The sequence below is a fragment of the Paramormyrops kingsleyae genome, chromosome 24, assembly GCF_048594095.1.
Source record: "Paramormyrops kingsleyae isolate MSU_618 chromosome 24, PKINGS_0.4, whole genome shotgun sequence".
In the NCBI taxonomy this organism is placed as follows: Eukaryota; Metazoa; Chordata; class Actinopteri; order Osteoglossiformes; family Mormyridae; genus Paramormyrops; species Paramormyrops kingsleyae.
Window position 1 is genome coordinate 25122222 of NC_132820.1, and position 71036 is coordinate 25193257.

At 43.9% G+C, this 71036-nt stretch overlaps 2 protein-coding genes and 3 long non-coding RNA genes across 7 annotated transcripts; 3 read left to right on the forward strand and 2 right to left on the reverse strand.

The window, feature by feature from the left end:
* Positions 1 to 5897: 5897 nt before the first annotated feature.
* On the reverse strand, positions 5898 to 7372 carry LOC140582189 (uncharacterized). The gene is made up of 2 exons (XR_011985112.1): positions 7314 to 7372; positions 5898 to 6240 (listed from the first exon to the last, which is right to left on the reverse strand). It is a non-coding gene; the product is annotated as an uncharacterized lncRNA (long non-coding RNA).
* A 15001-nt stretch (positions 7373 to 22373) lies between these two features.
* LOC140582185 (uncharacterized) lies at positions 22374 to 23115 on the forward strand. Its single transcript, XR_011985108.1, has 2 exons — positions 22374 to 22733; positions 22943 to 23115. It is a non-coding gene; the product is annotated as an uncharacterized lncRNA (long non-coding RNA).
* A 229-nt stretch (positions 23116 to 23344) lies between these two features.
* On the forward strand, positions 23345 to 24207 carry LOC140582186 (uncharacterized). Its single transcript, XR_011985109.1, has 3 exons — positions 23345 to 23393; positions 23769 to 23840; positions 23976 to 24207. It is a non-coding gene; the product is annotated as an uncharacterized lncRNA (long non-coding RNA).
* A 3131-nt stretch (positions 24208 to 27338) lies between these two features.
* On the reverse strand, positions 27339 to 31564 carry LOC140582168 (uncharacterized). 2 transcript variants are annotated; one of them, XM_072706202.1, is made up of 4 exons: positions 31516 to 31564; positions 29237 to 29345; positions 28798 to 28981; positions 27339 to 28687 (listed from the first exon to the last, which is right to left on the reverse strand). In XM_072706202.1, the coding sequence occupies exons 2-4, from the start codon at positions 29283 to 29285 to the stop codon at positions 27955 to 27957; spliced, it is 966 nt and encodes a 321-aa protein (XP_072562303.1). In that variant the 5' UTR covers positions 29286 to 29345; positions 31516 to 31564; the 3' UTR covers positions 27339 to 27954. The 2 variants fall into 2 exon arrangements, with proteins under 2 accessions (XP_072562303.1, XP_072562302.1); XM_072706201.1 differs by lacking the exon at positions 31516 to 31564 and adding an exon at positions 30950 to 31355.
* A 116-nt stretch (positions 31565 to 31680) lies between these two features.
* On the forward strand, positions 31681 to 37858 carry LOC140582167 (uncharacterized). 2 transcript variants are annotated; one of them, XM_072706199.1, is made up of 6 exons: positions 31681 to 31734; positions 33100 to 33209; positions 34033 to 34213; positions 35846 to 35954; positions 36210 to 36393; positions 36504 to 37858. In XM_072706199.1, the coding sequence occupies exons 4-6, from the start codon at positions 35906 to 35908 to the stop codon at positions 37234 to 37236; spliced, it is 966 nt and encodes a 321-aa protein (XP_072562300.1). In that variant the 5' UTR covers positions 31681 to 31734; positions 33100 to 33209; positions 34033 to 34213; positions 35846 to 35905; the 3' UTR covers positions 37237 to 37858. The 2 variants fall into 2 exon arrangements, with proteins under 2 accessions (XP_072562300.1, XP_072562301.1); XM_072706200.1 differs by having other exon boundaries at positions 31685 to 31734; positions 33916 to 34213.
* The last annotated feature ends 33178 nt before the right edge of the window (positions 37859 to 71036 follow it).

Genomic DNA, 71036 nt, shown 5'->3' on the forward strand with positions numbered 1-71036 from the left:
CTTCCTGCTGCCTGCTCACTGTCCTCATCCTGCCATCTTCCTGCTGCCTGCTCACTGTCCTCATCCTGCCATCTTCCTGCTGCCTGCTCACTGTCCTCATCCTGCCATCTCCCTGCTGCCTGCACACTGTCCTCATCCTGCCATCTCCCTGCTGCCTGCACACTGTCATCATCCTGCCATCTCCCTGCTACCTGCTCACTGTCCTCATCCTGCCATCTCCCTGCTACCTGCTCACTGTGCTCATCCTGCCATCTCCCTGCTACCTGCTCACTGTCCTCATCCTGCCATCTCCCTGCTACCTGCTCACTGTCCTCATCCTGCCATCTCCCTGCTACCTGCTCACTGTCCTCATCCTGCCATCTCCCTGCTGCCTGTACACTGTCCTCATCCTGCCATCTTCCTGCTGCCTGCACACTGTGCTCATCCTGCCATCTTCCTGCTGCCTGCACACTGTGCTCATCTTGCCATCTCCCTGCTGCCTGCACACTGTCCTCATCCTGCCATCTTCCTGCTGCCTGCACACTGTCCTCATCCTGCCATCTTCCTGCTGCCTGCACACTGTGCTCATCCTGCCATCTTCCTGCTGCCTGCACACTGTCCTCATCCTGCCATCTTCCTGCTGCCTGCTCACTGTGCTCATCCTGCCATCTCCCTGCTACCTGCTCACTGTCCTGCACATTGTCCTCATCCTGCCATCTCCCTGCTGCCTGCTCACTGTCCTCATCCTGCCATCTCCCTGCTGCCTGCTCACTGTCCTCATCCTGCCATCTCCCTGCTACCTGCTCACTGTCCTCATCCTGCCATCTCCCTGCTACCTGCTCACTGTCCTCATCCTGCCATCTCCCTGCTGCCTGTACACTGTCCTCATCCTGCCATCTTCCTGCTGCCTGCACACTGTGCTCATCCTGCCATCTTCCTGCTGCCTGCACACTGTGCTCATCTTGCCATCTCCCTGCTGCCTGCACACTGTCCTCATCCTGCCATCTTCCTGCTGCCTGCACACTGTGCTCATCCTGCCATCTCCCTGCTGCCTGCTCACTGTCCTCATCCTGCCATCTCCCTGCTGCCTGCACACTGTCCTCATCCTGCCATCTCCCTGCTGCCTGCTCACTGTCCTCATCCTGCCATCTCCCTGCTACCTGCTCACTGTCCTCATCCTGCCATCTCCCTGCTGCCTGCTCACTGTGCTCATCCTGCCATCTCCCTGCTGCCTGCACACTGTCCTCATCCTGCCATCTCCCTGCTACCTGCTCACTGTCCTCATCCTGCCATCTCCCTGCTGCCTGCACACTGTCCTCATCCTGCCATCTCCCTGCTACCTGCTCACTGTCCTCATCCTGCCATCTCCCTGCTACCTGCTCACTGTCCTCATCCTGCCATCTCCCTGCTGCCTGCACACTGTCCTCATCCTGCCATCTCCCTGCTGCCTGCACACTGTCCTCATCCTGCCATCTCCCTGCTGCCTGCACACTGTCCTCATCCTGCCATCTCCCTGCTACCTGCTCACTGTCCTCATCCTGCCATCTCCCTGCTGCCTGCACACTGTCCTCATCCTGCCATCTCCCTGCTGCCTGCACACTGTGCTCATCCTGCCATCTCCCTGCTGCCTGCTCACTGTCCTCATCCTGCCATCTCCCTGCTGCCTGCACACTGTCCTCATCCTGCCATCTCCCTGCTACCTGCTCACTGTCCTCATCCTGCCATCTCCCTGCTGCCTGCTCACTGTCCTCATCCTGCCATCTCCCTGCTGCCTGCACACTGTCCTCATCCTGCCATCTCCCTGCTGCCTGCACACTGTCCTCATCCTGCCATCTCCCTGCTACCTGCTCACTGTCCTCATCCTGCCATCTCCCTGCTGCCTGCACACTGTCCTCATCCTGCCATCTCCCTGCTGCCTGCTCACTGTCCTCATCCTGCCATCTCCCTGCTGCCTGCACACTGTGCTCATCCTGCCATCTCCCTGCTGCCTGCTCACTGTCCTCATCCTGCCATCTCCCTGCTGCCTGCACACTGTCCTCATCCTGCCATCTCCCTGCTACCTGCTCACTGTCCTCATCCTGCCATCTCCCTGCTGCCTGCTCATATTCAATACTGGATTACTTTTTGCACTAATTCCTAAATTCTTGCTGCTACGTTAAGGAACCTCTACTGTTTCTCCACTACCTCAACTCATCACCTCAACACCATATTATTATGTTATGTTATGTCGTGTTTATCGCACTTTTGTTGTTGCTCTTGTTTGCACACTCGAACGTGCACTATGTTGTAAAATTATTTTGTCAATCTGTCTTGTCTCTGCTAGCCAGCTAACTAGGCTTCTTAGTTAGCTAGTTTTAGTTTTTCTGTTAATTTATGTTGTAAATCTATGTTGCATGTAGCACCTTGGTCCTGGAGGAACGTTGTTTCGTTTCACTGTGTACTACCTGTATATGGTTGAAGTGACAATAAAGCCTACTTGACTTGACTTGACTTGACATTTTGAACATTGGCTTTTGGTTCTCTTTCATTTTTCTCTACCTACAGTTTCTGAAAATCTGTAAAATTTAAAATACTTCACACTTTTTACTTGTTTTCAGTTTACATGATAAAGTTAAGCTTACAGATACAGTGGTACCTCAGAACTCGAATATAATCCGTTCAGAACTCCGGATCGAATCCTAAAAAGTTTGAGTTGTGATCGAATTTTCCCCATAAGAAATAATGGAAAACCAATTAATTGGTTCCCGGCCCCAAAAAATGACACCTAAATATGTTTTTTTTTTTTTTTTTGCATTTAACCACAAAATAAACCAGATAAAACAAGAAGAGCATATACTGTACTAAACACATCATCTGTGTTAATCATTTGTAAAGTAAGAAAATAAATGTATCCAAACAATGTGTCCTGCCTCGATCGTCCCACGCCCCCTCATTAACCCCGTGTGGAATCCCCGTGTGATCAACTGTTTCTGGTTGTTGTCATTAGTCCTCTGTATTTTGTCCATGTTTCAGTTTGTTTTCCCAGCCCAGTCATTGTATTGTCCGTCTGCAGTTTGCCTGCCTTACCTGTAATTAAACCCCGTATTCCCTGATACCCTGACGTCTGCGCCTTTGTCTCCGTTCCATCCCCACTCTGCACAACAATGTTATTATAATTAAACGTATTAATGGTTTATTATCAATATTAAAATAATGAATAAGAAATCTTTATTTTTTTACAGTTTTTTTATTATATAATAATAATTACTGTTACTGTCTATCATTGTCTAAATGAATTTTTACTGTCTAAATACTTGTATTCAGCTAGTGTAAACATGCACGATGCTATCACAGCGAATGCGAGGCTGAGACTGAAACTTTACCCTTTGTTTCCGCTGAGAGACGTGAGGCGTGACTCATTTCCCCACGTGACTCATTTCCCCGCGCGTACAAGTTATCTTAGGTCGGCATTCACGGTTTGACTTCTGAGACTCAGATCGAGCTCTAGGTAATTTTTTTTCGAACTGGTTGGTTCGACTTTTAAGAAATTCGAGTTCTAATGAGTTCGAGAACTGAGGTACCACTGTATTCAGTTTACAATAGCCCAACATAAAGTTTGAAGTGTTTATTTTATTTCTGCAGTGTTTAAAATAAAGCCAGCTAGTTGGATTTTATTGCATGTTGAATCAGTTTTCCCTGCGTGGAACTGTCATAACAAAATACAAAATTGGTAGTTTCCTGATTTTATGCTTAAGATGGTATAATTGTAATTAACCTCATGTAATTTGAAGCACTAACCATTGAATTCTTATTTCTTTTGCAGGAGACTGTGATGAACACTTACAGTTTATCTGATGTTTCTGAATACACTGACTATAGTGATGCAGACTGTGTGCCAGATAGCGACGGAAGCTCCTCCGATGAGTCCAACCAAAGTAGTTCTCTATCTCCTGTTGTCAAGAAATCCCAAAGCGGCCAAAGATTTCCGGAATTATCAAGACAAAAAGAACAGATTCACAATGAGCCTACTAAGACGAGAAAGTCTTCTCAATTGTTAACCCAAGATTTCCCACATAGTGAAGAAAGTGTTTTTGCTTGTAACTCCATCAGCGTGTCATCATCTCAAAGTGTACAGGGCAAATACACCAAGAAGCAGTACTGCTTATTTTGTGGAAAACCATTTTCAAAAATCGCAAGACATTTAGAATCTGCCCATAGTTCTGAGAAAGAAGTTGCAAAAGTTTTACGATTTTCAAAGAATTCAAGAGAACGTCACATCCAGCTAAGCATTCTGAGGAAACGTGGCAATTTTACTCATAATGTAGATGCTGTCAGAGTAGGATCAGGAAACATGGTTGCTTGTTATCGTCCTACGAAGACCAGAAAAGCTAAAGATTACATACATTGCCTTCACTGTCAAGGTCTGTACTCTAAGGACACCCTTTGGAAACATATTAAAATCTGTCCGCAAAATCCAAATCCAGATCCATCGGAAGGTGGTAAAAAATATGTTCGATCATTATGTGCAATGTCTACACCAGTAGGTCTAGATGTTAACCAGAGCTTCAAGGACGTGCTTTGCAACATGGCATATAATGAAATTTCTTCCATAGTTAGGAGTGATAGATGTATCCTCCAGGTGGGACAGCATTTCTTCAATAAAATAGGATCAGACAAGGGCAAGCATGATTACATACGGCAGAAACTTAGAGAGATTGGTAGACTTCTGCAGGAAGCACGAAAGTGCACACCACTGCGCAAGATGGAAGATTTTGTTATACCGTCCAACTTCCCTCATGTGGTTAAAGCCATGAAAGTAGTAGCTGGCTACGATGAAGAAACACATTCATACCAAATTCCATCACTGGCTATGAAACTTGGTCATTCTCTTAAGAAAATTGCAAGCATTGTTGAGAGCAATGCCACAATTGTTGGAGATAATGATCTAGCAAAATCTGCTCGTCGTTACGTTCAAGTACATCAGTCTAAGTGGAGTGAGTGCATTTCTAGCTGTGCCTTAACTACACTAAGGGAAGCAAAGTGGAACACACCTCAGTTGCTGCCCTTTACTCAAGATGTGAAACTGTTGCACTCACACCTGGAAAAAAAGCAAGAAGAAATGCTTAGGCTACTTAAGATTTGTCCTTCACGAGACAGCTACACTGGACTAACCAAGGTTACCCTCACACAGGTCATCCTTTTCAACTGGAGAAGAGAGGGTGAGGTCTCAAAAATGCACATGTCCATCTTTGCATCAAGAAACAAAAAAGAACTTCATGATGATCTTGCCATCTGCATGTCGGACTTTGAAAGAACACTTTATGCGTCTTGAGATTAGGGGCAAGAGAGGTAGGAAGGTTCCTGTTCTTTTAAAACCTTCCATGGTTCATTCCATGGAGCTCCTGATGGAGTTTAGAGAACAATGTGGTGTTCCAACAGAAAACCCTTTTTTGTTTGCTCGACCGGGGGCACTTTCTGCATACCGTGGCAGGGACTGCATACAGCAGTTTGCCAAAGAATGCGGTGCTAAACAACCGGAAGCATTGTCATCCACTAAACTTCGCAAACACATTGCCATGATGTCCAAAGTTTAAAATCTTGAAGAAAATGAAGCAGACCAATTGGCTGACTTTTTGGGCCATGACATCCGTGTCCATAGGGAATATTACCGCTTGCCTGAAGGAACACTTCAGCTGGCAAAAATGAGCAAAGTGTTAATGGCAATGGAAAAAGGAACTCTTTCAGATTTCAAAGGGAAAAAATTGGATGAAATTGAAATCAACCTAGATGGTATGCTAGTATTGTTAAATGTATCTTTAAATGACTGTATAGTCATAAATATTTTTAAACTTAAAGATTTATTTAGAAAAGTTTATTAAATGTTTGTGTTTATAATTAGAAATATAAAGTATCTTTAAATAAGTATATTCAGAAATCTGTTTAAATTAAAAGGTTTATTAATACGTTTCTGAAATGTTTGTGATTATAAAATCGACCCAACAACCATTGATGAGTCATCTAGTTCTGAGGAAGAGGAACCTGACAAACAGAATGATGGTCTGCCTGAAGATCATAGGTCTGGTGATGTACAGAATTTGTCTGTTGACTCTACTCTGTCTCACAGTGAAGATGTGGATGTTGGTTGTGGTGGCGGCAAAGCATCATCCAAGCGAACATGGAATGTTGAGGAAGTAAAAGCTGTTGAGAGACATATGATGAACTTCATGAGAATTTGTAGAGTTCCTGGAAAGAAAGAGTGTCTCCAGTGTCTCAGTGCAGAACCTGGAAAAGCAGAACATGGACTGGGGTTAAATTCTATGTAAAAAATAGAATAACAGCATTAAAGAGAAAAGGTATGATGTATTTCAAAGAACAAAAGAGTTTGTTAAGGTTGAATAATAATAGTCTTATTTTTTCAGAACAGTAGAGTTGAGAGCTATACGAGGCTTCATATGTTCACTCAGCCCTCACGTCTTTATATTTCAAACAGCAGCTATTTTTTTAAGTTTTAAAAGCAAGTTATGACTTTATGATTTTGAAATGTATATTCTTATGTCTTGTTTAATGAAAGATGCCATTTTATACCTGTGTGTATACTGTATATGTATACCTACATACGTACATATAGGATGGAAAAAACAGTAAATAAAAAGTTCTTGTTAGTCACAATTTTTTGTCCCTAGTTATCCATTTGTCACGATGGATAATAATAGACTGCTTATTTTCTGCAGCATTTCCATTGCACATTAACACTTCATTCTCCTGATCAGTTCTGTAGATTCATGTGTGTCCCCCCCCCCGTGTTATGAATAGCAAACAACTTAAAAACTGTTCCTAACAATCACAAAATGCATTTGATGCTTCTTGCAAACTGTAAACAGTGAGAATTACATTTTATTGTCAGTTCTTCTTGACAACTGTTTTTTGTCCTCATTTGTGAAAAATGTCCTCAGATTAGTGCTGAACTGGACTTTGTGTGTGTGTGTCACTATGTCCTCAAAATTCACCTAAAAAATACATGACCTCATTTGCAAGGGTTTTTTTCATACTTTTAAAAATGGATTTTTTTGGAAATTTCAACTGATGGGCGTGTAGACGGCATGCGTATCAGCCGTATTTAGCAATAATTTTGGTTCCAAAGCACTGGGAAAACCTTGTCCCCAAGGTGAGGGTGTTCTGACATAGGTCCCAAAAAGTGATCTATGCGTGCGCGCGCGTATGTGTGTGTGTGTGTGTGTGTGTGTGTGTGTGTGATAAGGCAGTAGGACAGTGAGGTCAGTAGCAGGGAGGTGAGGTTGGTTCGGGGGTGTTTCTGGAAAGAGGCTTTTAAAAGTTTACAATTTTGAGAAACCTGCCTAACCTGATGTGGAAACCCCAGATATAAGGGGTGCTGCTTCAGCCTCCCACTTCAAACTGATTAGTTGATTAGACACTTTCCATTATGCCCGTGTTGTTTAAAGCCTCCTGCCTCCCCGTCTCCTCCTTTGCAGTGAGGGTCTAGCTGAAGGCGCCTGTCTGCTTTCTCCTGCTGAAGGTGCCTGTCTGCTTCCTCCTGCTGAAGGTGCCTGTCTGCTTCCTCCTGCTGAAGGTGCCTGTCTGCTTTCTCCTGCTGAAGGCGCCTGTCTGCTTCCTGCTAAAGGTGCCTGTCTGCTTCCTCCTGCTGAAGGTGCCTGTCTGCTTTCTCCTGCTGAAGTCGCCTGTCTGCTTCCTCCTGCTGAAGGTGCCTGTCTGCTTCCTCCTGCTGAAGGTGCCTGTCTGCTTTCTCCTGCTGAAGGCGCCTGTCTGCTTCCTGCTAAAGGTGCCTGTCTGCTTCCTGCTGCTGAAGGTGCCTGTCTGCTTTCTCCTGCTGAAGATGCCTGTCTGCTTTCTCCTGCTGAAGGTGCCTGTCTGCTTCCTCCTGCTGAAGGTGCCTGTCTGCTTCCTCCTGCTGAAGGTGCCTGTCTGCTTCCTGCTGCTGAAGGTGCCTGTCTGCTTCCTCCTGCTGAAGGTGCCTGTCTGCTTCCTGCTGCTGAAGGTGCCTGTCTGCTTTCTCCTGCTGAAGGTGCCTGTCTGCTTCCTCCTGCTGAAGGTGCCTGTCTGCTTCCTGCTGCTGAAGGTGCCTGTCTGCTTCCTCCTGCTGAAGGTGCCTGTCTGCTTCCTCCTGCTGAAGGTGCCTGTCTGCTTTCTCCTGCTGAAGGCGCCTGTCTGCTTCCTGCTAAAGGTGCCTGTCTGCTTTCTCCTGTTGAAGGTACCTGTCTGCTTCCTGCTGCTGAAGGTGCCTGTCTGCTTTCTCCTGCTGAAGGTACCTGTCTGCTTCCTGCTAAAGGTGCCTGTCTGCTTTCTCCTGTTGAAGGTACCTGTCTGCTTCCTGCTGCTGAAGGTGCCTGTCTGCTTTCTGCTGCTGAAGGTGCCTGTCTGCTTTCTGCTGCTGAAGGTGCCTGTCTGCTTTCTGCCGCTGAAGGTGCCTGTCTGCTTTCTCCTGTTGAAGGTACCTGTCTGCTTCCTGCTGCTGAAGGTGCCTGTCTGCTTTCTCCTGCTGAAGGTACCTGTCTGCTTCCTGCTAAAGGTGCCTGTCTGCTTTCTCCTGTTGAAGGTACCTGTCTGCTTCCTGCTGCTGAAGGTGCCTGTCTGCTTTCTCCTGCTGAAGGTACCTGTCTGCTTCCTGCTGTTGAAGGTGCCTGTCTGCTTCCTGCTGCTGAAGGTGCCTGTCTGCTTTCTGCCGCTGAAGGTGCCTGTCTGCTTTCTCCTGCTGAAGGTGCCTGTCTGCTTCCTGCTGCTGAAGGTACCTGTCTGCTTCCTGCTGCTGAAGGTGCCTGTCTGCTTTCTCCTGCTGAAGGTACCTGTCTGCTTTCTCCTGCTGAAGGTGCCTGTCTGCTTCCTGCTGCTGAAGGTGCCTGTCTGCTTTCTCCTGCTGAAGGTACCTGTCTGCTTTCTCCTGCTGAAGGTGCCTGTCTGCTTCCTCCTGCTGAAGGTGCCTGTCTGCTTCCTGCTGCTGAAGGTGCCTGTCTGCTTTCTGCCGCTGAAGGCGCCTGTCTGCTTTCTCCTGCTGAAGGTACCTGTCTGCTTTCTCCTGCTGAAGGTGCCTGTCTGCTTCCTGCTGCTGAAGGTGCCTGTCTGCTTTCTGCTGCTGAAGGTGCCTGTCTGCTTTCTCCTGCTGAAGGTACCTGTCTGCTTCCTGCTGCTGAAGGCACCTGTCTGCTTTCTCCTGCTGAAGGTACCTGTCTGCTTCCTGCTGCTGAAGGTGCCTGTCTGCTTCCTGCTGCTGAAGGTACCTGTCTGCTTCCTGCTGCTGAAGGTACCTGTCTGCTTCCTGCTGCTGAAGGTGCCTGTCTGCTTCCTGCTGCTGAAGGTACCTGTCTGCTTCCTGCTGCTGAAGGTGCCTGTCTGCTTTCTGCCGCTGAAGGTGCCTGTCTGCTTTCTCCTGCTGAAGGTGCCTGTCTGCTTTCTCCTGCTGAAGGTGCCTGTCTGCTTCCTGCTGCTGAAGGTACCTGTCTGCTTCCTGCTGCTGAAGGTACCTGTCTGCTTTCTCCTGCTGAAGGTGCCTGTCTGCTTTCTCCTGCTGAAGGTGCCTGTCTGCTTTCTCCTGCTGAAGGTGCCTGTCTGCTTCCTGCTGCTGAAGGTGCCTGTCTGCTTTCTCCTGCTGAAGGTGCCTGTCTGCTTTCTCCTGCTGAAGGTGCCTGTCTGCTATCTCCTGCTGAAGGTGCCTGTCTGCTATCTCCTGCTGAAGGTGCCTGTCTGCTTTCTCCTGCTGAAGGTGCCTGTCTGCTTTCTCCTGCTGAAGGTGCCTGTCTGCTTTCTCCTGCTGAAGGTGCCTGTCTGCTTCCTGCTGCTGAAGGTACCTGTCTGCTTTCTCCTGCTGAAGGTGCCTGTCTGCTTTCTCCTGCTGAAGGTGCCTGTCTGCTTCCTGCTGCTGAAGGTGCCTGTCTGCTTTCTCCTGCTGAAGGTGCCTGTCTGCTTCCTGCTGCTGAAGGTGCCTGTCTGCTTTCTCCTGCTGAAGGTGCCTGTCTGCTTTCTCCTGCTGAAGGTGCCTGTCTGCTTTCTCCTGTTGAAGGTACCTGTCTGCTTCCTGCTGCTGAAGGTGCCTGTCTGCTTTCTCCTGCTGAAGGTGCCTGTCTGCTTTCTCCTGTTGAAGGTGCCTGTCTGCTTTCTCCTGCTGAAGGTACCTGTCTGCTTCCTGCTGCTGAAGGTGCCTGTCTGCTTTCTCCTGCTGAAGGTGCCTGTCTGCTTTCTCCTGTTGAAGGTGCCTGTCTGCTTTCTCCTGCTGAAGGTGCCTGTCTGCTATCTCCTGCTGAAGGTACCTGTCTGCTATCTCCTGCTGAAGGTGCCTGTCTGCTATCTCCTGCTGAAGGTGCCTGTCTGCTTTCTGCTGCTGAAGGTGCCTGTCTGCTTTCTCCTGTTGAAGGTACCTGTCTGCTTCCTGCTGCTGAAGGTGCCTGTCTGCTTTCTCCTGCTGAAGGTACCTGTCTGCTTCCTGCTGCTGAAGGTGCCTGTCTGCTATCTCCTGCTGAAGGTGCCTGTCTGCTTCCTGCTGCTGAAGGTGCCTGTCTGCTTCCTGCTGCTGAAGGTGCCTGTCTGCTATCTCCTGCTGAAGGTGCCTGTCTGCTTCCTGCTGCTGAAGGTACCTGTCTGCTTCCTGCTGCTGAAGGTACCTGTCTGCTTTCTCCTGCTGAAGGTGCCTGTCTGCTTTCTCCTGCTGAAGGTGCCTGTCTGCTTTCTCCTGCTGAAGGTGCCTGTCTGCTTTCTCCTGCTGAAGGTGCCTGTCTGCTTCCTGCTGCTGAAGGTACCTGTCTGCTTTCTCCTGTTGAAGGTACCTGTCTGCTTTCTCCTGTTGAAGGTGCCTGTCTGCTTTCTCCTGCTGAAGGTGCCTGTCTGCTATCTCCTGCTGAAGGTACCTGTCTGCTATCTCCTGCTGAAGGTGCCTGTCTGCTATCTCCTGCTGAAGGTGCCTGTCTGCTTTCTGCTGCTGAAGGTGCCTGTCTGCTTTCTCCTGTTGAAGGTACCTGTCTGCTTCCTGCTGCTGAAGGTGCCTGTCTGCTTTCTCCTGCTGAAGGTACCTGTCTGCTTCCTGCTGCTGAAGGTGCCTGTCTGCTTTCTGCTGCTGAAGGTGCCTGTCTGCTTTCTCCTGTTGAAGGTACCTGTCTGCTTCCTGCTGCTGAAGGTGCCTGTCTGCTTTCTCCTGCTGAAGGTGCCTGTCTGCTTCCTGCTGCTGAAGGTGCCTGTCTGCTTCCTGCTGCTGAAGGTGCCTGTCTGCTATCTCCTGCTGAAGGTGCCTGTCTGCTTCCTGCTGCTGAAGGTACCTGTCTGCTTCCTGCTGCTGAAGGTACCTGTCTGCTTTCTCCTGCTGAAGGTGCCTGTCTGCTTTCTCCTGCTGAAGGTGCCTGTCTGCTTTCTCCTGCTGAAGGTGCCTGTCTGCTTTCTCCTGCTGAAGGTGCCTGTCTGCTTCCTGCTGCTGAAGGTACCTGTCTGCTTTCTCCTGCTGAAGGTGCCTGTCTGCTTTCTCCTGCTGAAGGTGCCTGTCTGCTTCCTGCTGCTGAAGGTGCCTGTCTGCTTTCTCCTGCTGAAGGTGCCTGTCTGCTTCCTGCTGCTGAAGGTGCCTGTCTGCTTTCTCCTGCTGAAGGTGCCTGTCTGCTTTCTCCTGCTGAAGGTGCCTGTCTGCTTTCTCCTGTTGAAGGTACCTGTCTGCTTCCTGCTGCTGAAGGTGCCTGTCTGCTTTCTCCTGCTGAAGGTGCCTGTCTGCTTTCTCCTGTTGAAGGTGCCTGTCTGCTTTCTCCTGCTGAAGGTACCTGTCTGCTTCCTGCTGCTGAAGGTGCCTGTCTGCTTTCTCCTGCTGAAGGTGCCTGTCTGCTTTCTCCTGTTGAAGGTGCCTGTCTGCTATCTCCTGCTGAAGGTACCTGTCTGCTATCTCCTGCTGAAGGTGCCTGTCTGCTATCTCCTGCTGAAGGTGCCTGTCTGCTTTCTGCTGCTGAAGGTGCCTGTCTGCTTTCTCCTGTTGAAGGTACCTGTCTGCTTCCTGCTGCTGAAGGTGCCTGTCTGCTTTCTCCTGCTGAAGGTACCTGTCTGCTTCCTGCTGCTGAAGGTGCCTGTCTGCTATCTCCTGCTGAAGGTGCCTGTCTGCTTCCTGCTGCTGAAGGTGCCTGTCTGCTTCCTGCTGCTGAAGGTGCCTGTCTGCTTTCTCCTGCTGAAGGTGCCTGTCTGCTTCCTGCTGAATGTGCCTGTCTGCTTTCTCCTGCTGAAGTTTCCTGTCTGCTTCCTGCTGCTGAAGGCGCCTGTCTGCTATCTCCTGCTGAAGGTGCCTGTCTGCTTCCTGCTGCTGAAGGTGCCTGTCTGCTTCCTGCTGCTGAAGGTGCCTGTCTGCTTTCTGCCGCTGAAGGTGCCTGTCTGCTTTCTCCTGCTGAAGGTGCCTGTCTGCTTCCTGCTGCTGAAGGTGCCTGTCTGCTTCCTGCTGCTGAAGGTGCCTGTCTGCTTTCTGCCGCTGAAGGTGCCTGTCTGCTTTCTCCTGCTGAAGGTGCCTGTCTGCTTTCTCCTGCTGAAGGTGCCTGTCTGCTTCCTGCTGCTGAAGGTGCCTGTCTGCTTCCTGCTGCTGAAGGTGCCTGTCTGCTTTCTGCTGCTGAAGGTGCCTGTCTGCTTTCTGCCGCTGAAGGTGCCTGTCTGCTTTCTCCTGCTGAAGGTGCCTGTCTGCTTCCTGCTGCTGAAGGTACCTGTCTGCTTCCTGCTGCTGAAGGTGCCTGTCTGCTTTCTCCTGCTGAAGGTGCCTGTCTGCTTCCTGCAGAAGGTGCCTGTCTGCTTTCTCCTGCTGAAGGTGCCTGTCTGCTATCTCCTGCTGAAGGCGCCTGTCTGCTTTCTCCTGCTCAAGGTGCATGTCTGCTTCGTGCTGCATCTGCTTGTGCTGCATCTCCTTCACGCACACTTTCAGCATGCCCCAAGTCTTCTGTGGCACCTCGGACATGACCAGTAACCATAACTTTGAGGGCTACATGAAAGGAGAGTCTATATAACAATTTTCTTTGCCAGTTTAATCCCATCTGTTTAAAATTATGATTTCTGCAGTTTCTTTGTTTTATTATGGGTTGGATGGTAGTCTCAACGTACCCATGATACATTGTTTTTATGGGCAGCAAAATTAAAATTTTTATAAGACTTCCGGTCGATAGGGGGATGTGAAAGGAACAAGGTAGAGGAGCTCCCGCTAACTTTTTCAAAATCCCCACTCCTCAATCTTTCAATCCATAACTAAAGTGTTATATTTTGCTCGGTTTAATTTTTTTCTTCTTTTATTCTCGGTTTTTGTTTTTTAATTGCGCTTAAATGACCTCAAAACGCGTCAAAGCGGGGGAAAAGGAGAACGCGACACCTGGCTTAAATATGGCGGCCATCACCTTGCTTTTAGAGGAGCACAGAGAAACACTAGCGACCGAGTTCAGAACGTCTTTTAGTTCAATGGAAACTAAACTCGACGAAGTTCGGTCTGCAGTGCAAGACCATGGGCAACGGCTCGGGTCTCTCGAGCTTGTCTCGGAGGATCTAAGCCAGCGTGTTAAAGAACTAGAGAATGTTTGCTCCGGCCTCAGCGACAGCAATACTAAACTACTGGCCAAAGTTACCGATTTGGAGAGCCGAAGCAGACGACAAAACTTGCGCATCTTGGGGCTGGCGGAATCTGAAGGTGGCGTCCTACAGAGTTTTTTGCGGGTCTACTGTGCGACGTTTTTGGAAATGGTACGCTACCCACCCCGCCGGAGGTTGATAGAGCCCATCGGTCACCTGTAGCAAAGCCGGATCCAGGACGGAGACCACCGCCTGTTATCATCCGCCTCCATCGCTATCAGACAAAGGATACTCTGATCCGAGAAGCCCGACGGAGGGGGAAGCTCGAGTACCATGGTCAGCAGATCCGCATCGTGGAGGACTATTGCCCGGAGGTTTTGGGTCAACGCGTAGAATACAGAGAAGTGATGGCCGAGTTGTATAAACGCGGACTCAAACCTGCCTTGTTGTACCCTGCACAACTCCGCATCACCCTTCTCAACGGTGACAGGAAGTGGCTACGCTCGGTCGCCGAGGCGAGGAAATTTGTGGATGGCCTACCTACTACGTTGGAATCTTCGTGAACGTCTGCTTGGATCGTATTAAACTGAATATTACTGCCTTCTTCGTGTTTGCCTTTATGGTACAGAATTTGGATGTCTATGGCGGACTCGCTCAGATTGCTGTGGTGGCTACCACGTTTATCCGCATGGTAGTTACGTGAGCACTTCACTCTGCCTCAATTTATTTACTTTTTTTTTCTTTCTCTCCCTGTTGTTTTCGGATTGTGCAAAGATGCTTATAGGCAGTCTTGAACCTAATGGTTTGTATTTCTGTTATTTTGGTACATTGTTAATATACTTTGCCAATTTTCAGCAGTATGTAAACTTGGTAATATATTTTGCGTTGGTTTTGTTATGGATATGTTTTTTCAAGAAGTTCATAGTTAACCTTGGAGTGTATTTGAGTACCCAAAATTTATTTGGGAGCTGGAGATTTTTTGAGCGAGACAGGAAGAGTTTCTTTGTGAGGGTACACAATAGGTGTCTTGGTGAACTTGCTGCTAGTTTTTTTGGCAGCCTTCCTGTTGATGGGTAGGGGGGTGGGTAGTGGGTGCGGGGGGGGGGGACATCCTCTAGTGCCAGTCAAATCTCAGGAGATCGTTTTGGTTATGTCAGGACTATTTTGTTATCCATATCTGGAACCTTGTCTTTCAATGTACATGTTAACCTGCTTTTTTAAGATGAAGAATGGGTAGTCATTTAAACTTGGTGAGTTGGAATGTCAAGGGTTTAAACCACCCCGTTAAAAGAAGGAAGGTGTTCTCACACCTCAAACACTATATAACACCAAAGTAATACTGGCCAATGTATATGCCCCCAATGCTGATAATGTAGATTTTTTTGAGCGTGTTTTCTCTCTACTACCGGATCTGAGCTCATACTCTCTCATACTTGGTGGTGATTTTAACTGTTGGCTGGATCCTGTGCTAGATCGATCTTCTGCTAACCCTGTTACAATTAGTAAATCTGCTTCATTTATTCAGTCCTTTTTATCTAATTATGGTGTCTCTGATGTATGGCGTTTTCTCCATCCTAATGATAGAGGGTACTCGTTCTTCTCACAGGTCCACCATACTTATTCTAGGATTGATTATTTCCTAATTGATAGTCAGTTGATCTCACTAGTTCTCTCTTGTGATTACCGGGGCATAGTAATATCTGATCATGCCCCTGTTGTGTTATCCATGAACTTTCCCTATGTCTCCCGATACAAGAGACATCTCAACTCTCCTGACAGATAAGAACTTTTTGAAATTCATGGCAGAGCAAATAATATTCTTTTACCAAACAAATTCTACACCTGGGATCTCCACCCTGGTAATATGGGATACATTAAAAGCCTACCTTAGGGGACAAATTATTTCTTATACCGTTAACCTGAAGAAAAAGGCACATGCAGAGCGGCTTGAGTTGGCCAGTCAAATTAAAGAAATAGATCAGCTTTATGCTACAGTAAGTTCAAAAATCCTGAGCTGTATGATAAACGAGTGGAGCTCCAGGCTAAATTTGACCTCCTCTCGACATATTCAATTGAACGCCAGCTTTTGAGGAGTAAGAGTTTGTTTTATATTCATAGTGATAAATCGGGCAAGATGCTAGCCAACCAGCTGAAAGGTGTCCAGGCAAAACGGCATATCACAAAAATTCGATTGGATAATGGTAACATCACTTCTGACTATTCTAAAATTAATGATACTTTCCGGACTTTCTACTCTCAACTCTATACTTCTGAAGCTCCACAAGATAGTACTCTGATGGAGAATTTTTTAAACTCTTTGAATATTCCTATGCTTTCCTCTGACAATAGGATGAGATTAGATGAACCTATTTCACAGGAGGAAATAGAGGCAGCCATTTCTTCTCTGCAGTCTGGTAAATCCCCAGGATCTGACGGTTTTCCTGTTGAATTTTTTAAAGCATTTTCATCGCTGCTATCACCTCAATTATGTTTAGTTTTGACTGATTCCCTTATGTGTGGTAAACTGCCTTCATCTTTTAATGAGGCATGCATCACCCTTGTCCCAAAAAAAGGTAAAGATCCTGTTGAATGTTCGTCATATAGGCCAATTTCCTTGTTAAATGTTGACGTTAAAATTTTAGCCAAAGTTTTAGCCCGTAGGCTGGAAAATATTATACCCTCAATTATATCTGAGGATCAAACCGGCTTTATAAAAAATCGTTATTCCTATTTTAATATGCGTCGTTTATTTGATATATTATATTCCCCTTCCGGTCAGACTCCTGAATGTATCCTCTGTCTAGATGCAGAAAAGGCATTTGATCGTGTGGAATGGGAATATTTATTTGCAACTTTAGAAAAATTCAATTTCGGATCTAAATTTATCTCATGGATAAAGCTATTATATCTGTGCCCGTATGCTTCTGTTCTTACTAATTCACAACAGTCACAACCCTTTAATCTTCAACGGGGAACACGTCAAGGGTGCCCCTTAAGTCTATTGCTTTTTGATCTGGCTATAGAGCCACTTGCTATTGCACTTCGAAGCTGTGGGTGTCACGCCCTGCTCCGTCCGCTCCTGATGTGTGCCACGCCCCCTCATTATCCACGTGTGCTTTCCCGATCGTGCCCAGCTGTTCCTTGTTAGTTTGGCTTGTCTGCTGTATTTAGTCCGCGTCTGAGTCTGTTACCCCAGATCCGTCATTGATGTTTGTTGGTGTCTCTACCCTGTTGTCCGGAATAAACCCCGTTTGCCAGCACTCTCGGCTTGCTTCGCCTGCTTCCCGGTTCGCTCGCTCACCTACCTCAACAGAATGACGGATCTCCCCAACGCACCTCCGCAGGTCGACGATCAACACGTCGACCTGCTGCAGGAGGTCATCTACTGGCTCCACCAGCCGGAGGTCCGGGAGGACTCCGGACTACTGGCCTTAGCCAGCAAAAGCGGGACCCTCCTTCAGGAGGTAACCCCACTCACGGCGGCGCCTGTCATGGCGGAGGTTCGCGAGAACCTCCGACAGCTCGTCGACAGGGTGACGGAGAAGCGGCTTCGGCCGCTCGCCCTCTCCGAGACGACCCCGCCTCCATCGTCATGCCCCAGCCGCAAGAAGAAGAAGAAGCGGAAGGGGAAAGGAGAAGCAGCCGCCCCGACGCTCTTCTTGGGGGCTTGCTCCTTACTCCCCGCCTGGGATGACACCGCCGCTGCACCGCCTGCAGCAACAGCGCCTGCTGATGCTGACGCCGCACTGCCCGTGGCTGCGCTGCCTGCTGCAGCTGCCGCCGAGCTGCCCGCGGCTGCGCTGCCTGCTGCCGCCGCCGATCTGCCCACGGCTGCGCTGCCAGCTGCCGCCCCCGATCTGCCCGTGGCTGCACAGCCTGCTGCCGCCGCCGATCTGCCTGCAGCACCCCTTGACCCGCCTGTCCAGCCCGACCCGCCTGTCCTGCTTGACTCGTTTGTCCTGCTCGACCCACCTGACCCGCCTGTCCTGCCTGCTCTGCCTGCAGTCCCTGCAGCTGCCACCACTCTGGCTGCGGCACCCGCCGCGGTGCCCCCTGCTGGCCGCGTGCTGGCGGCGCCTGCTGCGGCGCCCCCTGCTGGCCAAACGACTGCAGCGCCTGACGAGGCGCCCCCTGCTGGCCGCACACCCAAGGTGCCCCTTGCTGGCCACATGACGGCGGCGCCCGTCCTGCCGGCACCTGAACTGCCTGACTTACCCGTCCTGCCCTGCTCGCCAGCAGCCACACCCGCGGCGCCCCCTGCTGGCCACGTGATGGCGGCGCCCGCTGCGGCGCCCCCTGCTGGCCGCGTGATGGCGGCGCCCCCTGCAGCGCCCCCTGCTGGCCGCACGCCCGAGGTGCCCGCAGAGGCGCCCCTTGCTGGCCGCACGCCCGAGGTGCCCGCAGAGGCGCCCCGTGCTGGCCGCACGCCCGAGGTGCCCGCAGAGGCGTCCCCTGCTGGCCGCATGCCCAAGCCCGTCTCACCTGACCTGCCCGTCCAGTCCGGCCAGCCCTGCTCGCCGGTCCTGCCCGTCTCGCCTGTCCTGTCCGGCCAGCCCTGCTCGCCGGTCCTGCCTGTCTTGCCTGTCCTGCCGGCTCTCGACCTGCCTGTCTCGCCTGTCCTGCCGGCACCTGAACTGCCTGTCTCGTCCGTCCTGCCGGCTCCTGAACTGCCTGTCCTGCCGGCTCTTGGCCTGCCTGTCTCGCCCGTCTCGCCTGATCTGCCCGTCTCGCCTGTCCTGTCCGGCCAGCCCTGCTCGCCGGTCCTGCCCGTCTCGCCTGTCCTGTCCGGCCTGCCCTGCTCGCAGGTCCTGCCCGTCTCCCCTGTCCTGTCCGGCCAGCCCTGCTCGCCTGTCCGGTCGGCCCAGCCCTGCTCGCCTGTCCGGTCGGCCCAGCCCTGCTCGCCTGTCCGGTCGGCCCAGCCCTGCTCGCCTGTCCAGGCCGCCGCTCTGCCCGCGGCTCCGCCTGAGGCTAGCTCTCCAGTCCTGTCCGCGGCTCTGGCTGCCCCGCCTGCGGCCACGCCCGCGGCGCCGACTGCCCCGCCTGTTGCCTCCTTAGAGGCCCTGACTCCCACGCCCTTGCCTCAGCAAGGCCGACACCCCCCAGGACCCCGCCTGTCCGTTTCCCGTGGGGGACGGGGACACAGGCGTCGGGCCCGGGTCCCGCCCGCCCTGCCCCCTGGCTCGCCCGTGCGCCCCCTGGCCGTGGCTCGGTGGCTGCCTGCGGGTCCTACGGCTCCGGCTCGGCTGTCGCCTCCGGGTCCCCCTCCGGTGCCTCGTCGCCCGCCTGCGGTCCCTCCGTCGGCGCCTCGTCGGCTGCCTCCGGGCCCCCCCGCTTCGGCTGGGCGTCGGACGGCGCCTTCCCTGGCTCCGGCTGCGCCTCCGCCGGCTGCGGCTTCCCCCTTCTGCCTGCCTGCGCCGGGGTTCCCTCCTGCTCCCTCCTCGTTTCCTTTGTCGGTCCCTCCGTCTGTCTCCTTGTCCCCTGTGTGGTCCCCTCCTGCTCCGGCCTCCCTTCCGCCTGCGGCCCCTGCGGCTGCCTTCCCTCGCCCACCTGGGTTCCCTTGGGCTCCCCTGCTTCCTCCTCCCTTTCCCTCCGTCCCGCCTGTTTCTGCTCCTCGTCCCTCTGTGTCTCCTCCGTTCCCTTCTGGTCCCTTTGTCCCGCCTGTCTTTGCTCCTCGTCCCTCGGTGTCTCCTGTGTTCACTCCTCGCCCTGTTGTTCCTCCGTTTTCTGTCCCCTCTGTGTCTCCTTTCTCTGTCTGCCTGTCCGCGTTTCCTGTTCTTTGTCGGGTCCTGTCTTTTGTTTCGTCCTTGTTCTTGTTCTGTGTTTCGGTCTTGTTCCCTGTTCTTCGTTGATGGTTTTTGGTTTTGTCTTTCAGGTCCTGTTCCCCGGTCTCGTCTCGTCCGTCGCCTCCTCTCTGGCGCGCCCGGAGTGCGCGCCTTTGGGGGGGGGTTCTGTCACGCCCTGCTCCGTCCGCTCCTGATGTGTACCACGCCCCCTCATTATCCACGTGTGCTTTCCCGATCGTGCCCAGCTGTTCCTTGTTAGTTTGGCTTGTCTGCTGTATTTAGTCCGCGTCTGAGTCTGTTACCCCAGATCCGTCATTGATGTTTGTTGGTGTCTCTACCCTGTTGTCCGGAATAAACCCCGTTTGCCAGCACTCTCGGCTTGCTTCGCCTGCTTCCCGGTTCGCTCGCTCACCTACCTCAACAGTGGGGATGTTTCAGGTATCTGGAGGAGAGGAGTTGAGCATAAAGTATCCCTGTACGCAGACGACTTGTTGATTTATGTGTCAAACCCGAGAATATCTCTGCCTTCCATGATTTCAATATTTACTCAATTTGGTAGTTTTTCAGGATATAAATTGAACTTGCACAAAAGTGAGTTGTTCCCTGTGGATGGAGCACCAATTTCTGAATATTCTAATTTCCCATTTAAAATGGCACAGGACCAATTTACTTACCTGGGTATAACAGTTACAAGGAAGCACAAATGGCTCTTTAAAGAAAATTTTCTTACGCTATTGAATCATACAAAACAGTCCTTGACACAATGGTCCCCTCTTTCTGTATCTTTAGTGGGGAGAATTAATTCCGTTAAAATGAACGTACTACCTAAATTTTTGTATCTGTTCCAACAGGTGGCTGCCCTTCACAGACAACTTACTCTATGAAAAAGAGCAAGTTGAGGGAGGCGTAAAAACAATTTCCCCACGGGGATCAATAAAGTATCAATTATTATTATTATTCAGATATATCCTCTTATATATGGAGAGGAAGGCATCCCCGTTTGAATAAAGCTCATCTCCAGAAATCTAGGCGTTATGCAGGCCTGGCTTTGCCTAATTTCCATTATTACTATTGGGCAGCTAATATACGCTGTATTGCGTTTTGCTTCTATTCCCAAAACAGATAATTCTCCATCCTGGGTGTCATTGGAATTGAATTCAGCTAAAGAATCTTCTGTTTTGGCACTTCTTGGATCCTCACTTCCTTTAGCCCGAAACAAGTCAATTGATAATCCGGTTGTCTGGCATACTGTGAGAGTATGGGCTCAGATGAGAAAACACTTCAATTTAACTGGTTTTTCTCTTTTGAGTCCAATTTTATCAAATCATCTTTTTCAGCCCTCCTTATCCGACCCTGTATTTTATGATTGGCATAGAAAGGGAATTGTGTGTTTTAATGATTTGTTTTTCAACAATAGCTTCGCATCTTTTACTCAACTTTCTGATAGATTTGATCTCCCAAATACTCATTTTTTTAGATATCTGCAGATTAGACACTTTCTCAAATCTCTAATTCGGACTTTCCCTGAGTCACCAGTTATGAATGCAGCTGATATGTTTCTTACTTTGCAACCAACGCGCAAAGGGTTAATATCCGTTATTTATGACAAACTGGCTGGTATGAAATGTCCCTCTATTAATAGAATCAAAACTGCTTGGGAACAGGATTTTAACGTGTCATTGAGTGAGGACACTTGGGACTCAATATTTAAGTTGGTTAATTCAACATCTTTATGTGCCCGCCATTGTCTTTTACAGTTTAAAGTTGTGCACAGAGTTCAAATGTCCAAAGTCAAACTATCGCGTATTTACCCGAATGTGGATCCCCGCTGTGACAAGTGTGGAAATGAGGATGCTTCGCTTATTCACATGTACTGGTCGTGTCCTAGTCTTGAAGAATACTGGAGGGGGATATTTCAAACCCTGTCCTTAGTCCTCAAACAGCCTATACACCCCGACCCTTTGATCGCGCTCTTTGGCCTCAGTGATGCTGATACTTGTCTGACCCCGGTGAAACGCCGGACACTATCCTTTGCTTCCCTTCTAGCCAGACGTGCAGTCTTACTCAGATGGAAAGGTGCTGCTCCACCCACCCATGCTCAATGGATGAGGGACCTTATGTCCTGTTTAAGCCTCGAAAAGATACGCTACTCGATTAGTGATACCAGTAAAGAATGTCAGAAGGTATGGGGGCCCTTCCTGGAGTATTTTTCAAGTCTTCGGTCTCAGACTCCGTCAATTAGTAATACCCAGTAAGGTTCCAGAAACAATATTGTCGTCGTGTTCTTTTTAATTAGTCAATCTGGCAAGAGGATGGGGTTATTATGTGGTAAGGTTTTTGGGTTTAGAGTTGCACACCTTGTTATCATTACTGTTTTTTGAATATGTCTAAATTATCTTTTTTTTCTATAATACTCTACTGCAATGTTATCTGGTTTCTTCATGCAACCCTTTCAGAATTGACTTATTTAGTGAGGTCATATTTAGTGAGGTCAAATTTAGTGAGGTCATATTTAGTGAGGTCTTTTGAAATAACGTGTGTGCTTTTTGTTTTGTTGCTGGTGTCTTTCTCAGGTTTAAAATCAATAAAAATATCTTTGAGAAAAAAAAATGTTTATAATTCATTGCTAAATATGGTAAGCAGAACAATCTTTCCACAGAATAAAAAACAATGTATCAACTTGCATACAGTTTTTTAAATTTTTACTTACATAGTATTACATTGCATAGTAATGTAGTAGATTTCCAACCATTAGGAATACTGGGGATGGAGAATATAATGAAAGTATTTCTGAGTGTTTACTTATGAATTGTAACTTTTTTATTACTATAGCTACATGGGTTAGCTATAGTAATATTTCATGGGAGATCTGAAAATGTGTTATTAAACTGTGCCGTTACTCAATAAGAAATGCTTCCAGTTACTTGATATGAAAATAAATGACAAAGGCAAACCTGTCTGGATGTAGGAAAAATGAAGTTACTCATTAGACCATATTACTTTTTTCCGTTGCTCAGGGATCCAGGTTTTGTGCTCCGGGCAGCAGCTGATGCATCTAGCACTTTTAAAATTATTACAGCTCTTCAGCAGAGATTGTTATTCCAAATGACCTGCTCTTCACCCTTTTGTGCAGATGAATAAGTCTTGAGAAAAGGCCTTTAATCACAGGTTCATCACTGTCGTGTTTTCTGCATCTAAGGAGTCGGGGAGGAAGCGTTGCTGAGATCCACAGGCAGCCACACTGTGGGGGATTAATGTGCTTCACCACTTCTGCTCCTTCAGATATCAGGGCAGTGCTGCGTAAGGTAGCCCTCAAAGCTCAAAGTGAAGCACAGGAAGGTGGCGGAGCAGCACGGGGACGTCTATGTGGTGAAGACCCTCAGCCACCTGAGGGACTATTCCTTCTGCTTCAGGCTGAATGAGGAGTTTGAGGAGTTCACCAAGGGACTGGATGAAAGGCATTGCAAGGTATGGGAGAGAGCAGCCAACAGACACGATTTATTTCAGAATTGTTTGTACTGTAATGCTATCCACACCTTCTGATTAAGAGCTAAAGCCATGAAAGTGAATGCGGAAGTTCAAACAAGGAGACCTAATGAACGCCAGCATGTCCAATCACAGCGGTCCAGGTTTTATATAAAGAGTAAATCTAACCCACTTCTTTAACTCCTTTACAGCTATTCGTTCTCCCGCCTCCTCCCCTCCACCTCCTTCGCCTCCTGCCTGGTCGCCCGGCCAGATCTGTCAGCTTCTGAGTCGATGGAACCAACGATCAAGAGACGGGCTTCGCCAAATCACTGTTCACATGCTCATTTAAATTTGTTCAACAAATAAACACTTGTCAACTATCTATTAAGGTCTCCTTGGTTGAAATCACAGGTGCCTTAGATATGCTGTTTGCTGCTTCTTGCCTAAACGGTAACTAATAGCTTTGCTCGGGCTTCGTCCGGCACTCATCAATGCAGTCGCCATGATGCAGGCAAAGCACATGATCATTTGCTGACCTGTTCCTGTCCATCCTCGCAGTCAGTGGTAAGATGGGAGAGTAACACGCTGGTTTGCATACAAATGGGTGAGAAGATGAACCGTGGCTGGGCCCACTGGATCCAGGATGATAGACTTCACCTGGTAACAGCAACAGTCTTTGTAATGCCATTAGTAATGCAATAAAGCAATACTGAAAGCAGCATTTCTGCTAATTTAAATGTATCAGATTTAACCAACAAGCACACAATTACTATTGCAGAGATATTTTTTTAAAACATTATTCAGTGGATAGCACTGTCGTTTCACACCTTCAGGAACAGTTTGAATCTTGGCTCCACAACATGTGTGTAGAGTTTCCCCATCACAACCCTGTCCAGAATGAGTGATTGAAAATGGATAGGTGATTTACAAATGTATTCCCCTGTATTACACTGTAGGTTGGCCATGAATGCAGGTGAAGAATATTTGTTTGCTGGGTTTAAGTACTGACTCAGATATATTATGATGTTTTTTCAGTGATGAAGGGAACATTAATGTAGGCATGGCCTTCAGAGCCACATGTGTTGTATTTTTACTAGACAGCAACAGGTATGTATATCATATTTCAAATGAATTGAATATAACTTTTAGTAGTTTTCTCTTATTTTTTTTTCCTGAAACTCAGATTAACACTTCGAACAGCTGTGTCACATATATGAATAGATCTGTCTTTTTCCTTTCCAGGAACTGTTCTGTGAAGATCAAGTCTGCAAACAAGTTTTCAGAAAGAATGCTTCATCATGCACTGAAATGTATGAGGCATTTTTTAAAGCACCATAGAAAATAGAAAAAGAAAATAGTCATCATTATATAGAATTTGTTTAAAGAGTATTTTTTCCTGTCCATTCCTCAAATTGTCAGCTAAAAGTCTTGTTTGGTTAATATAAGCATTATTGTGTTTCCAGTCTTTGGATTATTTCAGTACATTCGGCGTCTGACCACCTTGTGTTTCCCATTTGCATTTCTGCTTTAGTGCTCCTTGGGTGTCTGTTATAGACCGTCTCAGGACGGGCAATAAAGTGCGTGTCTTCTCTGGCAAGCAAGTCTCAGTGTCTCTGCTCCATCGGTGCCTCAATCCGCCCAGCACCGAAATGTGTTTTCATCTCGCCGTCAGTGTGCCTCTTTTGCTCAGAATCAGCATCGCAGTTGAGTGTCACGCATCCACTTTGTTTTATGGTCCAAAAAGACCACCTATTCTACAGTTAATGCTTTAAACAGATTCTTTGAGTAGGGTGAACTATGCAAAAGTGGGACACTTTTCGGCAAATGATTTAGAAAAATGTCTTGAAAACCATTTGTGTGGACATTTAGACAATCTATAATCAATATTTAAGAGTTAAATGGGATAAAACATAAAGGGGCGCTTCCCATTTCTTGATGAGCTTGTTTAGGTAAAGTGGGACAGTGGTGTTTTTATATAGAGGCAACATATTCTTTAATTGCACAAAGCAATATTGACCAAACCATAAATAAAATCATTGTCTTTAAATCCCCTTGAAACATTGCTTGGTATATTTTGCCGACAAAAATTAATATATATTTTTTTGAAGAATGTGCTTTATTTTTTAAAGACTATTTCCAGCTGTCTTTTACTAAAAACCAACATCTTAAACAATATAACCCATTATATGCTTCTAGAGCCTTATCTTTCGAAAGAGTTATTTTGTTTGTCGGTCCACTTGCCGTGCGGTCGCGCTACACATTGAAATTCTGAGAACATCCATCATAAACATCTCACACAAATGAAGACAGTTGGTGAAGACCAAGCCCCATTGTAGCATCATACACTGTTTGCTTTCTTAAGTTGTTGATTTCTTTAAAGTAGCATAGGGCAAAGCTTAAATGTCCCACTTTTGCTTAACTCATCCTATTATTATACAGACGTACAGGTAAAATGCATGCAACCTATTTTGAGACTATTTGACTTGGTTTATTAATTACTAGTAGGCTAATTAAGTAGCAATTATAATTAAGTAGTAGTGCACGAAAGCTCACAATTAAGTTGTAATGGAACTACTTCGAAGTTCACCTGTTGTCCATAAAAAAAAAAAAGTCGACTGCGACCTCGTTTGACCCTATTTTAAATGTTTTTGTATGTGAGATTCGTAATATCGTTTTCACCGAGGTGATCTGAGTAAGTTTGTGTGGGTAATTCAGCAACCAGCAATATCCATCAATATGTCCGTTAACATCAGTGGTACCTGGGACATGGTCATTAATGTTAATTTTGATGCCTATATGGTTTCACTCGGTGAGTATGACGAGTTGAACTACTTTTCCCTGAAATGTAATTTTCTGACTTCGGGTTCCAGAATGGAGTCTTCTTGCACATTTAGCTGTCGCCTGGCTGTTTCTGTGTAGCTGCAGTGTTTAATAGACCTAATATTGGATGTCACTAGTAACCAGGTCTTATGGAATATAACCCTAAATGTGTCGCCACTAAGTGGGTCACGTAACAAGGGATCCACACCAGTCCTACTGATTTGTGGCCATTTTTGTGCTTCACAAGAAAAAAAAATGGCAGCCACTCTGTACACACCGGTCCACTCATACACGCAAACATACACACAGTCTGAAAACACAGTGTCCGAGGGGGCGAGCAAAAGAGTAATCCAGTAAACAGGCAGGAGATCAAAAACCAGAAATACAATCAAACCAAAGCAAAAGTACAAAAGGGCAAAAGCAAAAATCAGAAAAGCAATAACCAAAACTGTCAAAGTCAAACTGAACTTTATTGTCATCTTTCCGTATACAAGTATACGGAATATATACAGTAGAGATTCTGTGCAAGACAAGAAGAGTGCAAATGAACTGAGAAGCATTTTAAGTAAAGTGCAGTAAACGCTAACAGCTTTCTGGCGCAGAAGCAAAGTGCAAAGTAAGATTGTTTGTGCAAAATGATTTTTTGTGCAAGTACGGTATGAATAAAATATATCTATGTGCAAATACAGTATAAATACAGTACGATACATGTGAAAATACAGTATAACAACGTATAAGTATAATATCAGAGGGCATATATGTAGCAGCAGGGTCAGTTTAAAATGTAAATTTAAAAAAAAAAAAAATAGGAAAACAGTGTAGGTCAGGTGGGTTACGAGAGGGTTGAGGTAGATTGGAGGACCCTGGGGGGTAGCATGGTGTTGAGAAGCCTGACAGCCTGAGGATAAAAACTGTCGTGCAGCCTGGCTGTGATGCTGCAGATTCTCCTCCTGGATGGCAGCAGGGTAAACGGTTCATGTGAGGGTGTGAGGAGTCCTGCACAATGCTGCAGGCTTTTCGAACTGTCCTTGTGGTGAATGTGTCTTGTAGTGAGGGCAGTGGCACCCCGATGATATTCTCAGCTCTTCTAACTATCCTCTGCAGGTACTTGCGATCGGAAACGTTGCCGTTTCTGTATCAGACGGTGATGCAGCTGGTTAGAACGCTCTCAATGGTGCTTCTATAGAACGTAGTGAGGATGGGAGGGGAAGGCTCGCTCATTTCAGCCGCCGCAGGAAGTGTTGTCTCTGCTAGGCTTTCTTGGTGAGGGAGGTGCTGTTGGTCGTCCATGCTGCCGGATGTAGCTGAGGACCGGTTGAGGCAGCAGGTTCTGCACAGTCTGACCACACTGCAGCATGCGGGGGATGTCTGCGCTCGACTCCTTGACCGTCGACTCGCACACCATGTGGATGTTGTGGAAATGTGGCCAGAGGTCGTCGGAGCCCTGAATAATGGCCTCCAGGTCGGATCCATCGTCGGTGAGGCACACCAGTCCAAAGTTTTTGATGATCTCCTCGATGTGCTCGGGCTTCCACAGCCCCGGCACCACAAAGGAGTTCAGCATGTCAGCACCACAGAGAAGCATCAACCGCGGCCCGTCACGAAGACAGGAAGCATCGACAGACATAGACATGGATAATTCACTTGGCAGTGGATAACTGAAACTAAATTCCACCAGCTTGTGATCTGAGATTCCAACGAATGAACCAGATGTACCGTCATGGTTCTGGACGGCACGGGAACGGGAACGAGGCATGGTGCACAAAGAAGGGGCGGACGACCCACTTGCGGCTCCAGCAAACAAAACAGGGTTTATTAAACAAAACTGAAAACACTATAAACACAACTAAACCAAAAAGACCACAAGGGGTCAAAAACAGAAAGGGGAATAAACAAGACTAAATAACAAAAACCGAATACACACAGAACACTGAAAATATCAAAACCATCAACCAACGATAATCATACACATAGACACGACGCGACGAACCAACGGGGAACAGAACAAAAGGCAGGAACTAATATACTACAAGGGTAACGAGACTAACAGAGGACAGGTGAGGCTAATTAACAAAACCAAGGAAACAGGGCACAGGTGAAACCAATAAACTCAAAAGGAACTGAAAACAGGGAAACTAGGAACTGACCAAGGAAACGGAAACTAAACACTGGAATTAAACATGGGGCACACAATCAGGGGCACAAGGAACATAACCAAAACCAACTACAAAATCAGACATAAGAACTAAAGGAACTCAAATGAAACACTAGGGAGCCAAAATACCAAAATAGGAGGTGGGATTCAAACACACGACAGAAGGATACTCAGAACAGAAGGGTATACAGACAACCACATGCTCAACACATTGAGCCACAAGACCAGACAGGTAACAGGGGAAACTCAAAGACAAAACATGAAGGACGGGATGACCAGCAATGCCTGCTGGTCAAACGGGGAAGGGACACGGAAGGAGCACAGCAGGGGCCGACCCTGACATGTACATACATTCTGTACACCGGTGGAACAAACAAGATCCAAGGTATGTCCCTTATCATGCGTTGGAAAATCAATATGCTGCACAAAACTGAAAGAATTCAGTACTGAACACAGCTCACTAGCCGATGGACAGTCAGTATCCACATGAATATTAAAATCACCAAGCAAAATCACAGCGGTAGACATGCCACAAACAAGACTAAGCATCTCATTGAGATCAAGGAAAAAATTAGGGTGAGGCTTCGGAGGTCTGTAGATTAATATGACGTGCAACGGAGCCTTTCCAGCAATTTTACAAGCCAGATATTCAAAGGATGTAATCCCATGAAACTCAACAATTGCGGTTTTAACACAGTCACGGTGTATCACGGCTAGACCACCACCCCTGCCCGTCAGACGGGGTTTACAAAGAAAACTATAACCCAGAGGTGTAAGTCGATTTAGGTGCAAGTTATCTTCTGGTTTCTGCCATGTTTCCACAAGCAGCAACATGTCCAGATTTTTAGCAACAGTCAGGTCGTTGAGGAAAGCAGTCTTATCCGTCAGCGACCTACAGTTCAGGAGCGCACAGCGGAGAGTGTGTAGTCCTTCGTTATGCCAGTCTAGTTCCTGGGAGAGCAGTTCCTGCCGGTGATGCCTGGGAGCAGATGTTAAAGATCAGTTCAGCCAACAGGGGGTGTAATAGTCAAAGGAAAGGACTCATAGTTGAAAGATGGGGCCCTTCTTTCACCCTTAGGGCGAGCTCACTTTAGCACTTTGACTGTCTCCAGCCATTCGGCCTGCCTGCTTTCCCAGCTGTCCACCTCAATCCAGCTGTGGTTCTCTACCGCCAGCTTGGCCATTTCCACCCGATGGCTGGCCTCGATCAGGCCCTTCTCGTTGTAGCCATCGCCCACTGGTGATATGATCCCCTTCACAACTTCATAATGTCCTGGGGAAGCCAAGCACAGCACAGGTGTCCTATGTTGAGTATGGTTCATACTTTTTAACAAAGTAAGTTTCACATTTAAACTCTGTGGAGCTAAAAGTTAACACGCTATGAACCAGCAAAGAGGCTGGGTATGTCATACTTAATGTTCCCAAAAAATTACAACTTTTTATATAAAAAATCAAGTTGGCATAAGCATTTTGTTAGTAGCTTATGACAGGCCAGTGCGCCGTGTATGAAGGCTAGCAGGCGGAGTACCTTTGATCTGCAGGTGCTCACGTGCCAGTTCAAACATGCGCAAGTGCATGTTTGTGACTGGGTTGTAGGAGCCACAAGACAGCAGCACCACATTGATTTTCTTTGGTACCTGCAGAAAATGCATTGGGAAACATTACAAAATTACACTACATGTAGTCACATGCAGTTTTCTGAATGGGCAGAAGGACAGGGTCCAGTGACAGCACCAGTCTGCTAGTGACCTTCCAACTATCAGCCTAAGGTCTTAACCCAGTGAGTGATACACCAAAACAAGCCAGATGCTTCAGCTTCTTACTCCAACTTCTTAGTTTTATAATAATATTTCAGTACTTAATCCAACAATAATCCGTAATACTCCATTGAATATTTCCCTCAACAGAATTCTGAAAGTGATTTCCATAACAGAAATCTGTTTCCATTGGCTTATTTCTCCTGTTTCTCATTTTATTCTCCTGAGCAAAAAGATGCACAAAATCTCAAATTAGACTCCTTTTAAGTTTCAAATGAGATTTCATCAAGGTCTAAAATAATTCTCATATTTTCTCAGCTTTTGTGTCTCTTTTTGATCTCAGGCAGAGAAAACCAAGAGTGCTCCCTATGAACTTATTCCATTCTCATCCCAACTTCTTTCCTATGTCTCGATCATACTAATTTCTCTGCCTTTAATGCATATATAATAATATCTTAAGTTGATCTCATTATCCTCCACACAATTTGTTTATAATTTTTAATATTCTGTTATAGGCTGAATGAATTCAAAATGACTTTATATGCTGCAAAGCTGGTATTGGTATAGTTATTGGTAATAACTATATTTTCTGTAAGTATCCCATGAGACATAATTCAGTTATGTTTCATGGACCACCTCATAAAACAGAGTTTAAGGCTACATTCACACTGCCAGCCACATTGTTCAATTCCGATTTTTTGCTCAGATCGGATTTGTCTATCTTGACGGTTCACATTCATAAGTACATGTGAACTGTATCATGAACGCATCAGTCCTCCGAAACGTCACGCATGCGCACATTGATACGTTTTTACACGACTTTTTACACGGGTAAAAAGCTGGTCGTAAAATTGGCACGTTGTGCGGCCGTGACCGCTGAGCTAATTCGAGTCTTTTGCCTCTTTAAACTTTGACTTCAGGCTCTTTATTTTTCTTTGGCATTGTAGCCACGTGGCAATTATTTCAAATACTACTATATTACGATAGGTTCCTTCCATTTTAGTTTGAACAGATTCATTTCCCCAAATAGTTTCATTTGCGTGTCCACACAGCCCTGAAAAGATCAGGGGTGAGTTTCCCGAAGCGTTCTTAACGCTACGTCGTTCTTAAGTTCTGTGTTAAAAGATATAACTAACGAACGACGTACTGTAGTGTTAAGAAGGCTTCGGGAAACTCACCCCAGATCTGTGTCACATTAAGGCAAAAAATCCGATTTGAGTTACTTCAACATGGCAGTGTGAACGCAGCCTTAGACTCATTTGTCAGTGCGATATAATTACTATTTCAACGCAGTGCAATTTCAAAATAAAATCCGTTCTTATATATTTTTTTAACCTCCTGGTTGGCTCTCACTTAAAGTTTTCTATATGAAAATGTCTTCCATTTTGCCACCTTGAATCCTCACACAACATAGGCCTGTTACGCAATCATTAACAACAATAATAATTTGTAAGAAGATATGTTTAGTGTTCAAATGGCCTTACTTTTTGAGAGGAGGGGTGGATTGTGTTCGGAGAGGGGAGAGGGGCAGGCACAGTTTTGCAAGAGACGGACAGGGTGAGGAGAAACAGGCGGATTAGCGGCTCTACGAGTATAATTTTAAAGCAACTTTAACTATATCGATATAAACGATATTGTCTCATCATATATCCCGTATGAAAACATATCGACATATCGTAAAAAGTCGATATATTGCCCAGCCTTAGTCTATACAGTATATGTGTTTTAAAAAAAGACTTATCCCACTACCATTGAAATTCAATATTTGTCCCTGAAATCTAGTCGAATTAGATGTGCCATGAAATAAAAATACTGAACTAAAGTACAAGTATCTTAGAATTGTACTTAAGTACAGTACTTGAGTAAATGTACTTATAATTAGCCTACTTATATGTACATACCATCTTCCCACTGATTCACCAGTCGCAGATACTTTTTCCTACCTCTGAGTACAATCGAATTCAACATACCTACACTTGCGTACTACTACAAAAATTTAATTATTCATTCTTGGGTAAAAGTAATATTTAATGGCTTTATATCCACTTACCGCTTTCTGAAGTTGTACAAACTTGGCGCAAAAAGCTCTGAACTGTGAACCTTCTGGCTGATGTACTGTATAGGCACAATGTCAGAATTAGAAAATGTCATTGGTGAAGAGCGCTATCTATTACACATGGTGCATCGTGATTGGTTAATTTACAAATTAGGCTGACTTAAGCTGTGACCGTTAAGTGAGCGCGAAAGATGCGAGGGACGAAGGAGAGAGGTACTGCCTCGTAAAAGAAAGAAAGATAATTTTTTGTTGAATATAATTTGAGTGAAGTTTTGTATTTATGTTGGTTACAATACTTTTTGAAATCTGGTCGGCATGTGCGGCAAATAGTAATTACTGCAGGCTGTCTTCTGAAAACTGCGGGAAGCCGACGACTTCGGCCGAAATACTCTATTTTAATGGAGGTTGTAGCTTTTCAGTTATAGCTGTAACTTAATCATTAGAATCCGACATATGCAAGATGCGTTGATTTTCGCACCCATTAATCACAGGTTTGTAACTTTGGATAGGTGTACAGTACGTACGCCTAGCTCTCAGTTGGTCGCGAGCCCTGCTGAGATAAATAGGGTCGCTGGCTTATTCGCGTATTAATCCGTTAATGACGTTAAAACTACGGTAGAAATTTTAAGAAGCGTCAAGATTTTATTGTTAAATAGATGAGAAATTAGTTTTTGTCTTGTTTCAAAACTGGAATTACAATTGCGTATTAAGACTAACGAATTAATTTAGCCATCAATGTAGGGCTGCACATATTGAAAAATTACATCGCAGTATTTCATAATGTGATTAGGCCTGCAATTAAATGCTAATTGGAAAAGTAAAATCCTTAATACTGTAGATTTATCAAGGTAATAATTATGAAAATCGAGCCGGCCCAGCAAATATGTTGTTATAGAGCTAAATAGAGTTAGAATCAATAAAACATAATCGCCATTTGAGCTAAAAATGTGACTTTGTCGAGGTAAAATAATAAAGGTTAAGAGAACGTCACTATATCTATCTGAATATGCATTTCTAATCTAACATGTTTGTTATATGTAAACGATTTTTGTTAATTAAAAATCTTTTTAAAAAATTCGTAGACGTATTTTGTATAAGTAATAATATTAGGTATGTTACAATCCCCGCGATCGGCGGCGGCCTTTTTCTCCAGCTGCACCTGCTGGGCGCTTGATACGTTGCTCATGGGCTTCCCCCAAAAACTCGGCTGTGGATTGACTGTTTTTGGGTATTCCATGGTGATTCCCTCTTATGGTGTAGAGGAGAAACCCCTTTCCTGGCTCGTTTTCGAATTTGTAATTTATGTTGAGATTTTCGTGCTTTCCCGTCGTTTCAAAAAATTTGGTCCACTTTGACGTGCTACAACTACTCGTCGGATGAATGGACACTGATATAATGTCAATGTCTTTTCTGTTATAATATGGTTAAATTCAGTTCCAAAACTGTGTAGCAAATGGTATCAACCAAAAATTGCTGCAACAACTTATGAGATGTACTTTTAATATTAAATTAAAAGAATTGAAGCTGAATTAACATAAGAACCACTTTAAAATTGAAATACTGTACTGTTATTCACAGATTGGAATGCCTGCCAGTGGAAAAAGATTTGCCCAAAAGAGCACGCTACCCACCAAAGAAGATGAGACTTTATGAACAAAATCCTGGCTCATCCAAAGATGACCAAGATGGTAATTGAATTATTCTTACATTACTGCACAACTCTTTTATACTATTTCTTAAAATCTTTTCATTTTAACTTTTAATTTTGGTGATATGGCAACCAAAATCTTAGATGATACCTAGTATCTAGGGTGGGGGCCACAGTGGACTGAGTGCACTCTACCTGGTAGCATACATGAATTATAAATAAACATAAGAAGCTGTTTCATTTGCAGCATATTAAATCATTGTAACATTATATACTGAAATAACAGACCCAAAGCCAACTAACATGGACATGCCCATATTCATATGATTTGGGCTATGATAAAACACTGTTTCATACAACATTGTCTGACAACAGGCACAGAAATATGCTAATGGGACCAACTATATTGTGAATTTGGCTGCAACAAAACCATAAAAGTAATGATGGAGAGCAGGAGGTTGAATGCTGAGTAATAGGCTCTGGCTGCAGTGAATTGGGTCTGTATCGCACAGGAAAGACGGCAGCTTTCTGTCGATTTTAACTTTTATTGTGAACACTGGTTTTCCTCAGTACTCTGTATACTACCTATCTCCCCATACTCTGAGATGATGCCATCGTTCATCACGTTGTTTCATTTTGAACATTGTGATATGACAGTTCATTAGGCATCACCCTACCCTGTTTTGAGTAGTTTTTAAATTAAGATGTAGTAAAATCTCCATTATTCACTCTGTCTTCATTTTAAGGTCTTTTTGTGTTTTTGACATTTGAGGATGGATACACTACAAAAAATTTTAAGGCTTTTTAAGAATTTTTTAAGGTGATATATTACAGAAAGATGATAAACCCATTGCTTGCTTCAGAGATCTGAAGCCAGGAGATGTAGTACTGGCAAGATGGTCTGACAACAAGTTCTACAGTGCCACAGTGGACTATATTGGAACAGCTGACAAGACGGTGGATGCTAAGAAGGGCACAAGGAAGGACATAAAAACAAAAGATGCTGCTGCTGAGAGATTCTACAACCTCCCATCACTGCCTCAGGTAGTTCAATCCACCTCTGCACAGCAATACCCAATTTCTGTGGCGTGCAGTGTCAACCAGCCTCCACCTATTCAGTCACCTCTGCCTTATAAGCTACAGTCTCAGCCTCCACCTGCTCAGTCATCTCCTTCTACCCACCCACAGTATCAGCCTCAACCTACACGGTCATTGCCTGTTACTCAGCCATTGTACCAGCCTCAATGTTCTCAGGCAATACCAATGACCCACACACAATACCAGTGGGTGGGTTCTGTATTTGGTAGGATTTGGAGCGTTTGCATTGTAGTGATGGACACTAAATTTGTGGTAATATGCTATTCATCTGTTAAAAATTAATGTGCCAATGTGCAAAGTGTTGTAAACTTGGCTGTTTTAATAAAGGCCTTAATTGTTTCAGCATTTATAAAAGTGTCCATTACTGTAATATTGATTTTGTGTGTATGTGTGGGTGTGGGGATTTGTTTCTCCGTAGTGGCTCTAGTACTGCTCATTTTCTTTTACTAAGGAGAAAAAATGAGCCATTAATAAGACTGAGTTGAGTTTAGTGAGCCATCTCCCTTAAGTCTCAAGTATGACTCCTGTTGCTAGTTGTCCTGTCTCATCTATTTCTCCTAGTGAATTTTAGGAGAAACATATCAGAAACAAACCACACAAAATGGAAACTAAAATGAGGCTGAAATCAGAATCTCAATTTTGTTTCCTGAGCTGTAGAAGAGCAAGCTTTGAGCAGCAAATTTTTGCTCTGGGACGACTGCCTATCCTAATTCGAAGTTATTGTGAACATGAATAGAACAGACGTAGTTTCATCGCATATCTCATATAAAACAAAATAAAAACTCTAACGCTTTACTACCAGAACATCAATCAAAGCGGAAGATAATAGGTCTTGTTGGCTTTTTGCCCAAACGAGATACAATCCCAAATGAACCGATCATCTCCATTTGTAATCAACACATGTACAGCACTCCGTGTATTTAAGCACTCGGGCAACAAAATACCTCATCAAAGCTCCGTGCAGTGTCAGCGCACTTAGCGCTAGCGATGGGACGTTTCCGAGACATTGTACTTGACCAGCAGTTACAATGTGACTGAGGACACTGGAAGCTTCGAACGCGTGCATGCACTTTTGAACCCAGCTCCAGTAAACCACGCCCACAGTCGTGTGACGAACTTAACTGCGTGTGCGGACGAATCAAAAAGACGGAAAGCAATTGCCATGTGACTGACGTTGGAAGCTTCGAAGTTCTACAACTTGTTTTTGCTATTTCGTATGGAAGACCAACGAGGGCAAAAATGACATCAAATTTGCACGCCTTTAGATGCAAAAAAATCAACATGTCGATTTTACATATGCGAAAAATCAACATGTCGATTTCGATTTTCCCTGGTAGCTGGTTTTAAGTTTGGTATGTAATATATCGACTGAGTTCCTTGTACCTCGTTTATTTCTATCATTAAATATTATTATAAAACTAAGAAGTTGGAGTAAGAAGCTGAAGCATCTGGCTGATAGTTGGAAGGTCACTAGCAGACTGGTGCTGTCACTGGACCCTGTCCTTCTGCCCATTCAGAAAACTGCATGTGACTACATGTAGTGTAATTTTGTAATGTTTCCCAATGCATTTTCTGCAGGTACCAAAGAAAACCAATGTGGTGCTGCTGTCTTGTGGCTCCTACAACCCAGTCACAAACATGCACTTGCGCATGTTTGAACTGGCACGTGAGCACCTGCAGATCAAAGGTACTCCGCCTGCTAGCCTTCATACACGGCGCACTGGCCTGTCATAAGCTACTAACAAAATGCTTATGCCAACTTGATTTTTTATATAAAAAGTTGTAATTTTTTGGGAACATTAAGTATGACATACCCAGCCTCTTTGCTGGTTCATAGCGTGTTAACTTTTAGCTCCACAGAGTTTAAATGTGAAACTTACTTTGTTAAAAAGTATGAACCATACTCAACATAGGACACCTGTGCTGTGCTTGGCTTCCCCAGGACATTATGAAGTTGTGAAGGGGATCATATCACCAGTGGGCGATGGCTACAACGAGAAGGGCCTGATCGAGGCCAGCCATCGGGTGGAAATGGCCAAGCTGGCGGTAGAGAACCACAGCTGGATTGAGGTGGACAGCTGGGAGAGCAGGCAGGCCGAATGGCTGGAGACAGTCAAAGTGCTAAGGTGAGCTCGCCCTAAGGGTGAAAGAAGGGCCCCATCTTTCAACTATGAGTCCTTTCCTTTGACTATTACACCCCCTGTTGGCTGAACTGATCTTTAACATCTGCTCCCAGGCATCACCGGCAGGAACTGCTCTCCCAGGAACTAGACTGGCATAACGAAGGACTACACACTCTCCGCTGTGCGCTCCTGAACTGTAGGTCGCTGACGGATAAGACTGCTTTCCTCAACGACCTGACTGTTGCTAAAAATCTGGACATGTTGCTGCTTGTGGAAACATGGCAGAAACCAGAAGATAACTTGCACCTAAATCGACTTACACCTCTGGGTTATAGTTTTCTTTGTAAACCCCGTCTGACGGGCAGGGGTGGTGGTCTAGCCGTGATACACCGTGACTGTGTTAAAACCGCAATTGTTGAGTTTCATGGGATTACATCCTTTGAATATCTGGCTTGTAAAATTGCTGGAAAGGCTCCGTTGCACGTCATATTAATCTACAGACCTCCGAAGCCTCACCCTAATTTTTTCCTTGATCTCAATGAGATGCTTAGTCTTGTTTGTGGCATGTCTACCGCTGTGATTTTGCTTGGTGATTTTAATATTCATGTGGATACTGACTGTCCATCGGCTAGTGAGCTGTGTTCAGTACTGAATTCTTTCAGTTTTGTGCAGCATATTGATTTTCCAACGCATGATAAGGGTCATACCTTGGATCTTGTTTGTTCCACCGGTGTGCAGAATGTATGTACATGTCAGGGTCGGCCCCTGCTGTGCTCCTTCCGTGTCCCTTCCCCGTTTGACCAGCAGGCATTGCTGGTCATCCCGTCCTTCATGTTTTGTCTTTGAGTTTCCCCTGTTACCTGTCTGGTCTTGTGGCTCAATGTGTTGAGCATGTGGTTGTCTGTATACCCTTCTGTTCTGAGTATCCTTCTGTCGTGTGTTTGAATCCCACCTCCTATTTTGGTATTTTGGCTCCCTAGTGTTTCATTTGAGTTCCTTTAGTTCTTATGTCTGATTTTGTAGTTGGTTTTGGTTATGTTCCTTGTGCCCCTGATTGTGTCTTTACATGTTTAATTCCAGTGTTTAGTTTCCGTTTCCTTGGTCAGTTCCTAGTTTCCCTGTTTTCAGTTCCTTTTGAGTTTATTGGTTTCACCTGTGCCCTGTTTCCTTGGTTTTGTTAATTAGCCTCACCTGTCCTGTGTTAGTCTCGTTACCCTTGTAGTATATTAGTTCCTGCCTTTTGTTCTGTTCCCCGCTGGTTCATTGTGTCACGTCGTGTCTATGTGTATGATTATCGTTGGTTGATGGTTTTGATATTTTCAGTGTTCTGTGTGTATTCGGTTTTTGTTATTTAGTCTTGTTTATTCCCCTTTCTGTTTTTGACCCCTTGTGGTCTTTTTGGTTTAGTTGTGTTTATAGTGTTTTCAGTTTTGTTTAATAAACCCTGTTTTGTTTGCTGGAGCCGCAAGTGGGTCGTCCGCCCCTTCTTTGTGCACCATGCCTCGTTCCCGTTCCCGTGCCGTCCAGAACCATGACGGTACATCTGGTTCATTCGTTGGAATCTCAGATCACAAGCTGGTGGAATTTAGTTTCAGTTATCCACTGCCAAGTAGGCTTGTGCCGGTATTCGGTAATGCGATAAATCGCGGTAATGAATATACACGATATTGTTATCGCGGGCACTTCAAAATACCGTGAAAAATAATAGATCCGAATTTATATTTTTAGAACGCGCATTAGCTTATTTCCATCAACCGCTTGAAGAAACACTGCGTATATGCTGCGCAGAACTGATGCGCACTCTGATGTAAACAATCCCCACATGTAGAAGCACTGTGTGCACGCAGTGCGCGCCGCCGCTGCCACCGCACTCTAATCCTCACACGAAGAAGAAGCATGGCGGAAGGAGAAACGCTGCCGACAATTTATCCCCCTTCAAAAAGGGTAAAGTCAGAGGTTTGGAAATATTTTGGGTTCCAAAAAAATGCAGAGGGATTGCTGATCGAAGACGGTTTCCCTTTGTGTAAAACATGTGGACGGAAAGTGGCTGCTAAACACGGGAACACGTCTAACATGTTCGCTCATATTCGCGACAACCATCCACTGCAATTCAGGGAGATAACGGTAAGACACTTCATTTCTCATGCTGAATACCACATAAAACAACTATTTGAAAGACAGGATGGCAAAGTTACGTTAACTTATTTCCATTTGCTGCATGTTGCTTGCTTCCATGTAACGTTAGTTTAAGAGTTAGCATGAACTCCACTTGCTACACTTAAGTTTGCGTCTCGTATTTTAACAACAAAATACAATACTCAGCTAAAAGTAAGTTCTGTAATTAATAATGGAAGTTAGGCAGAATAATTTGATTTTAATTTAAAAAAGGAATGCAACACAATCATACATTTTCACACAGTGCGAGTAAACTTGATGTTTACATGTTTACAAGAGAGTACAAGTAAAGTGCAAAACTTAAGCTCATCATCGTGTGTTTTCTATTACTAAAATATAGTATGAAATGACAGATGCATTTAGTTGAAAGTTGGAACTTGGGTTATTTTTAATCTAAAAACAAAAAAACGAAAATTTACTTTGCTTGTAATTAGGGGTGGAGCCGAACCCGAATACGGTATTCGGAAAGGCACAAATAATGTGTTTTTTACGAATACTTATTTCGAACAAATACTTAAAAAAATATTTGTATTCGGGAACAAGAAAAACTTTATATCAAAAAGCTGCGTTTCCTCTTGAGACCGCAGTGCATGCCCGGATGAGTGAGTGAGTTCAGGAGTCGGGGGGGGGGGGGTTGTAAAAGAGGTGACTGACACAGGCTGCTCCACACCGTAACAGAGAAGGCTCGGCTGAGCGAAAAAAGACTTAACTGTATCACTATTTTTGTTGAATAGATTTTTGTACCTTAATTGGGTTCCGGAGGCAGTTTATAACTTTCGGGAAGCAGAGTTTGATCGGGAGATTATTCCATTACGCTGCATTATTGACGTCTGCAATCAGGTGCTCTCATGTTCGCTCTGTTTACGTAGCTCTGTTAGCTCGCTAATTTAGACAATAGGCTGTTGACAGAGTAACGTTAACGTTTGGTTAAAAAGGTTAAAACAATGCTTGTGTAGTTGTGTCGAATTGTATGCACTTGTAGGAGTTATATGGTACGTTTAAGTTACTCTGTCTACTGCATATCCATAATTATTATAATGGATATAATTAAAGAATACTTACACTATAGCGTAAATTAGAAGTGCAACGCAAAAAAACTGGATTTTTACGCCTATTTTGAATTGTTTTTTGCTCTTAAATCTATTTAAAAACATATAACAAATGTTCTTTTGCAGTTTGCACATTCACTTTGATATAATTGCTCAAGTTTACTTTTATATTGTGTATTGTTTTATTTATATTTATTTGTATTTAAATGTTTGAAGTACTTTTAGTTAATTAAAAAGTTATTAAAGTTACTAAGTTGATGAAACTGAAGTTTTTTGTGTTTTTTTACCTGTTTCTCTTGTAAAATTACAATATCGTGATAATACCGTATACCGTGATAAAAGCTCAATCAATTAATCGCAGCATGAAAATGTGATACCGGCACATGCCTAGTCCGTACTAAAATGGATAATATCTTCAGTCATGTTTTCTTTTAGGACCACTACAAGAGGATTATCAGTATGAAAGTTTATCAATACAAATCATTTATTAAACTAAATATTACAGGGCTCTCCCTGAAAATAAGATGCTCTTAGCTTCCAAAGCCAAGGACACATTCTAGTGATTTTCCAGGAGACTGGACCTAACTAACCTGGGGCCTTATGAAAAACAATCAATCAGTTCATGTTGAAGCTCGCAAGGTGTGGAGAACAAGAAACACAAGTAAGGGAGAAAGGCAAGGTGCAAAGCATACACAAGCAGTGTAACGACATATCAGTTACAATGTATGATTAAACATACATCATTTCTCACAGTATGAATAGTGGCCCGTTGCTCCTACTATAGCCTCACACCTCCAGGGTCATGGGTTCAATCTGCATCCCTGCTGTAATAAACAGTGACATTATTACAGTAACATACTGTTTATCAGTAAAATCATACAGTACTGTAGAAAAAATGATTTCTGGGCAATATTTATGAGAACCTTGCCGATAAAATACTGTAATGTACTGTAATTCTGTACATGAACTGCAAAAAAATAAACTGTAGAATTTACTCAGATTGAATGATGTAACAATTTGCACTCACTTTTTTGGGTTGATTTTAAACCAGGGGTGGCCAATCTTATCCGCAAAGGGCCGGTGTGTATGCAGGTTTTTTGGATAACCTGTAGGTCAGCTGTTCAAACCCAGGTGTGAGGACTCTTCAGCCAATCAGTCCTCTAATTAATGACCTAATTAGGGAGTTGCAGCAAAAACTTGCATACACACCGGCCCTTTGCGGATAAGATTGGCCACCTCTGCTTTAAACCCTTTTTAAGTAAAGTATACCCAATTCTAGGAAATATTTTAAATAAATGAAGCTAAAGTCTACCTACTACCTGTCAGGGTCAGCCCCTGCTGTGGTAATACCGTGTCCCTTCCCCGTTTGACCAGCAGGCGTTGCTGGTCATCCTGTCCTTCATGTTTGTCTTTGAGTTTTCCCTGTTCTGTTGGTCTCATGCCTCAACACCTTGAGCGTCCAGTTGTCTTTGTACCTTCTGTCCTGTGTTTGAAACCCACCTCCTGTTTTTGTATTTTGCTCCCTAGTGTTTCAGTTGAGTTTGTCTAGTTATTGTATTTGGTGATTTTGTATATGGGTTTTGGTTTTGTTCCTTCTGCCCCTGCTTGTGTCTTTACCTGTTTAAATTCCCTAGTGTTGGTTTCTGTTTCCCTGTGTCCCTGTTTAGTTCCTTTGAGTTTATTAGTTTCACCTGTGCCCTGTTTCCCTGGTCTTTGTTAATTAGTCTCACCTGTCCTGTGTTAGTCTCGTTACCCCTTTAGTATTTTAGTTCCTCAGTGGTTCATTGTTTTTGTGTGATTTGTTGTTTGCGATGTTCAATGGTTTTGCTATTTTCAGTGTTTGATGTGTATTTGGTTTTTGTGATTTAGTCTTAGTTTATTCCCTTTAGTTTTTGACCCCTCGTGGTACTTTTTGGTTTGTTTGGTTTTGTAGTTTTTTCTGTTTTATTTAATAAACCCTGTTTGTTTTTCTTTGAGCCGCAAGTGGGTCGTCCACCCTTTTTTGTGCCTGCACCATGCCTCGCTCCCGTGCCCGAGCCGCCCGCAACCTTGACACTATCACAGTACCATCCTATAATATTTACTCAAATCAATTAATATTTCAATATTAATATTAATTAATTTCAATATTAACAATTAATATTTCAAATCAAAATTTGTACTCACTCGTTTGGGTAAATTGGGGTATTATTTTTTATGAGTAAAATAAACCCAAGTTTATCAAATAACATACCTAATGTATTTAATGGGCCCTTTTCAGCATTCAACGCAAAGTGGTACAAGGTTTGAAACAAGGGTCTTTGCCAGCATGGCCTGATACAGTTTTCTGTCCCTTTGGGAGTAAAGGTCTTTGCTCGAGCTCATTAATGTGGCTATTCTGCCAAGACTGGGCTGTTCTGCAGCTGTGGTAGAGACTAATATCTGTGGCATTCCATTCTCAATTGTGGTGGGATTCTAAATATTATGTAAACATGGATATCCAAAAATTAAGCCTAATTAAAATCGAAATATTAAATGAGCAAAATTATTAAATTTGTTGTTCTATCCCAAGTCTTGATTAAAAAGCACTTCTCACTCGCTATGCTCACTTTGTTTTTGTTTGAGCTGGTTTCTCATGCATATAGGTCTCCCGTAGATGACGTCGCGCGTGCGACTGTCAGACAGACATCTGCCTGCCGCTGACAGGTTACTGTGAATTATTATTTCTGTTTTTACAATATAGATGTTAAAGCACTTGATTTTATTGGTAACGCAGCGGTAACGTAAAGTTACTTGAAATTGTAACAGTAATCTAGTTATCAATTATCAAACGCGTTAAATTACTCCGTTATTAAAAAAGAATCAAATTCCAGTAACACGTTACTATAAGTGACAATGTAAGAGACAATAAAAAGCAAATGTAACCATTATGAAAATATTTCAGATATTTTACTGAAAGGTATATCACAGGGTACAAAAACCAAACAGCACTGTTAACATGACAAAATACAAAACAGCATATGAAAGCTCACAGAGAAATGTCCAGTCAGGTGGCAGTCCAGGCTTTTGAGTTGAGTACAGACTTTCACTGTCCAGTTGCCCATGCCTTGACAAGCGACATTCTTTTGGTTTACCAAGAATTAACCCACACGGAACAACTGATCAATACTTCCACACACAGATAAGGGAATAACTTTCTCAAAAAGTTTGTTCTCCTTAACTCTCCGGATACACGTTTCGACATGAACCCGCAAATGGGCGATGGACTGTGTTTGTTCAACATCCTGTTTACTCATCTGAGTTTTCTTTGACAGGACAGCAGGCCGGTAAACCTTGCAGGGTACAAGAGTGTGCACAAGAAACCCCATGTCCACCATAATGCCCATGTCAGCTGTGCAGAACAAGAGATGATGGTGTTTGACAAAAGATTTCTGTACAGTCCAGCATCACTTGTGTGTTTGCATATGGGGAAAACTCTGGTGGTAATTGAGCTTGTATGGCTTCTTTTGGTAGCTACAGACAGATAGAACCAAGCAGGTGGTACCAAAAGTGTGTCCAGGTCGTTATAATTCTGCTGACAGTGGTGCGGTGGATACCAAAATGGTTGGCATGATCGCAGAGAGGCAGAGCCACGGAGAGATGCATTAGGAACAGAAGCAACTCGTCTATGGGCGCAAGTTTCTGTTAGAGATAAGAAAGAAAGTTAACTAAAATTAGCAAAAGTACTGCAAACGTACAATTCGTTTTACTGCTTATATAAAAGTATATTTACCACCTAAATGAAATAGTTAAAGATGAAACTTAAATGGGTTGGGGCTATATAACATGATTAATTGCAGCCTTTGTGATCACCTTTGCATTAGTTCATATTTCCATTAAGCACCAATAGGCTAAGCTTTCAGGCTAAAGTCTTATTTAGTGTAGTATGCATTAATCCACGAGACCCTGATAACACAGCTTAGCTGCACTGGCCCTGGTGACCCGCACCATCTTGGTCTTCAAGGCTGGCTGCACAAGTTGCCAAAAGGCCTGGAAGTGATGATGATGATGATGACGATGATGATGATGACGAAACCCTTTATTGCTGTTGCAATACACCATGTTACTAGTCACAAGTACAAGTGAAAATAACTGCCCATCAACCCGACCATACATATACACAAACATCACATTATAGGGGGTAGACAGGTCAGGAAGACAGGGGATATAGGAAGAACAGAGAAAACAGAATTACATGAGAAGAGAGGATGAGAATTAAAACAGCCCCCAGACTGTACTCCAGTAGGGAGGACATTGTAGGAACAGAAAAAACACATAGAACATAAGAACTATACAAACGAGAGGAGGCCATTCGGCCCATCGAGCTCGCATGGGGAGAACTAAACTAATGGCTCAGAGTTGTTAAAATCTTATCTAGCTCTGATTTAAAGGAACTAGGGCTGAACGATATCAAATCGCGATTAAATCGCGCATGCGCAATAATCACTAAGGCTTCAGATGACAGGCGCAAAATTTGGTGGTGCGCCACCTTTTCTGTGCTATACGGACATTTATTTACGCCCACAATATAAGCAGCTTAGTATGGCTAAATTATTAATGAGGCTTTGTATCAGAGCATGTGAGCGGAGTGGAGCTCACGAGGCTGTTGGCTCCGCCCGCTTCTCCGCTCTAATTCCCACTAAGCCGCTCCGCTCAACACCGCTCCTCACTCCGCTAAAATTTCCTCCCGCTCCAGTCATATCGCTTCACGCTCGCTCCAATTTAAATGAGGGACAAATATTCTGCATGCCTAACAAATGTCACCTTAAACCGAAGCCTTATATCATAAAGAAATATGAGCAATGGTAACATTGCCACTCAGAAAATATTTATTTTTAAGCAACATATAGGCAACAACGGACAGGTTTGGCAATGGCATTCCACACAAAAATAGGCTTAACAATAAAGTAATCAGTGGGCTTAATAGCCTAAAGAATATACAGGCTAAGCATCCACGTTTTAAATTTCTCAATTTTTTTCTGTTGATGCTGCTGCTGCGTCTCTACAAAATAAAATTTCACTGACAGCGTTACATGAAATTTAAAAAATCCTATTAGACCTACTTTGAATGACAAAACGAATTTATTTGATTAGCAATATTTACTTTATAGGCTTTTACACTTTAATTTACTTTATAGACTTGATATGCTACAACCATATAAAACTTGATCAGGTTTTGCTTGCTTCTGCCTGTTCGATTATTGCGCATGCGCGATTTAATCGCGATTTGATATCGTTCAGCCCTAAAAGGAACCCAAGGATTCAGCTTGCACTACGTTATCAGGAAGACTATTCCATACTCTGACTACACGCTGTGTAAAGACGTGCTTCCTCAAATTTGTTTTAAAATGTTCTCCTGCTAATTTCCACCTATGGCCACGAGTTCTTGTATTTGAACTAATGCTGAAGTAACTATTCGGTTGAACAGCATCTAAACCTGTTAGAATCTTATAGACCTGGATCATGTCCCCCTTCAGTCTCCTTTGCTTGAGGCTGATCAGATTTAGCTCAACTAACCTTTCCTCGTATGACATTCCTCTAAGACCAGGAATCATATTCTTGTGGCCCTACGCTGCACCTTTTCTAAGGCCGCAATGTCCTTTTTAAGATATGGTGACCAAACCTGCACACAATATTCTAGGTGAGGTCTCACCAAGGAATTGTATAATCTTAGCATTACCTCCCTTGACTTAAACTCCACACACCTGGAGATATAACCCAACATCCTATTGGCCTTTTTTATTGCTTCCCTGCAATGGCGAGAGTGAGACATGGAAGCATCAACATACACACCAAGGTCTTTCTCATAATCAGCTACCTTTATTTCAGTAGGTCCCATAAAATACCTGTACTTTATATTTCTGCTCCCTACATGGAGTACCTTACATTTGTCTATGTTAAATTTCATCTGCCAGGTATCGGCCCAGTCACTAATTAAATCAAAATCCCGCTGTAGCTGCTGAGCCGCTAGTTCAGTATCTGCTACACCACCCACCTTGGTGTCATCTGCAAATTTCACCAATTTACTGTATATATTGGTGTCTATATCATTTATGTAAATTAGGAACAATAGTGGTCCTAAAAATTGAACCTTGCGGTACCCCACTATGAACGCAGGCCCACTGTGACATTGTGCCTCTTATAACTACTCACTGCTTCCTATCTGTTAACCAGTTATCAATCCAGGTCGCTACAGTTCCTAAAATACCTGTCGCTTTGAGTTTAAGCAAGAGCCTCTCTAAAAAAAAAAAAAACTAAATTTCCCGGAGGAACCTTCCCGAGGGATTAATAAAGTACTATCTAACTCTAAATCTAACTCTTGTGGGGGAAAACATCAAAAGCCTTTTGGAAATCTAACTAGATCACGTCGTTCCTCAAAAAACTCCAACAGATTTGTTAAACAGGATCTACCTCTCCTAAATCCATGCTGGCTATCACTCAAAATGTTATTTGAGTCCAGGTAATCTACCATTTTCTCTTTGATTATAGCCTCCATAACTTTACCAGTTATACAAGTTAGACTGATTGGCCTATAATTTGACAAATTACTTCTATCCCCTTTTTTGAAAATGGGCGTTATCTTGGCATGCTTCCAATCAGAAGGTACCACACCTTCAGATAAGGATTTTTGAAACAGTAAAGTTAAGGGTCGGCAAATAATATCCCTCATCTCTTTTAACACTATAGGTAAGATGCCATCAGGGCCCTGTGATTTATTTATTTTGAGCTTAGCTAGGCTTTGCAAAACATCAGCTTCAGTTATATATATATATATTAGTTATAGACGATGCTGGATTAGTAATAAGAACTGGTAAGTTACTAGTGTCCTCAACAGTGAATACCCGTGCAAAACTATCATTGAACTCATTTACTATATCAATGTCGTTTTCAATTATAAGACCCTTACTATCCTGCAGATTAGTAATTTCAGCTTTTAGAGCTCTTTTAGAGTTAAAATACTGGAAGAAACTTTTAACGTCATCCTTAGCCTCCAATGCGATCTTCCTTTCGACATTCCTTTTAGCTCATCTAATGTCATTTTTTAACTCAGCCTGTAGATTTAGATACTCTTGCTTTATTCTGTCATCATCAGTTATTTTCCATTTCTGGAACAAAGCCCTTTTCCTCCTTACTGTAAACTTTATTTCCCTAGTAAACCACCTAGGTTGCAATTTCCTAGATTTATTCTTGCTGGAAACAGGTATTAAGTCCTCTTGCACTTGCAATGATGTGCTTTTAAAAAATTCCCATGCCTCTTCAACAGTTTTGTTATTTAACTCCATCCAGTTCAGAGTTTCTAGTTTTAATCTCATACAGTTGAAGTTAGCCTTCCTAACATTATACATTTTTGATTTAGACTTTGCTCTTCGGGCACTAAACTTAACCTCAAATTTAACCATGTTATGATCGCTCCTGTCAAGTGGTTCTAAAACGTCTAATTTACCAATCCTGTCCTGGTTATTAGAGAAAACAAGATCAAGAATGGCATCTCCCCTGGTAGGGGTGTTAACAAACTGAGTAAAAAAACAATCCTGTACTAATTCCACCATCTCCAGTTCATTTTCAGAAGAGCCAGCGACCATGTCCCACTATATCCCCGGTAGATTTAAATCACCCATAACTACCACATAATTTTTATTGCTCATAGTCCTAATATCACTGTATAACAATCTGCTTTCCTCGGCAGCTACATTAGGTGCTCTGTAACAAACACCAACAATTAGGCTATTTGAATTTTTAGCATCTAATTTTACCCATATAGTTTCCGTACTTTTACTTATATCAGTAAGCTCCCTTGCCTGCAAGTTTTCCTTTACATATACTGCAACACCACCTCCCTTCTTACCTATACGGTCTTTACGGAACAACGTGTAACCATCCATATTATATTCTTGTCCATCCTTTTCTCTCAACCATGTTTCATCCATCCATCCATCATCTACCGCCTGTCCGGGGTTCGGGTCGCGGGGGTAGCAGCTTCAGTAGAGGCACCCAGACCTCCCTCTCCCCAGCCACCTATACCAGCTCCTCGGGGGGGACACCGAGGCGTTCCCAGGCCAGCCGAGAGATATAATCCCTCCAGCGAGTCCTGGGTCTGCCCCGGGGCCTCCTCCCTCTAGGACATGCACGGAAAAGCTCTCCGGGTAGCCGCCCAAGAGGCATCCGCACCAGATGTCCAAACCACCTCAACTGGCTCCTTTCGACGTGAAGAAGCAGCGGTTCTACTCTGAGGCCCTCCCGGATATCCGAACTTCTCACCCTATCCCTAAGGGAGAGCCCAGACACCCTGCGGAGAAACCTCATTTCGGCCCCCTGTATTCGCGATCTCATTCTTTCGGTCATTACCCATAGCTCATGACCATAGGTGAGGGTAGGAACGAAGATGGACCAATAGATCGAGAGCTTTGCCTTTTGGCTCAGTTCTTTCTTAGCCACGACGGACCGGTTAAGCGCCTGCAAAACTGTAGACGCCGCTCCGATTCGTCTATCCAGCTCCCGATCTCGCCTACCCTCACTCGTGAACAAGACCCCGAGATACTTAAACTCCTCCACTTGAGGCAGTACGTCTTCCCCGACCCGAAGAGGGCAAACCACCCGTTTCCGGCTGAGAACCATGGTCTCGGATTTGGAGGTGCTAATCCCCATCCCAGCCGCTTCGCACTCGGCTGCGAACCGCCCCAGAGCACGCTGGAGATCCCCAGCAGATGAAGCCAACAGGACGACATCGTCTGCAAAAAGCAGTGATGCAATCCTGAGGCCACCAAACTGGACACCCTCAACACCCTGGCTGCGCCTAGAAATCCTGTCCATAAATATTATAAACAGGACCAATGACAAAGGGCAGCCCTGGCGGAGCCCAACCCGCACTGGGAACACGTCCGACTTATTACCGGCAATGCGGACCAAGCTTCTGCTCCGTTCGTACAGGGACCGAATCGCCCACAACAGCGGACCCTTGCACCCCCCGAAGCACCCCCCACAGAGCACCTTGGGGAAGCCTTTTCCAAATCCACAAAGCACATGTAGACTGGATAGGCAAACTCCCAGGCCCCCTCCAGTACCCTTGCAAGGGTATAAAGCTGGTCCAGTGTTCCACGGCCAGGACGAAAACCGCATTGTTCCTCCTGAATCCGAGATTCGACTATCGATCTCACCCTCCTCTCCAGTACCCTGGAATAGACTTTCCCAGGGAGGCTGAGAAGTGTGATCCCCCTGTACTGTAGTTGGAACACACCCTCCGGTCCCCTTTCTTAAATAAGGGGACCACCACCCCGGTCTGCCAATCCAGCGGCACCGTCCCTGACCTCCACGCACTGTTGAGAAGGCGTGTCAGCCACGACAGCCCCACAACATCCAGAGCTTTCAGGTACTCCGGGTGGATCTCGCACACCCCCGGGGCCCGGCCACCACGGAGCCAACTCAGCCCCAGTGATGTGCAAGCCCCCCCCAGCACCCTCGGGCTCTGTGCCCTCAGATGTTTCAAAGGCAGTGTGTGTAGATGTATTTGAGGCAGGGTTGAGGAGGTCCTCAAAGTATTCCTTCCACCTCCGGGTGATGTCCCCAGGTGAGGTCAACAGCATCCCCTCCCCACTATAAATAGTAGGAACCAAGAGCTGCTTCCCCCTCCTGACACTCCGGATGGTTTGCCAGAACCTTTTTGAGGCCAACCGAAAGTCACTTTCCATGACCTCACCGAACTCCTCCCACGCCCGGGTTTTTGCTTCTGCGACCGCCCGAGCTGCGTTCCGCCTGGCCCGCCGGTACCCGTCAGCTGCCTCCGGAGACCCCCGGGCTAATAATTCCCGGGAAGCCTCCTTCTTCAGCTTTACGGCCCCCCTCACCTCTGGTGTCCACCATCGGGTATGGGGGTTACCGCCACGACAGGCACCGACCACCCTGCAGCCACAGCTCCGTACGGCCGCTTCCACAATGGAGGTCCGGAACAGTGTCCATTCAGACTCAATGTCCCCGACCTCCCCCGGCATGCAGTTGGAATTCTGCCGGAGGCATGAGTTAACCCCTTGGGACCGGCGATCCCGCCGGCGGGATCTGACAGAAATTTCGCAAAACCGTTTAAATAACTCCGCGAGTTTTTGTCATATACACATTTTAAAAATACTCTCAGAAACCTTGGACGGTCTACTTTTCAAATATATATAGGTAGAAACTAAATATATTCTTACAGCTTCGTGATACGAATTGAAAGAACAAGAGTGACTGACTTAAGCGTCTGCGTCTCGAAGCGGCTCTGATCGCCCACCCACTTGCAAATCGCGCTATTCGCATGATAATAACATGATAATCCGACAGTTAGTATTGGGTGAAGAAATATGTGAATACGCCCATTGTGACCGAAATAAACAAGAGCACATGTCTGGGTAGTGTTTACACTGATCGGCTACAATATAGCACACGGATACGTCTCTGCCGCTGAAGCTTTGCGCCAGTGTTGCCACTTTCAGCAGCGAAGCTCATACCTGTGTTCATAGCTCAGTGGGCTAAGCCTGTGTGCCTGCAATCACGTGGTCGCCGATTCAAACGCAGCGTATTTAGAACGTGAATAGCGATCTTCCGCTGAGAGCGGTCCTACACGCTCCCGACGCAAGTAAAACAAAGAAAGATGACACGATTTGCTTTTTTGCCTATTTAACCTAATTTTAAAAACTTTAATACTTCTGACAATGGAAGTTTTGAAAAGAAGACAGATAACGGATTTAGTCAGTGTTTTTTTCATGATTCTACATAATGATTTCAGCGAGATATAAACTGAAATACACGAGAAAGATACGCGGTCGATGATGCCCTCGTCCCCAGAGCGTCAATAATAGTCACTGCATCATATTAATCGCTTTCTATATTTATATAGTCACAGTCATTTTTCATTCCATCTATCAATAAACTGTGAAAGGGATTTTATTGTTGCTACTTTTCTTGCGTTTCAAACTGCCTTTCCAAAGTGATGGGTGTGGGGTGCAGTGACATTCCAGACTGATGGGCCATTGACAGTATGCAAACTACTACAGGTGTGAGGACACCTATCTCATCAATATTCATTGTGAAGACCACTGACTTTGAGAAAAAGAGTGTCACTCCAAAGTTCTAACACTTTCGTAATCATACCATATAAAATTTCTGAATGTCACTTTCACCTATGTGTAGCCAACCCCTGTGTCTATAAGCTTCAGAGCTCAAAAGTCTTACCTAGAAATGTCTATAATGTGATTTTTTACAATTTCTCAGCATGTCTGAAAATAGGTTTTTGAAAAGTATATGTTTAAAGTTGATTTTAACAAAAAATAGAATAATAACATTCTAAGAGGTCTCAGATTATTGGTGCTGAGTTTGTGCTGAATAAAAGCAAATGTATCACTTTGGGATAAATGTTTTTTAGATAGGTGAAATATTTTAAAATGTCAAGGCATGTCAGACTACCTCGAAAGTGGAAAAAAGGCCTCAGGCCCCAGGGGGTTAAAGCTCCGGCGAACAGGAGCCTCTGCCAGACGTTCCCAGCAGACCCTCACTATGCGCTTGGGCCTACCAGGTCTGACCGGCTTCCTCCCCTGCCACCTGAGCCAACTCATCACAATGTTTCAGTTATTCCTATAATATCATAAGAGTCCGATGAGATAAAAGCCTCTAAATCATGAATTTTATTCCTAATACTCCTGGCGTTTAAATACAGACAACAAAGGGTAGGCCTATTACGGTGCCCACTTATAATATGATTTTTTGGGGCTTTCCGTTTCCCCCCACTTACATACTTAACTAACCTCCCTGTCCCTCCAGTCCCTAGTTTAAACATCCCTCAACTACTCTACAAATACGCCTTCCCCTCTGGTTCAGATGCTACCCATCCAGCTTGAACAGGTCCCACCTGTTCCAGAAGGTCCTCCAGTGCCCCATAAACCTAAACCCCTCTTTCCTACACCATCCTTTTAGCCACGCATTTAATCTCCTTATCTCAGCTAACTTAGCCTGACTTGCGCGTGGCACGGGGAGTATTTCAGAGAATACCACCATGGATGTTCTGCTTCTAAGCTTATTGGCGACTTCTATAAATTTATCCTGCAGAACAGCCCTCCTACCCTTGCTATGTCGTTGGTGCCATCATGCACCACGACAACTGGATCCACCCCAGCTGGGGCCAAAAGCTTGTCCACACGATCTGGAAGGTCCCCTACCTGGGCACCAGGCAGGCAAGGGACCCTCTATCACGTGTGCACACATAACTGTCTACTCCCCTAATAATTGAATCCCCCACTACCACAACCTCCCTCTTCCAGGGGGGAGGGGGCTCCTCAGTGCCCAAGGGCCCACCTGCCTCCCCAGTCCCTTCCGGCTCTAAAGCTGGAAGCACCTGAAACCTGTTAGACACAGACACCTCAGGTGATGCCGCCTATGTAACGTGTGTACGCCTTTTCCTGCATCTACGACCTACGGTCACCCAGCTCTCTCGACCTCTCTGCTCTTCATTCTCTCTCCTCCCTGCCTGTGGCGTACATACCATCTCCCTGAACGGCGTATTAACTAGCTCCTCTAACTCACTGTTGCATTGGATGAGAGCCAGTTGCTCGTCAAGGTCGCGAACCTTGACCATGAGTGAGTCCACTAGCTTACATCACTCGCAGATGAAGTCCGACTGGACACTAACGTCCAGAAGGGCAAACATCTTGCAAACGCAACACTGAGCCGGCCCCATAATCACTATGACCCCGTACTCCCAGCCCAGTAAATTTATATAGTGTATTTAACTATAAAGATTAATTTGCGTAACGATAAATGCAGTAAAGTGCCGAGTACACTAAAATAAGTTATTACTTGTGTTAAAACTGAACTTAATTATTATTTTTATTTAAAAATTTATTTTAAACCTGATAAATTTACTACTACTTACCAGAAGAACTTCTGCCTGAACCAAGTATGAACTAAAAACAAAGCGAAATCGAAGTTGCTCTTGGGAGGTCGAAAAACCACAAAAACCCCCTCACAGCAGGCTACTGCCGGAGCGGGAAAAAAGTGGAAAATGTCCTCCCGGCCCCAACTGGCGACCGAGCAAAGCTCAGGAGCAACTGTCCTTTTCCGGCGCTGGGTAACGATACCGATGTTAGATATTATTAGATATTATTAGTTATTATCGCATATTTCATTCTTCAAAATGATGCAGACGCTTTGCTGTACACTGGAATAGCCTTAGAAACATTTAACACTCTTGTGTCGACACTGGAAGGATATGACAACGATGAATTTACAATGCCTGTACGAGATCAAGTCCTCATGACACTTATGAAATTAAAGAGTAAATGTGTAATAGGTGACCTGAGCCGCCAGTTTCATATATCACAGAGCATGGCTGGCAAGATTATCCCACACTGGTTAGACAAACTGTAGGAAGTTCTCCGACCATTAATTCCATGGCTGCCAAGAGAAACTATTCAAGCAACTATGCCTGCAGCCTTCAAGAAGAACTTTCTGAATACTACATGCATTATAGACTGCAGTGAGACCCTTTTACAGAAACCCAGAAATCTGGGCTCAAGAGGGGAATCATACAGCCATTATTATTCACACAACACAGTCAAATATTTGGTCGCTGTTGCACCATGTGGACTAATCATGTTTGCGTCTGCGGCATATGGCGGTCGATGTAGTGACAAATTTACCACAATGGACTGTGGAATATTGACATACCTGAAACCTGGTGATGAAGTGGCATGGCAGATAGAGGTTTTACAATAAAAGACTTACTCTTTGAGAGAAAAGTTAGATTAGTAATACCCTATTTCACAAAAAAACGTGGACAGCTAACTGAGGAACAGGTAACATACACGCGTCGGATTGCAAATGTAAGAATCCATGTTGAAAGACCAATCAGACGTTTGAAAGTCTACAGAATACTATCACAAATTGTTCCTATAAGCATGGCTCCTAAAATAGACAAGATTCTGAGGATATGTGCTGCTCTAGTTACCTTAAGAGAGGATCTCATCCGTGATACAGAATAATTGTGTATGTTGTAAACAAGCGTGGACTCAGGGATATCAAGATCATTACCCAGGACATTAAATTGTGTAGTGTAATGTAATTATTTTAAGGTAGAAATCTGATGTACATATATGTAGAGAGTAAATAATTACAGGTCTCCCTTTTTTATCTTCTGTTCTACACAATGTAAATATTTTTGTAGAAAGGTTATGTGATAGAGTACACATATAATGCAATCAACTGAACAATTATTACTTTTTTTTATTCAAACACAATGTGATAAGCTCTTCAAGTGGAAATAAATGTTTTTCTTAAAACTACAATAATTAGTTGTGCATTCTTGACATTTTGTTATTGTCTTGGAAGATTATAGAAATACAGAACTATTCCCAACATTTAATGTCGTCAGTATGTCATTAATTTCCCACCATATGTTAAAATTATGTACATTTTAGTTGTGGTGAAATATTCAACAGATTTCATATTGAATGTCTCCTTTCATTCACAAGACAGAGACCAAACTCTGCCAGCATGTTAGTGTCTGACGATGATGATGATGATGATGATTGATGATGATGATTGATTCCCTTTATTGATGTTGCAATTCACCATGTCACTAGTCACAAGTACCAGCGAAAAAGCAGGCCATCAACCCGACCATACATATACAAACATTACATTATAGGGAGTAGACAGGTCAGGAAGACAGGGGACTATAGGAAAACTTAGAGAAACAAGATTACCTGAGGAGAGTGGAGGTGGAAAAAAAAAACAGCCCCCAGACTATACTCCAGTAGGAAGTACAATGTAGGAACAGAAAAAAACACCTCAGCAACATAAGCACATAGTCACCACATCTTACATTAAAGTCGAGACTTGCAATAGGGGAGGGGAATGGGGATGAGGAGGTAGTCCAGCATAGACAAACTCTCCCATTTATAGTTCTCACATGAGCAAATGTGCATTAAAGCTGCCCATTATCTTCAAGTATCTCTCATTTAACTGAAACCATCCTGCTGCAAACTCCTCTACAAGTCGAGGCAAGAAACATGAGAAGTAAAACCCTCTCAAGTGCTTTACTTGCTCCTTTACAAATGCTTCATCATATTGCACTGTAAATGAAACATGCTCACTAGGTGTCCAGATCACAAGTGTGGACGTCTTGAGACCTGTGCAAACCAGTGTAAGCTGCACTTGCATGTAATAGCCTCTGCTGCCAGTTTTCTGCAGCTGCCAGTTTGATATCGTTGCATTTCTGGCTGAGCTGCTCAGTGAGTGAAGGATGGGTCGGCACAGGACATTTTATTTCTAGCAGCACATCTGAGTCAATGACCCCGTCAGGACTAGCAGAGAGCCATGGCTCCTGGATGCTGGTAACACTGCCCATGTGAAGAATGTTCATGCCCTGTTCTTTCAGCTGATGACAAGCTCTAACTTCATTTTCTTTACCATAGTTTCTTTCATAATTACCACGAAAGGAAGGGTACATGTGCTCATATAAAAATTTGTCATTTTTTGTGGTGGCACGTACTGGAACTCTTTTAGCGGAACTTGCTGTAAGTCTGATTTTCCTACAGTTGTGCCACAAATCAAGATGCACTTTGCTCTTTTGTTTCTTCTTGTAATTGTGCTGCTTGCTCTTCAGAAACTTGAATGTATGCCTGATAGAATGCCCTGCATGGATTACAGCTTAGTTCGTAACTGTGTGCTTGGTGTGGCTGAAAAAATTGCTCATCAACTTTACTGTTGCAGTAAGGACCTGCTGATGGTGAGGCATTGTAACACTTTCCAGTTAATGTGTTCTTGAGGAGGAAAAGTGGCTTCATTGGTGCTTTGCTAACACTGTCAATAAAGTCTTGGTGTGTAAGGTGATATGGTGTGTTAGGGAGAGTTTGAGTCACTGCAGTCCGGGAGTTCACATTGTACTGCTGCTATGCCCTGTGATGTCTGAAGTTTATCTGGCTTAGACGTTTGGGTTCAAGGTTCTTTGCTGTCCCAGCATTCCACCTGCGTTGCTCATCTGTACAGTACATGCAAGCCCTGTCTTTCCACTAATCACAGCATTCTGCACCTGTGACAAACATTGATAGTATTTTCTCACTGTCAATACTCAAGATTTAACATAATGATAATTTACACTAACAAAAGCACTATTTTTTATATCAGTGGTGGACAAAGGGCTGGTGTCCTGCATGTTTTAGATATGACCCTGGGTCAACACACCTGAATCATATCTAAACCACTGAAATAAAAACACTGGCAAGTTTTACCGGTGTTTCTGTTTCAGTGATTTAAGCAATACATTTTATTGACTGGGGGAGGGGGGTGCCACTAGAATTAATACCATACCGGAGAATGCTCGGTATGCCATATGCCCCATATATATATATATATATATCCTGTAGCTGCAGTGAGTATATTAGCATTATTGTTAACAAGTGTACTGCCACAGTAACAAGTACATATACACTCACCTAAAGGATTATTAGGAACACCTGTTCAATTTCTCATTAATGCAATTATCTAATCGACCAATCACATGGCAGTTGCTTCAATCCATTTAGGGGTGTGGTCCTGGTCAAGACAATCTCCTGAACTCCAAACTGAATGTCAGAATGGGAAAGAAAGGTGATTTAAGCAATTTTGAGCGTGGCATGGTTGTTGGTGCCAGACGGGCCGGTCTGAGTATTTCACAATCTGCTCAGTTACTGGGATTTTCACGCACAACCATTTCTAGGGTTTACAAAGAATGGTGTGCATAAGGAAAAACATCCATTATTCGGCAGTCCTGTGGGCGAAAATGCCTTGTTGATGCTAGAGGTCAGAGGAGAATGGGCCGACTGATTCAAGCTGATAGAAGAGCAACTTTGACTGAAATAACCACTCGTTACAACCGAGGTATGCAGCAAAGCATTTGTGAAGCCACAACACGCACAACCTTGAGGCGGATGGGCTACAACAGCAGAAGACCCCACCGGGTACCACTCATCTCCACTACAAATAGGAAAAAGAGGCTACAATTTGCACGAGCTCACCAAAATTGGACAGTTGAAGACTGGAAAAATGTTGCCTGGTCTGATGAGTCTCGATTTATGTTGAGACATTCAAATGGTAGAGTCAGAATTTGGCGTAAACAGAATGAGAATATGGATCCATCATGCCTTGTTACCACTGTGCAGGCTGGTGGTGGTGGTGTAATGGTGTGGGGGATGTTTTCTTGGCACACTTTAGGCCCCTTAGTGCCAATTGTGCATCATTTAAATGCCACGGCCTACCTGAGCATTGTTTCTGACCATGTCCATCCCTTTATGACCACCATGTACCCATCCTCTGATGGCTACTTCCAGCAGGATAATGCACCATGTCACAAAGCTCGAATCATTTCAAATTGGTTTCTTGAACATGACAATGAGTTCACTGTACTACAATGGCCCCCACAGTCACCAGATCTCAACCCAATAGAGCATCTTTGGGATGTGGTGGAACGGGAGCTTCGTACCCTGGATGTGCATCCCACAAATCTCCATCAACTGCAAGATGCTATCCTATCAATATGGGCCAACATTTCTAAAGAATGCTTTCAGCACCTTGTTGAATCAATGCCACGTAGAATTAAGGCAGTTCTGAAGGCGAAAGGGGGTCAAACACCGTATTAGTATGGTGTTCCTAATAATCCTTTAGGTGAGTGTATATGTGACAGTAAAATTTTCTGGCCATCTACATTGATAAAACTTAGATGATTGTACTGTTTTATTATTAAATACAATTATTAGATAGAACCGGCTTATGTATTTGCTCTTTAAGAGGTTTTTACTGTTGTCTGGTGAGCTGTAGTGCAACCTGTCTGACTGAAACCTGTTTCTCCTCTCAGCACTAGGCGATTGGAAAAAGCCGTGAGCTGGACAGCTAATGAGTACTGGGCAGCCTGGAATAAGTGGGATGAGGTGACTGATTGGGGAGATGACGAATCTCCACCCACATCACCTCCCTCTAACCAGACTGGCACCTGTACTGGAGACGTGGATGCTGGGGCGGTGGAACATTATCATCAGCCAGTATATAAACGTGTGTATTTCAGAACTTTTTTTAACATGAGTTTGAGACAGTCTGATGTTAATTGAAGTTTAAAAAATTGGTCGGTACTATGTAAATTATTCTCACTGATTGAATAACAGCAGAATAGTTGCTGTAATCATCTTACAGTTTACAATAAAGAGAAATGTTTCTGTGCAACAGGCCAGCTGAAGAAATTGGTCTCCAGAGGCCTAACATTGAGGATGCAACTTCATCTGTGTGTCCGGCCTCAGCCAGTGGTCCAGAAAGTGCATGACAGGGAAGAAGCCCCAGTTCTGTCCACCGCACTCCCCCCATCATCTTGGAGGGAAGCTGTTGCTCAGGGAAAGAGGGAATCCGCAAGGCGGAAGGACCCATTCTCTGTACCTCAATATGAGACCCACCACTGGCCTAGGCAGAGACACTGGTTACGACAGCCACCAAAGACCTCCATAGATGAGAACATCATCCAAGACCTCTGCAATGGCCTGCAGACTTTTTCACTGTCATGAGGTTGAGCTGTATTTAAACTGTATTTATTATAAAATAAAAATTTCAAGCTAATACTGTCTCAGCCAAATACTGTCCTCTATGTCCATCAAAAATGCAATGAAAAAGAAAATATATCAAGCATCTCAGTAGTTACTGACTGTATTGAATTACACTGGGATAGTGAATCCCCTGGGAGAAAGCTAGATGTAGGCAGGGTTTCATCTATTCTGTTATATAATCATGAGTGACATATTGCAGTAATGGAAAAAAAATAAACCTATCAGAATCTTACATACCTGGATCATGTCCCCCCTTAGTCTCCTTTACTCGAGGCTGAACAGATTCAGCTCAGCTAACCTCTCCTCATAAGACATTTCACTAAGACCGGGAATCATTCTTGTAGCCCTACGTTGAACCCTTTCAAAGGCAGCAATGTCCATTTTAAGGTAAGGTGACCAAACCTGCACACAATATTCTAGGTGGGGTCTTACCAAGGAATTGTACAATCTTAAGCTTCACCTACGTTGACCTAAACTCCACACACCTAGAGATGTAACCCAACATCCTACTGGCCTTTTTAATTGCTTCCCAACATTTGCGAGAGTGGGACATGGCAGCAACCACATACACACCAAGAGTAGTCCACCATTTTGGCTTGGATTATAGCTTCCATTACTTTTCCAAGTGCCTATAGTTTGTTGGATTACTTCTATCCCCTTTTTTGAATATGGGTGTTATATTAGTAACACACCAACAGATACAGATTTCTGAAATAGCAAAGTTAAATAATATCCCTCATCTCTTTTAAAACTATAGGTAAGATGCTGTTATGATCTCCAGTCTAGAGTTGCAGTGTAACAGTATTTACAGGAAAGGGGATAAAGGGACAAACAGGGTAAGGGCAACAAGGGGACACCAGTGGACAAAGGGATATTTTTTTGTATTTTATTCATACACAATACTGACACTAGAAGCTAAAACTGGGCCTTCACTGGATCTTCCAGCAGGACCACGATCCTAAGCACATGTCCAAATCAACACAAAAATAGTTAGCTGACTATAGAAGCAAGCTTCTGCCATGGTCATCTCAGTCACCTGACCTGAACCCCACTGTAAACTTATGGACTGAGCTGAAGAGTAGAGTGCTGATCTGGAGAGGTTCTCTAAAAAGGAATGGACTCAGATGCCCGGCTTGGTATTCTCCAACCTTATAAAAGACTCAGTGCTGTTATACTGGCAAAGGGAGGTTGTACAAAGTATTAAAAGCAGGGGTGCCAATAATCATGGCTCAAGTATTTTTGTTAAAAATAATTATTTCTTGATGGATTTTTTTTTCTTCGAAAAAATTTATTTCAATGAAAGTTTGGATTTTTCTAATTTTTTCGGTGTTAGATGAAGCTATTTTAGTAAAAGGTAGACTTTTTTCTAACCCTTTTTAAAAATATTTACAAGGGCTGCCAATAATTGTGGAGGGTGCTGTAGCTTCTCTAGGTTTATTATTATCTGTGAGCTCCCTTGCCTGCAAATTTTCTTTTACATATTCTGCAACACCACCTCCCTTCTTGCTTATCTGGTCCCTACAGAACAACATGTAACCATCCATATTATATTCTTCTCCATCATTGTCACTCAACCACATTTCTGTTAGTCCTATAATATCATGAGTCTGATGAAATTAAGGCCTCAAATCATGAATTTTGTTTCTACTGCTCCTAGCATTTAAATACAGACAGCAAAGGGTAGGCCTTTTACACTGCCCACTTATTAGTACTTAGGGCTTTTTGTCTCCCCCCTCTTATATTCTTAACTAACCTCCCTGGAAGACTACAACCACTTCCTATACAACGACCCAACGACTTCCTACAGTGGCAGCCAGCAGCACCAGTGCGTGGGATGTGCACCCCGGGAGTCGGGCAGCGTGCCTTCCTGGGGCAACCCGATGGATCCACCAGGTAGAGTGAGCAGAAGCCTCCCCGCTGAGGGCACCGGTACCCGGAACGGTTGTGCCAACACATGTAGCTGCAGATGCCGGCCATGCTTGCCAAGGCCTTGGCAGAGGCTGAGCGGACTGAGACAATCCTGTCCCTGTCTGCAACATCACGCCGGTCGCCAGCCACTTCATGCCAAACCTGCACCTGCGCATGTGGGGGCTCCGTCTGCAGAGAGGGACAGAGCATGCACGTTATACGCGCAAAGCCATGGCAGCTGCGGAGAGATAAGAACATAAGAACATAAGAAATTTACAAACGAGAGGAGGCCATTCGGCCCATCAAGCTCGTTTGGGGAGAACTTAGCTAATATCTCAGAGTTGTTAAAATCTTATCTAGCTCTGATTTAAAGGAACCCATGGTTTTAGCTTCCACTACAATAGCAGGAAGACTATTCCATACTCTGACTACACGCTGTGTAAAGAAGTGCTTCCTCAAATTTGTTTTAAAATGTTCTCCCGCTAATTTCCACTTATGGCCACGAGTTCTAGTATTTAGACTAATATTGAAATAGTCATTTGGCTGAACAGCATCCAGACCCGTTAGAATCTTATAGACCTGAATCATATCCCCCCTTAGTCTCCTTTGCTCAAGGCTGAACAGATTCAATTCCGCTAACCTCTCCTCGTAAGACATTCCTCTAAGACCAGGAATCATTCTCGTAGCTCTTCGTTGCACCTTTTCTAAGGCAGCAATGTCCTTCTTGAGGTATGGTGACCAAACCTGCACACAGTATTCTAGGTGGGGTCTTACCAAGGAATTATATAAGTGTAACATCACCTCCCTTGACTTAAACTCCACACATCTAGAGATATAACCCAACATTCTGTTCGCCTTTTTTATTGCTTCCCCACATTGGCGAGAGTGGGACATGGAAGCATCAACATACATACCGAGATCTTTCTCGTAATCAGCTACCTTTATTTCAGTGGAACCCATAAAATATCTGTACTGTATATTTCTGCTCCCTGCATGGATTACCTTACATTTATCTGTGTTAAATTTCATCTGCCAAGTATCAGCCCATTCGCTAATTAAATCCAGATCCCGTTGAAGCCTCTCTGCTGCTAGATTAGTATCTGCTACCCCGCCCACCTTAGTGTCGTCTGCAAATTTAACCAGTTTACTATATGTATTCGTGTCAATATCATTAATGTAAATTAGGAACAATAGTGGTCCTAAAATTGAACCCTGCGGTACCCCACTATAAACGGAGGCCCACTGTGACATAGTGCCTCTAATAACTACTCTCTGCTTCCTATCAGTTAGCCAGTTTTTGATCCAAGCTGCCACAGGTCCTAAAATTCCTGCAGCTTTAAGCTTTAACAAGAGCCGTTTGTGGGGGACAACATCAAAGGCTTTCTGGAAATCTAAGTAAATCACATCGTAGGCCTTTTTGTGATCAATTTCACTTGTAGCTTCCTAAAAGAACTCAAGCAGATTCGTTAAGCAGGATCTACCTCTCCTAAATCCATGTTGGCTATCCTTTATAATGTTATTTGCATCTAGGTAATCTACCATTCACTTCGCCAGACACTTCGCCCACTACTGCCCTGCTCCGGTGCCTTGCCTCCAGCTGGGAAATGCCAGGTGGATGGCGCTGTAAGGGGGGCAAAAGTCTTGTATCTTTTCTAGTTACTTATGGTTGAGGTTAGGCTGGAGGGGTAAAGGTTGTTATTGTTGGGATTAGGGTTTTTCCACGTAGAACCGAATAGAGAGTCCACACAAAGAAATGAATACAAATGTGTGTGTGTGTGTGTGTGTGGATTTGCATTGATCACATTTGAGGACCAAACTGTCCCCAAAGTGTAGTAAAACCTGAAATTTCCCTACTTTTGGGAACATCTTTTGAGGTCCCCATTTGGATAACGTCAGTTTTATAAAAATCTGTGAATGCAATCAAAAAAGTAAAAATGCCAAAAGTCTTGTATCTGGGTTGGTTACTTATGGTTAAGGTTAGGGGTGGGTAAGGATTAAGGGTGTCGTGACTGGGATTAGGGTATTTCCCATAGAAATGAATGGACGGTCCCCATTTAGATAAGAAGACCAACTTGTGTGTGTGTGTGTGTGTGTGTGTGTGTGTGCGCGCGCGCATTATGTATATATTAAATTTTGGGGACCAAATGTCCCCACAATGCAATAAAACCTGAAATTTTGACGATGTGGAGACCAGCTTTTTCAGTCCCCCAAAGGGAAACTCAATTTAAAAAAAATCTGTGACTGCAATCAAAAATCTAAAAAAGTGTTTTGACCACAGAAATGAATGGATGGTCTCCAGGAAGATGAATACAAACGTGTCTATAATTGCATGAAAGAGAACGCAAATCATACAGGACATCTATCCTGGCAAGGCCATGCTTCTCTCAGGAAAGCCAAAGCCCAACTTTTCTGTACCATTGTAATACAGATAATGTTTAACTGCTGTAATTAAGCAATACTATTGAAATAATTAAAATATAGAGATTAAATCAGGTGTGTTTTGTGATTTTAAATGAGTATGTGATATACTTGATATAACATGAATGTACAGTAAAACTGGTCTAAGTCGCCGTCTTGTAACTCGTCAATGTGCACAAGTCGACGCTCAAGCAAAAGTCCCGATTTTTCCTAATGATGTTTCCTTTAAAATTCCTTGTGTAACTCGCCGCTTGTAAGTCGTCAAATTCCCTTAGTCGTCACCTAAATCCCGAACAACACAAATGAATGGATTTTCCTACCTGTAAGTCGACACCCCAATCGCTGCATTCCCGCCGCCTGCTTGTCACCACGGCGATGTAGAAACGGGGAATCCCCACCCATCGCACTAGTTGCTCCCTAGTCTTAAGTCTCGCGTGTATAGTGCGGTGTAGTAGAGGTATGGTGTTATATTTACTAGTCGGCAAAACGGCGAGATAGACATAAGTCGCCAAAGTGTCGATTTTATAAGTCGGCAAAACGGCGAGTTATATTTACTAGTCGACAAAACGGCGAGATAGACATTAGTCGCCAAAGTGTCGACTTACAGTAGGTGTATCTCGTCAATTCTCTAAGTCGTCACTTTTAAGCTGGTCCCGCGAGTGTCGACTTAGACCGGTTTTACTGTATTTCTGTCAGGGTCAACCCCTCCTGTTGTCCCACTCTGTCCCTTCCCCGTTTGACCAGCAGGTGTCGCTGGTCATCCTGTTCTTTATGTTAGTCTTTGTTCTCCCCTATTGCCTGTCTTGTCATATGGCTCAATGTGTTGAGCATCCAGTTGTGTGTACCCTTCTGTCCTGTGTTTGAGTCCCACCTCCTCTGTCTTTGTATTTTGCTCCCTAGTGTTTCATTTGAGTTTTTCTAGTTCCTGTATCTGGTGACGTTGTATTTGGTTTTGTTCCTTGTGCCCCTGCTTGTGTCTTTACCTTTTCTGTAATTCCCCAGTGTTAGTTTCTGTTTCCTTGGTTAGTTCTTAGTTTCCCTGTTATCAGTTCCTTTTGAGTTTATTAGTTTCACCTGTGCCCTGTTTCCCTGGTCTTTGTTAATTAGCCTCACCTGTCCTGTGTTAGTCTCGTTACCCCTTAGTATTTTAGTTCCTGCTTCTGTTCAGTTCCCCAGTGGTTCATTGATTGTGATTGTGTGTTGTTGATTGTCGTTGTTTGATGGTTTTGAGATTTTCAGTGTTCAACGTGTATTAGGTTTTTGTTATTTAGTCTTTATTTATCCCCTTTAGTTTTATGACCCCTCGTGGTCCTTTTGGGTTTTGCTGTGTTTGTAGTGTTTTCTGTTTTATTTAATAAACCCCTTTTTGTTCTTGGACCCGCCAGTGGATCGTCCACCCTTTCTGTGCACCATGCCTCGTTCTCGCGCCCCGGATCCCTGACAAAGTAATAGTTTTTGGGTTTCCTGTCGTGAGAGATGAAAGCTACAGGCATGTAAATATTGTTTCCTGTAATAACTTTTTTTAAATTATTTTCCTCATTGTTAAAAATCCCATGCATTAGAAGGTACCAGTCAGTGGAATCACACAGTGAGATATGTTGGCCAGCCGTCCTATTCATTCAGCACCAGCCGATCAAGTAGAGATTTCAGCACCACGGACAGTGATCTGTGTTAAACTGACCTCAGGTTCCTACACTGGCTACACGGAATTTTCTGTAAATAATTAAACGCCTCTATCCCCCTACATGTGGAAATGTTTCCCCCTCCCCCAGACCGTTTCATGTTGTATCCTCATTATGTGTGTATTAGTTTGCAATATGGCTGTATGAGATGTCAGTCATTGACTTGTCGCTGATGCTCCCTGTTTCCTAAGTCTAGTTTTCTCAGATGAAGCAGTTCACACCTTAAGTTAGAAGAAGTTTCCTGTTAATTGCATCTGTTTGAACAGGGGTTCCCCACATATAGAGGAGAAAAGCCCCAACTTACAAATCAGCATCCATTTTTGTATGCTTTCTGTGAATGACGTCCCCGCACAGGATCACCAGATGCAAGACGACCACACTTTGTGCTACTTGTATGTTATGTTAGCAAACCACATACATCTACATTTCTTGCATTCTGTCACACTTGTGCAGAGCATTTGCAGTGTTTGTGATTAGTTATTGTTCAGTGTTCATTCATCTTTGGATTTTGGTGTTATTTGTTTGATATACTGATGTTTATATTTTTGCAATTTTATCAGTATACAGTATATTTGATTTTGCTGTTCTAAAATGTAGTTTGAAATATTTTGTCATCTTTTCTTACTTTAACATTTATCTTGTTAAAATACAGAAATGGACTGTTTTCTTGAGCCATAGTGTTTTATTCTACATCACAGATAATGCGTACATTCATAAAAGTAAGTGGTGATATTTTGCTCAGTATTGGTTCAAGTTCAGATACTTCAGGTTTTTATTAGACAAAACACATAAAAAAATTTGTGCAAAGTCATTGATTTATTTTTAAAACAACTGCACTGTGATATTTTTAACAAAAACAGCATATTGTCCTATTTTCAGCTCTAAGCATCATATGGGCCTCTTACTGGCTTTCCAACGGCTTTTGGGGTCACATGATGGTCGATAATGATATTTCAGGCCTTTATTGAAATCACTTTAAAAATTGATCTGGAATATATCGATTTATACTATAATTTGTGCAAATTAACACAAATGGGGTGATTTTGACCACAAACAATAATTGATAGTTGGAGGGTAACATTCCTCTAGATTGCAAAGGTACTGATACTAAAACCTGTGACCTCAAAAAGTACAAAGAACTGGAGCAAAAGAAAAATGGTGAAAGCTGTCAGAAACAGACAGGAAACTATATGGATGTTTTAGAAGAGGTAGATGGGGTCCAGTTGGCTGTATTAGTGTCTATGTGTCCTCTGTATGACTGGCATCCTGTCCAGGATGTACTCCATCCCCGTGCCCTGTCCTGTTTGGGATACGCTCCAGGCCCCACAGCCCTCACCAGGATGAGAGGTTAGAAGATAGATGGGTGGATCCCGGAGAGATGCTCATAACCCTAATTTGTTGTTCTGTATCCAACCAGCTACTCTAGTATTTTTCATTATTTTTAAATGAGTTTTAGGAATGCCTTTTGCAGTCTAACTGACAAAGCAGGTTTTTGTGATCTAATGAACTGCCATGCCTTGTGATGGACTGCCGCCCCTCCTGGGAGATTCTCTGCCCTGTGATAGGTTGGCACCCCCCTCCTGGGAGATTCTCTGCCCTGTGATAGGTTGGCACCCCCCTCCTGGCTTTTTCCCTGCCCTGTGATAGGTTGGCACCCCCCTCCTGGCTTTTTCCCTGCCCTGTGATGGGTTGGCACCCCCCTCCTGGCTTTTTCCCTGCCCTGTGATAGGTTGGCACCCCCCTCCTGGCTTTTTCCCTGCCCTGTGATGGGTTGGCACCCCCCTCCTGGCTTTTTCCCTGCCCTGTGATAGGTTGGCACCCCCCTCCTGGCTTTTTCCCTGCCCTGTGATGGGTTGGCACCGCCCTCTGCTTATTCCCTGCACTCCTAAAGGGCTGGTGTCCCCATCTGGGTTATTCCCTGCCATGCGATGGGTTTGCCATCCCCTCCTGGGTTCCTCCTTGCATTGCGCCCATTATTTTCAGGTATATATTCCAGAGACCTGTAACCCTACATGGGACAAGTGGCTGTGGAACGTGAATTAAGTGATTAATTAATCAAATTACAAACAAATTAATAAATAATCATCTCTCCTGTTTGCACCACTGTCCTATTTTCAATATTCACTATTACATTTGAGTTGGCCTCCCGTCCAGGGTGAGCACCAACCTTGTGCCATATGCTGCTGAGGAGAGGCTACCAGCCCGTTTGCTAGATGGATGGATGATGGATGGATGGATTTATTTCACTGAACAATTCAATAAGCTCTGTAATAAATATAATTAAACTGGCAGTTAACATTCTCTGGCTGTCTAAATGCTCTTCTTTTTTGTCTCGCATTCTTCACATGTAGCCTGTGTAATAGTACAGGTGTAGCTGGTCCTGGTCCCTATAAGGGAAAAACTCTATTTTATAAAAATCCGTGACTGCAATGAAAAAACTAAAAATGCAAAAACTCTTGTATTTTGGTTGCCTACTTATGCTTATGGTTAGGGCTGAGTAGGGGTTAAGTTAGCATTAGCATTTTTCCCATAGAAATGAATGAGCGGTCCCCATAAGGATATGTGTGTGTGTGTGTGTGTGTATAGGTGTTTCATTGATCACTATGACTATGCTCTAAATGATTTAAGCGGATTTAGCTTAAGTTGTAACTTTTCATGTGGAATGAACTGCAATGTCTCTGAATTAATTTAATTAATACTCATTAAGGTCAGTTCATTTACAATTCCTAATTTCAGGAGCCAGTTAATAAATCTAATTCATTTACAAGTATTTCTCCTATAATACGTAATACATGTTTACAATAATTCCCAGGGAAAGCATTTCCGGTAAGGCACTGCTCATTGACACAGATTATAAAGCTTGTTAGACTATGCAACATTATTTAGCAGGGCTGAGAGAAGGTGAGAGCTCCCCTAGTGGCCGCAGAAGTGCATTTCCCTAGAGCAGATATAATGGGTGGCAGCCTCATTGCTTTTTAATCACAACTTGGGATAGAACAACAAATTTAATCATTCTGCTCATTTAATATTTCGATTTTAATTAGGCTTCATTTTTGGATATCCATGTTTACATAATATTTAGAATCCCACTGCAGTTGAGAATGGAATGCCACAGATATTAGTCTCCACCACATATCATTGCTTGTTTTACTTCAGGATTCCTTTGGTTGTTTAAACTGATTGCTCTGTATCAGTTGGCTTTGTGTGTTTTGAGATGTATAATTGCCAAAGAGTCCTGAAAAGCTGATGGTTTAGATACCAGAATTAGTATGAGCAGGACTTAATGTGTTTTCTTATGGTGGGGATGTTAGAAGACATTGAGGTTTTTTATTCTATGTACATCCAATCTTAGCCTCCCACCCAAGATCACTCCATGGAGCACGAACCAACACACCCCACCAAGATCCGTTTTAGCTGTGGTAGCCAATATATTTGGGGATTTATGCACTTGTCCTATTCAACATCATAACAGTGAATTAAAAATCTACTAAATCAAAGGCAGTACCATGTCATGCTATGCAAATATACATATACATACAGCTCGGGCTCTTTTCTGCAAATATAAGGCTACAAGGCCAAGTGTGGGTAATCAAAATGGCCTTACATTAACAAATACATCAGCCCAAAAAAGCATTACATGAGCAATCACAGCTATTCCATTTTTTTTTATATCTCAACAGAGAACATCTTGCAAGGTCAGTATTTGGGAGAGTTTCCTTCATGACGGTGGGTGAAATATACCACAGCTACAGAAAAGCCCAGTCTTGGCAGAATAGCCATATTAATGAGCTCTTGAGCAAAGACCTTTACTCCCAAAGGCACAGAAAACTGTATCAGGCCATGCGGGCAAAGACCCTTGTTTCAAACCTGGTACCACTTTGCGTTGAATGCTGAAAAGGGCCTTTTAAATACATTAGGTATGTTATTTGCTAAACTTGGGTTTACTTTACTCATAAAAAATAATATCCCAATTTACCCAAATGAGTGAGTACAAATATTGATTTGAAATATTAATTTAATTAATGTTAATATTGAAATTAATTAATATTAATATTGAAATATTGATTTGAGTAAATCTTATAGGAAGGTACTGTGACAGTGGGTAGACTATAGCTTTATTTATTTAAAACGTTTCTTAGAATTGGGTATAAAGTCAACCCAAAAAAGTGAGTGCAAATTGTTACATCATTCAATCTGAGTAAATTCTACAGTTTATTTTTTTCCAGTTCATGTACAGAATTACAGTACATTACAGTATTTTATCGACAAGGTTCTCATAAATATTGCCCAGAAAGCATTTTTTCTACAGTATTGTACTATTTTAAACAGTATGTTACTGTAATAATGTCACTGTTTATTACAGCAGGGGTGCAGATTGAACCCATGACCCTGGAGGCGTGAGGCTATAGTAGGAGCAATGGGCCACTATTCATACTGTGAGATATGATGTATTTTTAATCATACATTGTAACTGATATGTCGTTACACTGCTTGTGTATGCTTTGCACCTTGCCTTTCTCCCTTACTTGTGTTTCTTGTTCTCCACACCTTGTGAGCTTCAACATGAATTGATTGATTGTTTTTCATAAAGCCCCAGGTTAGTTAGGTCCAGTCTCCTGGAAAATCACTAGAATGTGTCCTTGCCTTTGGAAGCTAAGAGCGTCTTATTTTCAGGGAGAGCCCTGTAATATTTAGTTTAATAAATTATTTTTATTGATGAACCTTCATACTGATAATCCTCTTGTAGTGGTCCTAAAAGAAAACATGACTGAAGATATTATCCATTTTAGTACAGACACATTTCACGATTCAGTAACCTGACTTGTCCAATAGATGGCAGTGTAGTACTTCGACTAAGACGTGCTATGGAAATTGCCGGTAAAAACGGAAAGCTCGTTTTCCATTTTAAACGTTTGTCTGACTGAAATGACCACATGTTGTACATATATAATCGTACTATACATTTAACCTTCAGCGTTGTATTACCTACCTTAATTATCTGCAGCAATAAAATATGTACGCGTAATTGGACATCTGCAAGTTAAGCAATCTGTCTGATTTTAAAGTAGGCATGGATGGATGGTAAGATGAATGCAGGAAAGACCCGTGAATAAACTGAAAGTATACATAAAATATGATAAAATAATAAATATTTTTAAACATTTAACTGGATAACGACAGTTTCACAGTACTTATATAACCCTGCACAATTTCGAATATCATCACAGCTCCCTGAAAATTAACAGCTATCATTATAGCAAAAATAAGCAGTTATTCAGACATCCCGAGTCTCCCGGAAGTTCCGGGAGTCTCCCGCATATTGAGAGAACGTGCATATGTGTAGATCCCTGCGTGTGTGCCTGTAGCCCGTGCTAGCCAGACAGCATCCTGATTGGTTTACTTAGCAAAATAAGCCAATCAGATTTCAATGCGGGCGGGCTTTTATTTAACTTCTCGAGGACCGAAGTTATCAGTTCAGTGGAGCATCATGACAGAGGGAGAGTGCCCCAAAAAACGAAAATATAAAACGCATTTCACTTCAGACTACACAAAAGTGTATCCTTGTCTAATAAGGATGAAAATAGGGACAATGTTGCGCGCGCTGTACTGTTTGCAACAGTGATTTCAGCATTGCCCATGACGGTTTAAACGATTGTAAAAGGCATGTTGAGGTGAGTTTAACAAGTGTCATTTCATGTGCTGTATTATTCAGGTCTACACTAGTTAGACACTTGGTTAGTTGCTAATGCTGTCATGAAAGATTCCCTGAAGACTTTTGTAAAGTAGCAATGGAATATAATTAAGGAATTTGCATAAATGGTAAAATAATCTACTTATATTATTGTCAAAATACATAATATTGACCTTCGTAATTTAGTGCGCTGACTAGAGGAACTTAATGAACAAATTAAACTGTGAAATCAAGTTTGTTGAAGTTATCTCCCTCCTTGTCGGGGGGTTGGGGGCACCTCCCTGAATTGAGTTTTTGCAGGTAGGGATGTCTGAATTATCCCACCTTAGGGATGGGAGGGGGTGCTGGCTGTGAAAGTTGTGGGGCGACGGCAGACTATCCGTAGCCACGCCCAACATACAATCCGTAGGCACGTGGCCACTTCCCTGCGTTTGATTGCTTTTATTTCTGTGTGGACAGATTTCCGGGATGCTGCACATCATTCGGGGGTGTGAGGGAGCTGTGGTGCATTTGCGGGAGTCTTCCGGGAGAGGTGTGATGTCTACATAAGATTATGTTTTAAAATGCGATCCAGTTATTTAAAAGTTCTGCCACTACACATTTCTATGCAGGACATAATTCATGGACTCAAACAGAGCACTAGCACAAAAATGTATTGGTTATTTTAAGAAAGCAAGATAAATTACTGCGCATATGATACAGTAAAATGAGGTCAGTAAGAGCTTTTTTTAACGTTAGTACTGCTAAATCTCACTATTGCGGCGCGCGTCAGTCAGACGTAAACACGCGAGAGTATGACAGACTGCGGTCAACGACGTTGTGTGGCGCGAGCGGCACGTGATTGTCAACGGCCAGAGTCCGCGCCCTTTTAGTAAGGGAGATGTCCGACGTTTGAGCTCCGGCAAATAAAACCGAAGCCGGATTTATTTTGATAATTTCTGCTTAGACTTTATTAAACTAATATATGTATCAGGGTGTCCGCGGGGTTTTAAAAAGTATTAAAAGATAGTAAATCACATAAGCAAAAATTAAAGCCATTAAAAAGTATTCAAAGGTATTACACGCAAATTTACGAGGTATTAAATTTTAGATTTTTTTTTTTAACTACAAATTGTCC

Excerpts from the sequence above, each read along its gene's own strand:
- LOC140582168 (XM_072706202.1), bottom strand. The coding sequence starts at position 29,285 with ATGCACTTGCGCATGTTTGAACTGGCACGTGAGCACCTGCAGATCAAA. Across the intron at positions 28,982-29,236 it reads TGAGCACCTGCAGATCAAAG|GACATTATGAAGTTGTGAAG; the intron begins GTACTCCGCCTG and ends TGGCTTCCCCAG. Across the intron at positions 28,688-28,797 it reads GAGACAGTCAAAGTGCTAAA|GCATCACCGGCAGGAACTGC; the intron begins GTGAGCTCGCCC and ends ATCTGCTCCCAG.
- LOC140582167 (XM_072706199.1), top strand. The coding sequence starts at position 35,906 with ATGCACTTGCGCATGTTTGAACTGGCACGTGAGCACCTGCAGATCAAA. Across the intron at positions 35,955-36,209 it reads TGAGCACCTGCAGATCAAAG|GACATTATGAAGTTGTGAAG; the intron begins GTACTCCGCCTG and ends TGGCTTCCCCAG. Across the intron at positions 36,394-36,503 it reads GAGACAGTCAAAGTGCTAAG|GCATCACCGGCAGGAACTGC; the intron begins GTGAGCTCGCCC and ends ATCTGCTCCCAG.